Source organism: Bos taurus, chromosome 8, assembly GCF_002263795.3.
Source record: "Bos taurus isolate L1 Dominette 01449 registration number 42190680 breed Hereford chromosome 8, ARS-UCD2.0, whole genome shotgun sequence".
NCBI lineage: Eukaryota > Metazoa > Chordata > Mammalia > Artiodactyla > Bovidae > Bos > Bos taurus.
The window spans coordinates 49,047,070-49,119,158 of NC_037335.1; the positions used below are offsets into that span (position 1 = coordinate 49,047,070).

A 72,089-nucleotide genomic window follows, 5' to 3' on the forward strand; every position below is an offset into this window, starting at 1 on the left:
AACATTATAATTCTCCCCAAATACCATAGCCCCCATTATCTGTTGAATGATTGCTAAATGAGAAAAGTTGAATAATTAGCATAGGTTAATACCACTAGTGAGCAGTGGAACCAGAATTTAGAATTTCATTGACTCCAGTTGAGCTATTCCAAATCCTGAAAGATGATGCTGTGAACATCTTAACTTAACTTAACTTAAATTAAGGTGTTAACTCTCAATATGCCAGCAAATTTGGAAAACTCAGCAGTGGCCACAGGACTGGAAAAGGTCAGTTTTCATTCCAATCCCAAAGAAAGGCAATGCCAAAGAAGGCTCAAACTACCGCACAATTGTACTCATCTCACACGCTAGTAAAGTAATGCTCAAAATTCTCCAAGTCAGGCTTCAGCACTATGTGAACCGTGAACTTCCTGATGTTCAAGCTGGTTTTAGAAAAGGCAGAGGAACTAGAGATCAAATTGCCAACATCTGCTGGATCATGGAAAAAGCAAGAGAGTTCCAGAAAAACATCTATTTCTGTTTTATTGACTATGCCAAAGCCTTTGACTGTGTGGATCACAATAAACTGTGGAAAATTCTGAAAGAGATAGGAATACCAGACCACCTGATCTGCCTCTTGAGAAATTTGTATGCGGATCAGGAAGCAACAGTTAGAACTGGACATGGAACAACAGTCTGGTTCCAAATAGGAAAAGGAGTTCGTCAAGGCTGTATACTGTCACCCTGTTTATTTAACTTCTATGCAGAGTACATCATGAGAAACACTGGACTGGAAGAAACACAAGCTGGAATGAAGATTGCCCGGAGAAATATTAATAACCTCAGATATGCAGATGACACCACCCTTATGGCAGAAAGTGAAGAGGAACTAAAAAGCCTCTTGATGAAAGTGAAAGTGGAGAGTGAAAAAGTTGGCTTAAAGCTCAACATTCAGAAAACTAAGATCATGGCATCTGGTCCCATCACTTCATGGGAAATAGATGGGAAACAGTGGAAACAGTGTCAGACTTTATTTTTCTGGGCTCCAAAATCACTGCAGATGGTGACTGCAGCCATGAAATTAAAAGACGCTTACTCCTTGGAAGGAAAGTTATGACCAACCTAGATAGCATATTCAAAAGCAGAGACATTACTTTGCCAACAAAGGTTCATCTAGTCAAGGCTATGGTTTTTCCTGTGGTCATGTATGGATGTGAGAGTTGGACTGTGAAGAAGGCTGGGCGCTGAAGAATTGATGCTTTTGAATTGTGGTGTTGGAGAAGACTCTTGAGAGTCCCTTGGACTGCGAGGAGATCCAACCAGTCCATTCTGAAGGAGATCAGTCCTGGGATTTCTTTGGAAGAAATGATGCTAAAGCTGAAACTCCAATACTTTGGCTACCTCATGCGAAGTGTTGACTCATTGGAAAAGACTCTGATGCTGGGAGGGATTGGGGGCAAGAGGAGAAGGGGACGACAGAGGATGAGATGGCTGGATGGCATCATTGACTCGATGGACGTGAGTCTGAGTGAACTCCGGGAGTTGGTGATGGACAGGGTGGCCTGGCATGCTGCGATTCATGGGGTCGCAAAGAGTCGGACATGACTGAGCGACTGATCTGATCTGATCTGACTCCAAAGATCAACATCTTTATGTCCTCATTGTGCTTTGATAGGAAAGTCATTTAGCATGTTTCTATGTGGTTAGAGATTTGTAACTAGTTCAAATTAAAGTACCTCCACAGATGTCATCAGAATACAAGCAATCTGTTATTAAGGGAAAATATTCAAGTAAGTAAGCTAGGAAATAGATTGAAAAAGGGCAATATTTCAGTAGTACAAACTAGGGACAGTCACTAATATCCTCAAGAGAGCATAAAACTTTTCTTTAAAATTGCCCAAGAGAGCAGGTATATTTTCCAATTTATAAATATCCTTGTCAGTTTACCATGGAGGATGGTAATTAATAATCAAATCTTAAAATGAAATATTTATACCTTAAAACTATTGAACCTGCTTTTCTCTGACTCTTGTTAACTCAGTAACTATGAGTTTTGTTTGTCCTCTAGGGTTCTCTCCAGGCCAACAACACAACTTGACAGAATATTAGATGTGTGTATGAGGTATAGAGCCATTATCAAGGAATAGTAAGACAAGAGGAAGCTATGGTTAAGTAAATGCAATGCATGGTCCTAAATTAAGTTATGGATCAAGGTGGGGATATCATAAAGGACATTAGTGGGACAATTAGAGAAAATTGTATGTGGATTGTATATTAGATACTAGTACTTTGTCAATGTTAAATTTCCTGAATTAGATAATTACACTGTAGCTAAGATTTCATTATTTCTAGAAAAAGATACTGAAGTATTTTGGGGTAAAGGGACATGATGCTTAAGAGTTATTCTTAAAAGTTTGTCTCAAGACAAAAAAAGAGAAGAATCTATATAGAGAAAGAGAATGAAAAAGTCAATGAGGAAAAATATTAAATGTTAGTGAATAAAAGATATATGAGAGTTCTTTGTGTTGCTATAACAGTTCCTCCAAAAGTTTAAATTATTTTAAAATGACAAAGTTAAAAATTATTTGTCATCCTAATCAGATTTGCATTTTTATATTTGCTGTATTTCTCAAGGTCTGATGCATCTTTAAGTGACTTGACAAAAATAAAAAAATCTAAAATCATGAAACTCTGGTGAAATCACTTCAGAATCATGCCTGGTCAGCCTCCCATAAACATTTCTATAAAACTCAGAGATGTCTATTAAAACACAACTAAACTAAACAAAATGAAAGAAAACTAAGCTAAATATGAAACTAGTTAGCATATTACACTGAAGTAATTGTTCAAAAAACATTGCAATACCCTTGGCATAGATATTATACTAGGCAATAAAGTTGAATTTCTAGGGATTTAAAAATTATCCTAAGTGTTTATATATGTTAATAGATGTAAATGCATAATCCTAAATTAAGTTATAGATCATTAAATTATGGATCCTAAATTAAGTTAATGGATGTGACTATTTTTTCTTGGAATAAAACTACCACCTAGAATCTAAAGAATGATTTAGAGATATAGTCTAGAAAAACCTCAAACTCCCCTGGAAATTTTGTGGCCTTGCCTTCAGAGAGAGATGCATCTCTCTACCCACCCTCTCTCACAGAATGTCAAAGGGATAACTGAGCTATTTCTCCCTCATTTGTGTCTTAATATCTTCCAGACTCCTACAGTCTCATCAGGGTACAAGAGTGAGCTTCCATGCCTTTCTGGTAGTCACTGAATTTTGGTATCCAGGTAATTTAGCTGTCCTCTCCAATTCTCCTTCCTCTATATTTTCTCACTATAAAAAAGGGAAGACTCAAATATACCTCCAGAGAGCACTGAAAAACCCCAAGGTGAATCAACAATGAAGTTGTAATTGGGAACCTAACGCTTCATGTGAAAATATAATCTGGCTGTTTGATATACCCCATAAAAGTCACCAAAAGATAAGTTTACTTGATGACTCATGCACACTTCTAAAATCCGAGTGAAATATTCACTGAGCCCAGGGAAAGGTGTCTTTGGGTCCATTACTCCTCCCTGAATTATGTGAAGAAATAACTAAAATTTCTTACTTTGAGTTAACTCTATTTTTAGTTGGCCACAAGAATTTAAGAAAAATATTTTCTATTTCTCATTGACTATTTAAAAATAAACCCAGAAACATGCATCCTAAAAAATTAAAGAAAAAAAAGGAAAAGACACTAGATATTTGAGAATCCATTGTTGACCCCTGATACTGCCTTTTCCTAAACAGTTACATCTCACTCCTATGAGTTACTTTGGTGTTCCTAGAGGTGAAAATACTTCTGCCATGTGGATATTGAAGACCATGAGGTCACATTTGTGACTGCAGAACTGAATTCTTTATGACAAAATTCCTACTGTACACCCTGTTGCTGCTGCTGCTGCTGCTAAGTCTCTTCAGTCGTGTCCAACTCTGTGCGACCCCATAGACGGCAGCCCACCAGGCTCCCTCGTCCCTGGGATTCTCCAGGCAAGAACACTGGAGTGGGTTGCCATTTCCTTCTCCAATGCATGAAAGTGAAAAGTGAAAGTTAAGTCACTCAGTCATGTCCGACTCCTAGCGACCCCATGGACTGCAGCCCACCAGGCCCCTCCGTCCACGGGATTTTCCAGGCAAGAGTACTGGAGTGGGTTGCCATTGCCTAGTCATGGGTTAATAAGATATCCTTTAACTTTTCAATGTTTTAAGAATTATAAGCTTTAGAAATCAGAGGAGAAGGAACACAAATAATGTCTACAAGGTCAGAATGAGCCAATATTAAACAGATTTTTTTTGTTTAATCCTGTAATGTCTTATTTATACAAGGAAGATTTAATTTTCAAATATTTACACTTGCTTCTGGCTTTTGTCTTGTTCTATGTTCATCCCTCTTTGTTCAATATTTAAAAATGTTCTGGTGGAACACCATTACAATATTAACTTGTCTATCTATTAATTTATTTGTGTATGACATTAAACATCTTTTCATGATGTAGATCCCGTCTGGTTTTTGGAAAACACAACCTTCCTCTGTATTTGGCTTTTTTCCCTTCTCAGTGTCCTCACATCTTTCGATTCTCCATAGACTTTAATTCCTCCTGTTTTCAAAATGGTCATTATGTCCCAAATTATGTAAAACAGTCCAGACTGCAAATCTTACTGGCCCATACAAATTAGAGAAACTCTTGCAATTAGAAATGAAATTATTTCAGATCTAAGAAGCTAGTAAATTTCATTCATTCACACATTGTTGCACTTGACCATGGCAGCTATTACAATGTCCTAGTAACAGTGTTACTGAGGAATCTGTTAATGTAAAATTACAAGCTTAACCATGTATATAAAATTTGAATCTGGAAAAAAAGTGTTATCCTTAAGATTACTAGGCTTAAATTTTAAGCTGCTGAACTAAGAGTTTTATAATATGTATGAAAGGAAAGTGAAAGTCACTCAGACATGTCCAACTCTTTGTGACACTATGGACTATATAGTCCATGGAATTCTCTAGGCCAGAATACTGGAGGGAGTAGCTTTTACCTTCTCTGGGGAATCTTCCCAACCCAGGGATAGCACATCTCCTGTATTGCAGGTGGATTCTTTACCAGCTGAGCCACAAGGGAAGCCCAAGAATACTGGAGTGGGTAGCCTATCCCTGCTCCAGAAGATCTTCCCAACCCAGGAATATACAAAAAACATTATACTTGGGCTTAAGTCACTTCCCATGTGGGAGCATAAAAAGAGGCTCTTTGAAGGCAAAAATACATAAGTATGGTCCAGGTAGTTTTACAGGTGATATTTTCCCTGTTGCTTCCCTTTGACCCCTAGATCTCTGATCAGAACACCTTGTTGCATAGAACAGTACCTTCCAACATGGGGTTCTTAATGTTCATTGGTATTAAATGAGTGAAGGGAAAGCAAAGCCTTTGGTTAAATAAATTTGGGGAAAAAACCTATTAAACAAAACTAAACAAGTTTTATGACTTCTCTCAGAACTTAGACTATGCCAATGTGCAATCAGCAACTCCAAGAGGGGAAAATATTATATAGAATTTTTTGATGGAATATGTCCAGAGGTACTATTTTGTAGGACTTCTTTCCTCTTTGTAGGACTTTCCCTATTTTGTAGGACTTCTTTCCTCATTGCAAATTTGCTCATCATTAAGGTCCATATTCAGTCAAATTTCCTTCATGGTGTTCCCAAGTTCATCGGTATTGGTAACAGCTACCCTTTGGCACCTTCCTATCATCTTATGGTCTTTAATTCTCACTTACATTACATGCCCCATCTTTTTTTTTTTTTTTCAGACAGTATCTTTGTTCTCTACATATTAAAGCATTTTGGATAATGGACCATCCACTATTAACCTATTTTCTACAACACCTAACATAGTGCCCAGAACTCTATAGGAACTCAGTAAATGCTTGCCACCTAACTCAAATGTTTGCTATTAATTTCAAAAATTCTTCCAGAAAATAAAATTTGTTTCTTTACTTATTTGAGAATGAGTAGATTAAACTTAATTTTTAAATACATCTTTATGCTCAATTTAACACTGCTTTTGAGTAACAGGGACAGTAAATCACTATAGCCAAAAACTCTACTTAAAAAATTCACAACGAACAAGAATCATGCAAGGTTGTTTTTATTAAGCTGTATGTTTAGGTTACATCTAAGTATTTCAGGCATTACTTCACTTGACAAGCAGACATGACATTTTAGGAAACATTTCAACAAATTTCAAGGACTGAACCACTATGAAGAACAGAACATACATAGTCTGAAGTTAACAGGTATGGTAAGTACTTCAAGGGGTCATCAAGAGAAAGATCCTAAATGACAACTTGTTCTCTTCTATAAAGTGATTATCCTAGGCAAGTAGCTACAAAGAGAAGCACATAACTATTACAGAGCTAGAGAGATTGCATCCACGTCCATTATTTTTATTTCAGGGAGGGCTTGGGTGTCATAGCAGAAGGCTGATGATTCTTTCAGAATAATATACATGTCAAGTTTTCTATGTGTAGTATTAATGCTAATATGATTAGCTTATGTTTAAAGAATCAAGGAAAGAACAATTTTGCATTTAAAACCACTAAGATATATTAGCCACTGCAGGAGATGCTTAGCTATTGAGGAGTCATCTCTGTACTCTCATAGTTTATGAGTTCTTCTGAGAAATTTTGATTGTGACCGTCTTGACTTCTGTGTATTCATGGAAACCATATTCTCCCCTGGAGAGTAGAGAAAAAATGCACAGAATTTAGCAGAGCTGTACAAATACATCATGGTCAATGATTTTGTATAAGTTTGTTCCTGCTTATCTGGCTAGGGACAATGGAAAATATTTTCTGTGGTCTGTGTACAGAAGCATTTCAAAAGGTAGCTAGCCTACCATAAGATATCTGGTCTTATACAAATCCCTTTTGGGAAAACTTTTTACCTTTTTTTTTTTGCACACTTTAAATGATCATGTACACTCAGCTGACTTTTAAGGAAATTGTTCATTTTTGACAATTTTTTCTACTTGACTATAAAAATGCTCACCACACACAAACACAAGTCCAAGAGGAATTTTATCATTTCTAGTTTAGGTTCTAATATATAAGATGGATATATTACTAGAGGAAATGTAGTTATATTCAAAATGTAATCACTTGGGTAGTAGGGAAAAATTGTAGATTCGAGTTCAGTTTAGTGTATTCACCATTTCCAATTGGTCTAGATATGAGGAAGTGGCTAAAAATGACCAGGCTTCTATCTTCATTCTAACTTAGCCTAGTAGTAGTAGTAGTGTTGCTCAGTCGTGTCTGACTCTTTGTGAACCCATGGACTGTGGCCCTCCAGGCTCCTCTGTCCATGGGATTCTCCAGGCAAGAATACTGGAGTGGATTGCCATTCCTTTCTCCAGAGGATCTTCCCCACCCAGGGATCGAACCTGGGTCTTTGCATTGCAGGCAAGAGACCCTGCTTAGCTTAGCTTATAAAACAGAATAGAATATTTTCTAGTTATAGTAGTATCTTTTGATTCTTGGCAAAGGCAAAAACACCCCAGAATAAAGCAAAACAAAAAGCTTGACCTTATTGTTACAGGTTTGTATTTGAGTGTAGGGTTGATTGTTTTGTTTTGATTTGAGAGGGGGAGAGGGTTCATTGGGCTAAAATGTGGGACTTTTTGTGGATTTTTTGATTCATGAAACCCCTGTCATTTGCTATATAACTCTTAAATCCAACCCAAATGATCAGTAATTAAACTTGAGTCAATCAATCAAAACTCTGATATCTTCCTATCAGTTTTATTGAGACCTCCTACCAGTTTTAGAAACTGTGATTTGCCCTTTCTTAAAGAGATAACTAAAAACAATTAGGTTAACATATTCTCTATATTGTTTTGATAAAAGGATTAAATTACATGAACATAAGAGTACTCTTAAAATCATAACACTCATGCACATGTAGACTTACAGAGGAAAAAGATCTTGATCCTTTTCTACCCCTCCCCTTTGGTGATGTAGACAGGTATGTAGAAGACACCTTTTTCTCCTGGGTAACCTAATCCTCTTACACTGATTATTTTCTTGGACCATTAAGCTTCTGAAAATACCTTCTAAAAGCTTCAGTGAGCATGTTCTTCAAAGTAATTAAAGGGTTTAGCCCCAGTTGTCTGAAACCCATTAAAGGATAATATTTTAGTAAGTATTTTTATCTCACAAAGTTAGATATATTAACCCATGATTTTTGCCAATAGACTTTCCATTGTATTTTGGGTTACATGGACACTCGAAACTCTCAGGAGAGTACAAAGTGTGATAATTGTCTTACTTAAGCTGAAATAAACCTTGCTTCTTAGTATTCTGATGTATAGGCATTCTTGTCTTGGTATAACACAAAATACCTGTTTACATTTCTCTTTATATCACTAGTCTATGAGTTATTGGTTCTGTGCTTCTAAAATTGTCAATGTACCAGTCACCTGGCACTTGATTCAAATGCTGATTTTATTTCAGCAGGTCTGGAGAGAGGCCTGAGACTGCATTTCCAACACACTTTTAGATGATACCTGTGCCTCTATTCCAGGGTGCACTCTGGAGTAATAAGATGCAGTAACATATTATGCCTGTTTTTTACCCTGTGTCCAGAAGTTAGCTTGGCACTAATTAATTAAGTAGGCACAGAGGAAATGTTTGCTGAACTGGTTTGGCAAATATAGTCAAGCAAAATCTATTCATGTTAGCCCACCAGTTTATGATACTTTATTTCTCCCCATTTCTGAAAGGGACAGGAAGAAAGAAACATCTTGTGAGGTGTTGAGGGCCAATTAAGTTTGAAATGGCATGCTAGTAAAATCTCAAGTGACCAATGTTAATCTAAGTAAAAATGAGTCCAATTACACACAGAAAGGGATTTCTGCCATTTAACTCATTCCAGGGCTAACATCATGATGGGAGTGCCAACTCTGCTTTGGACACCCAGCATCAGTACCTCAGTGGGGTCTGTATACTATTATTTTTAGCTCTTTAAGGACTCTGTTGATCAATGATCAACCAGATGATCAATTCTACCTTTCCATCTTTGAGGATAAACTGTACCTGAACTCTTGGGAGTCATTTGAGATTATTGCTTCAGCAATGCTCTTTAAACATCTTGCAGTGGATGACTTGTTTATTAAATTTGCCAACTTTGGTTTCAGATAGACATTAACACTAGAATCCTCAGCTGGGATTTTTGAAATAAAAATTACAGTATAATGTTTTCCTTTATATTTTCAATAAGGAAGTTATCTATACCCATAGTCCACATTTTTGGGGAATAATTTATGGTCGATTCTCCTTTTCATCCTTCTCTTATTTGATTTCCTTATGTCTTGAACATAAAGTTTGACTAAATTGTACCTAAAAATCTAACAAAATTTATATGTCTAGTCTGCTTTAATTATTTCATCCCTTCTGATTATTTTATTTTCAACATTCCTAGGAAATTGTATTGGATATCTGGGCCAGCAATCAACTAATATTCAAAATAATCTAAGTTTCATTATAGTTCTTTGTACAAAGTACTTAGTGCTCCCAAGGGACTCCCCAGTAATGGATATTATACAGAAAAAGAACTTGGGGAGGATGAACTATTTGTTGAGTCCCCACTTTGTGACAGTTACAGTACTAAGGAATGAATAGGAAATATGTTCTCTAACTCTCAAAACCATCTTAAAAGGAATATTAACATTTCCCTTTTAAGTAGAAGGAAACAGAGGCTCAGAAGTTAGATAACTTGAACTGGGTTGCAAGGCTACCAAGTGGTAGAGTCAGGATTCAAATGCAGGCTGGTTTCCAATTATGCTTTCTCAGCTATGTTGTGCACTTTTGAATTGATCTTTTGCTACTCTACATCTCCAACAATATTCTAAAGCTATCCATGGCTTTTTACTGCTCCACTAATAATTGTAAGCTGATTTTCTTGAATTCAGTCCTTCTTAATCTGTATCCTATTTAACTCTGAAATCACACTTTCCCCATAATTCCCTACCAGCCAGGCAAATTCACTAACCCCTCAATATGCCACCTGGAATGTTCCTTCACAAATGTCCTTTTCTCTACTTCCTAACATCTGACACTTGTTTCCTGCCCTAGATCAAGTCCTATCTATCTTTTCTGTCACATCTTCTCTTATTCTATCAACTGTCTTTATCAACTGAATTTCCACAGGAGGGTTAGAACCACAGAATCTTAGGCATGGAAAAGAGTTCATAGACCTTTTACTTTCTTCCCTGACTCCTATCCCCACCACAAATGCTGACTTTAACAGATGGGAATAGTGAGACTTAGAGAGATGCTGAAAATGTTATAGTCTAGAGGTGCACAGATTTTCTATGCTCTAATATTGAACTCTGCATTTTAATTGCTTCTCTACCTCCATGACCTATGTATTCACAGTCTGTTACTATTTATTTCATAGTATGTGTTTTTTTTTTCACTATATATATATATATATACACACACACACACTGTATTTTTCACTGTATATATATATTTTGTTTGTTTGTTTGTTACAGGTTCCTCATGTCACTACAATTATATGGAAGATGGGACATGGTATTGTGTTTGTAGGGCTCCAAGGACCTCATATATAGACTAACTACTTAATAAAAGTATATTGAGAAAGAGGATGGATCATTTTAACATGGCCCCCTTTCACTGGCTCCCCAAAGACAGTTGTTTCATTGTGATATTGTTTTATTTAAATGACAAGTACCTAGCTATTTAATACTCTCAGACAGAGGCTAATTTTTACTTGCCATTTACAAAATGAGCAGTTTCACTGTTTGATTTCATAAGGTTTGAATATGATGTGACTTTTCTTTATGATTTTTTAAATTTATTGATAAATGCAAGAAAATTTTAAGAAATAAAATGATTAAAATTGCTTGAGCAAAATTGATCAAACATAACCACTACTTGCTATGCATAAATATGTATGTGTATATTTTAAAAAGTCAGTATGTCCCAGTTTGAAAAGAAACTGAAGGCTCATGAAATCATTTATATAATATATATATCCTCAATGTAGTCATGATTGTAAAATATGTTTTCCTTGAATAAATCTTCCTTTCAGTTTAAATTTTAGAACCAAAAACAACTCATTCAGGTTATTTAAATTTTTAGTCACATCTCTAAAAATATTAACAATGAGAATCATTCCTCCTACACTGAAAAGTATTTTGAGATAAAGACACCTAATTTGTTCATTTAAGAGATATATTCAAATAGCTAAAGCATTCTTATATTTGCACACTTTTTACAATCACCAGTTGGTAGTTCCCACCTCCTTTCTGGAAATGTTTCCCAAATTACATTCATGTATCCAGCAAACAAAAAGTAGGCGATATTTCAAGAACCAATGTAAAGTGCTTAGTATGATCCCTTACAAAAAGTTTAATAAATAATATTTCCCTCTGCCATCACATTTTTGCACTTTTGAGAGTAAATCCAGCATTTAAAAACTATTTGACAATATAAATCTCCAGGAAAGCACAGAAGCAGGTTTTAATTTGAATAGTAACTTCCCTGGTGGCTCAGATGGTAAAGAATCTGCCCTCAATGTAGGAGACGTGAGGTTCAATCCCTGTTTTGGGAAGAGCCCCTGCAGAAGGAAATAGCAACCCACTCTAGCATTCTTGCCTGAAGAATTCCATGGACAGAGGAACCTGGCAGGCTATAGTCTATGGGGTTACAAAGAATGGGACACAATTGAGTGACTAACTCACTTTCAAGGATTATCATAATTCCTTCAGAGTGATAACCATTTTTATCAAGATAAATATTTATCTTAATGAAAGTTATTCTTACAGTTCTCGACCATTTCCAGACATCTTGAATCCACCAAAGGGGCACTGGGCAGATACCACACTATAGCAGTTCACCCTGAAAAGGAAAGAAGTACATTATAGGTCACACTTAACCTATTTAGAACTCCTAAATTTGGAACTTTTGAAATTCAGAGAGTTGTTTAACAACTCTATTAATTTTAATGTTACATAGTCACTTAAAAAAAATAACACTATAAATTAGAATGCAGGAGTGTAAGTATATGTATATATACTGACTACAAATAAAAGCAATGATCCCATGCTATGTGTGGATAGCCATGTTGGCAGTGCACCACGTCCCTGAGAAGTTATAGCTTGAATTATAAAAGATAGAATACCAACATACCGTAAGTGGATGGATACCATTTGTGAGAGATTTAGAGTTTGTTGGATGAGTGTTCTTTACTGCCTATATTCAATAAGCTTTGTGGTACTCTTGTGGGTTGTCTCCTTAGGCTAGAATCAATTTTCTTTTGTAATTGTAATATATCTCATATTACTTAGTTCACTTTTTTCATTAATTAATTGAAAAAATTGCCTAAACAGAGGCTGTGGCAGGAGTTGAATTTCATTATATAATTTGTTTTATCCTTTGCCATATTTTTAAAAAGTTTCAAAATGTCTATATGAACAAATATAAAAACATGAATAATTAGAATTTTAAAAAAATTAAAAACTACATCCAGATTCAGCCACAATCACTGATATAATTGGTGGATTTGATGCATACCCACCTCCATCGACATCAGTGTAGATATTTTTAAAGCTCCCCAGACAATTCTAATGCACAGCCAGTCTTGAGAATCACTGCTGTAGAGTCTGAAATAGTCTGAACCTCAGTGGTCATTTATTGTGTGATCTTGATCAATTACATAAACCCACTAAACTACTGTTTTTTTGTCAATAAATTTACAATACCAATTAACAGTTGCAGTAAGGTAAAATGAGATAATAAATGTGAGGACTACAGTATGGGGCTTATGCAGAATACACAGTAATGAAATACTGACTGTCTCATTGCTTCAGAAAAAAAGATTCTAGAGCTATTGAAAAGGACAAGGATTTTTGGCTGCCTCCCAAACTTTTCAACATCTCAAGGATAAATACTTTTCATGGATTTGGGTGTGACATTATCAGCAAGAAAAATAATCTTGGGCTGTTACTGGGACTGAGTCGACAAAGTACAATTTGATGGAACAAAAATAACTAACAAAGCAGTCCAGAGACTAGGGACTAGGCAGGGGATTCAGTGTGAGTCAGAGAAAGTTCAAAGTAGCCTGCTAATGTGGTTAACATGGAAAAGGTGACATTACATAGGTATGACTTACCACACGGTTCCAGACTGCAAAGCAGAGGAGACTGTGATGGCTTTATCAATATCATTGGTAAATATTCCTGCAGATAACCCATAGAAAGTATTGTTTGCTCTCTTGATTACATCATCTAAAGACTTAAACTTCATGATTTGCTGCACAGGTCCAAATATCTATACAAAAAGAAATGAATGAAATAAGTCAAAGTAATAGATTACAACTAAGTATTTGTATATAATGCTTATAAATATGTCTAAATAATATGTAAATAAAATATTTATATTCATTATATTCAGTTTAATTCAGTTCAGTCTCTCAGTCATGTCCGACTCTTTGCGACCCCATGATCCGCAGCACACCAGGCCTCCCTGTCCATCACCAACTCCTGGAGTTTACCCAAACTCATGTCCATTGAGTCAGTGATGCCCTCCAACCATCTCATCCTCTGTTGCCCCCTTCTCCTCCTGCCCTCAATCTTTCCCAGCATCAGGGTCGTTTCAAATGAGTCAGCTCTCTGCATCAGATGGCCAAAGTTTTGAAGTTTCAGCTTCAACATCAGTTCTTCCAAAGAACACCCAGGACTAATCTCCTTTAGGATGGACTAGTTGGATCTCCTTGCAGTCTAAGGGACTCTCAAGAGTCTTCTCCAACACCACAGATCAAAAGCATCAATTCTTCAGTGCTCAGCTTTCTTTATAGTCCAACTCTCACATCCATACATGACCACTGGAAAAACCATAGCCTTGATTAGATGGGCCTTTGTTGGCAAAGTAATGTCTCTGCTTTTTAATATGCTGTCTAGGTTGGTCATAACTTTCCTGCCAAGGAGTAAGCGTCTTTTAATTTCATGGCTGCATCACCATCTGCAGTGATTTTGGAGCCCAGAAAAATAAAGTCAGCCACTGTTTCCACTGTTTCTCACCTATTTCCCATGAAGTGATGGGACCAGATGCCATGATCTTAGTTTTCTGAATGTTGAGCTTTAGGCCAACTTTTTCACTCTCCTCTTTCACTTTCATCAAGAGGGTCTTTAGTTCCTCTTCACTTTCTGCCATAAGAGTGGTGTCATCTGCATATCTGAGGTTATTGATATTTTTCCTGGCAATCTTGATTCCAGCTTGTGCTTCTTCCAGCCCAGTGTTTCTCGTGATGTACTCTGCATATAAGTTAAATAAGCAGGTTGACAATATACAGCCTTGACGTACTCCTTTTCCTATTTGGAACCAGACTGTTGTTCCATGTCCAGTTCTAATTGTTGCTTCCTGACCTGTATACAGGTTTCTCAAGAGGCAGGTCAGGTGGTCTGGTATTCCTATCTCTTTCAGAACTTTCCACAGTTTATTGTGATCTGCACAGTCAAAGGCTTTGGCATAGTCAATAAAGCAGAAATAGATGTTTTTCTGGAACTCTCTTGCTTTTTCCATGATCCAGTGGATGTTGGCAATTTGGTCTCTGGTTCTTCTGCCTTTTCTAAAACCAGCTTGAACATCTGGAAGTTCACAGTTCATGTATTGCTGAAGCTTGGCTTGGAGAATTTTGAGCATTACTTTACTAGTGTGTGCTGCTGCTGCTGCTAAGTCACTTCAGTCATGTCCGACTCTGTGCAACCCCAGAGATGGCAGCCCACCAGGCTCCCCTGTCCCTGGGATTCTCCAGGCAAGAACACTGGAGTGGGTTGCCATTTCCTTCTCCAAAGCATGAAAGTGAAAAGTGAAAGCGAAGTCATTCAGTTGTGTCTGACTCTTCACGACCCCATGGACTGCAGCCTACCACTAGCGTGTGAGATGAGTGCAATTGTGCAGTAGTTTGAGCGTTCTTTGGTATTGCCTTTCTTTGGGATTGGAATGAAAACTGACCTTTTCCAGTCCTGTGGCCACTGCTGAGTTTTCCAAATTTGCTGGCATATTGAGTGCAGCACTTTCACAGCATCATCATCTTTCAGGATTTGAAATAGCTCAACTGGAATTCCATCACCTCCACTAGCTTTGTTCGTAGTGATGCTTCCTAAGGCCCACTTGACTTCACATTCCAGGATGTCTGGCTCTAGGTGAGTGTGAGTGATCACACCTCCATGATTATCTGGGTCGTGAAGATCTTTTTTGTACAGTTCTTCTGTGTATTCTTGCCACCTCTTCTTAATATCTTCTGCTTCTGTTAGGTCCATATCATTTCTGTCCTTTATTGAGCCCATCTTTGCATGAAATTGGTATTACTAATTTTCTTGAAGAGAATTTATATTCAATATTTCATGTAAATATACTTATGTTTTATATTGACTATAAGGCACTTAGCACATAGTAAACAATCACTAGATGCTATTTTGTTATCAATAAAAATAATAAAAAGTACAGCCAAAATCCCTCAAACCACAGACCATTATAAGCTACAGCAAATATTCCTAAAAAATGTTAGCAATTTGTGTTCACCAATACCTACAAAGAATTATATACCATCACCAAATGAGGTTCATTCTAGAGATGCAAGGCTGATTCAGCATTCAAAACTCAATCAGTATATATCATATTTATAGATTGAGGGAAAAAATACCACATAATCATCTCAGTCGATGCAGGAAAATCATTTGATAAAATCCAATCTCCTTTCCCCCTCAACAAATTAAAAATAAAAAGGCATTTCTGAACCTTATCAAAGGCATTTATGAAAATCTTACAGGTAATATCATATTCAATGGTAAAGACTGAAGGCTTTCCTCCTAAGATAGAGAGCAAAAAGACACCCATGTTTACTGATTTTATTAACACAGTGCTGGAATTATAGCAAGTGAAAAAGGCAAGAAAAAGAAATAAAAAGGCATACAGATTAGAAATGAATAAAATTGTTCCCATTTGTAGATGACATAATCGTCTACATATAAATTACCAAGGAATCTCCAAAAACCTTCTAAAATATCCAAGTTCAGTGATGTTACAGGATACAATAAAATATACAAAAATCAAGTACACTTGTATTAATACATACTAGCAATGAACATGTGCATATTGAAATCAGAAATAACCATTTACTCAAAAAAACTTAGGTATAAGTTCAATAAAACATTTATGGGACTTGTACACTGAAAAGTACAAAGTGCTAATGAAAGAAATAAAAGAAGATATACATAAATGGAGAGACCTACTATGATCAATAATGGGAAGTTTTAACACAATAAAGATGTTAATTCTCCCCAAACAGACTGATATGTTTAACACAACTCCTCTCAAAATTCCAGCAAGATTTTAAAATACTTATGAACAGGTTATTCTAAAATTTATATGGAAGAGCAAAAGAATTAGCTTAGCTAAAACAATTTTGAAAAAGAAGAAGAAAGAGAATGCAATCTTTCCGATTTCAAGACTAATTATACAGCTACTAAAATCAAGAGAATATATTTAATATTTTGTAATAATCTATAGTGAAAAGGATCTGAAAAAGAATCACTGAACCACTTTTCTGTGTACCTGAAACTAACACAACATTATAAATCAACTATACTTCAGTAAAAATAATTACATTTTAAAAAGGAGTACAGGTAGAGAAATAGACACATAGGTCAATTGAAGGGTAGAGAACACAGAAATTGATACACACAAATACACATAACTGAAATGCTGACAGTTGCAAACATAATGAAGTGAAAGAAAAACTGCCTTTTCAACAAATGATGCTGGAGCGATTGAACATATAGACAAAAACAAACAACCTTTACTTAAATCTCACACCTTGTATAAAAATTTAACCTAAAATGGATCACAGATTTATGTGTAAAACATAAACTATAAAGCTTTTAGAAACAATAAAAAAAAATTACACAGAAAATGTTTTTTTGGATCTAGGAGTAAATAAAGTGTAGCTCATAGGAGTTGACACCAAAAATACTATTCATAAAAAGAAAAATAAATAAATTGGATTTCCTTAAAATTAAAAACTTTGGTCTGAGAAGGACCCTGATAAGAAAATGAAAAGACAAGCTACAGCCTGGGAGAAAATATTTACAAACCACTGAGCTAAAAAACAGTTAAGTGTCTAGACTGTGTAAGGAACTCTCAAAACTCAACAGTAAAAAGCAAACACTCCAATTAGTACATGGGCAAAATAAATCAGACATTTTATCAAGGAAGATATCAGATGGCAAATAATCCCAGGTAAAGATGTTCAATATTACCAGAAACTGCTTCTGCTGCTGCTGCTGCTGCTAAGTCCCTTTAGTCGTGTCCAGCTCTGTGGGACTCCATAGATGGCAGGCAGCCCACCAGGCTCCCCTGGGATTCTCCAGGCAACAATACTGGAGTGGGTTGCCATTTCCTTCTCCAATGCATGCATGCTGCTGAGTTGCTTCAGTTGTGTCTGACTCTGTGCGACCCTATGGACAGCAGCCCTACAGGCTCCTCTGTCCACAGGATTCTCCAGGCAAGAATACTGGAGTGGGTTGCCATTTCCTTCTCCCTACCAGCCACTAAGGAAATGCAAATTTAAACCTCAATGAGCTATCACACCTATCAGAATGATTAAAATAAAAAATAGTCACAGCATCAAAATAGTTAGCAAGGATGCAGAGAAATTGGGATCATTCATATACTGCTAATGGGAATATGAAATTGTTCAGCCATTCTGGAAGATTACCAGTTTCTTAAAAAGTTGTATCTACCATATGACCCAGGAATTATATTTCTGGGCATTTACTCCAGAGAAGTGAAAACTTACGTTTACACAAAAGCCTGTATACTGATATTTATAACAGCATTATTTAAAGTAGTCTCAAACTGGAAACAGCCCAAACTTCTTCAATGAGTGAATGGTTAAACAACTATGGTGCACTCATTATGAAATAGTCACCTATAAATAGGAGCAAATTATTCTTACATTCAACAACCTAGATAAATCTACAGAGAATTATGATGGGTGAAAAAAAAGTCAATCCAAAAAGGTTGCATGACATATGAATTCACTTATGTAACATTCTTGAAATGACAAAATTATAGAAATAAAGACGACATTAGTGGTGAAGAGAAAGCTGAGGATTGAGGATGGGGTGGCCTAGGAGGATGTAGATCTGACTACGAAAGGGAAACATGAGAAATTCATGTGATGATGAAATGTTCTATGTCTTGACTGTATCAATGTTAACATACTTTTTGTTATATTATAGTTTTATAAGATGTTACCTATTGAAGGAAACCGACAGGGGCGGTCCTAAGATGGTGGAGGAATAGGACGGGGAGACCACTTTCTCCCCCACAAATTCATCAAAAGAACATTTAAATGCTGAAGGAAACCAAGTAAAGAGTACACGGGATCTTTCTGTATTAGTATTTCTCACAATGACAACTGGATCTATAATTATCTCAAAATAAGGAGTTTAATTTTTAAAAACCTGCATATCATTTTATTCTTTCCCAATTATTTTCAAATACATTATTTGCAAAGGAGAAAAAAGCTTCAGTGAATGTGGAACTGTATTTTCCATTTAAGTTTGTGAAGGAAGCATTTAGCAATTGTTAAGCATCCTTATCTGTGGTCATCTGGAAATTCTTGGCCTGACCAATGAATTCCTGACTATTTTTAGTCTTAATAAAAAATTATCATTTATCAGTATTAGAAATGAAGAGTAACATTTATGGAGAAAGGTGTTCAAAGAACTGAGTATGTTAAAGGAACACTTCGTATATATCCATGCAGACAAAATATGGCAAAAAAGAGAACAGAACAGAATGAAACCATTTACCTCCTCTTTGGCAATGCGCATATCATCAGTAACATCAGAGAAAACTGTGGGTTGGATAAAGTAGCCTTTATTCCCCCAAGGGCCTCCGCCACATTCCAGCTTGGCCCCCTCCTTCTTCCCACTTTCAATGAGGTCAAGTATTTTTTCATATTGTTCTTTATCAATCTATTGGGAAAATATCACATGAAAAGTTAGAAAAAAGTGGCAACTTGTAAAGATAATACTTTGCCCAGCCTGTAAATAAGGGTTTCAAAATGCTCAGATATTGTTATTAAGTTAAATATTCCAACCAAAACAGCTGACAGAGGCTCAGATTCATTGTTGGGCATGTTTAATTCTCATGACTTTTCTGGAAAGAAACCTTGAAGATAAATGTTTGTATTTAGCGTTGGTTTTACAGTTATACAAGAGAAGTATATTGGCGCTGCAAGCATGTGTATACCTTTTCACGTGTGTGTGTGCCCAGACACTAAGTTGCGTCCTACTCTTTGTGACCCCATGGAACATATCCCAACAGGCTCCTCTGTCCATGGGATTTTCCCAGGCAAGAATACTGGAGTGGGTTGCCATTTCCTCCTCCAGGGGATCTTCCTGACCCAGGGATTGAACATGCATCTCTTGTGTCTCCTGCACTGGCAGGCAGATTCTTTGCCTTGAGCCACCTGGGAAGCCCATAATTTTTCATACAACTGTCATTTACTTACATGGAAAGAAATGCCTGTTAATCATCAACCAGTCTTACCTGGAAACTGTAATCCTAACTGAAATTAAAAGACAGAAGAAAAAAAAAGAAAACTTTGATACTGGGTTTCATTAGACATGGTAGCTATAAAGCAGATGCTTTGTGACTTCAGGAAGACTTTCAGATCTTTAGACCTCAGGATGAGATTCTTCTCCTGACTGCCCTCTGTGGCCAGGTCCATGCTGACCACAGCCTAGTTATCTCACCCACTTCAGGTCCCTCCAAGGCAGTCAATAGGTCTGGTTCTAATTTCTGACCTGTCCTGATTGTTGCCAACCTGCTTTGTTAAACAGACCACATCTAAATATATTTTAAGAACTACAAAACTTAAACACTTTGTTTTACGATATTTTTATAAGGAAAAGAATGACTCCAGAATTCTAACTGGGAACATCAGGAGCACATACCTCTACTCCATGCACTGGGATTGGGCCTACCTATTACCTCAATTCCTACTTGGTGTGGGGGCAAGGAGGGGACTCCAAATCACTGGTGAAGACTGCCTTGTCTCAGATGTGGCTGGAGTTAAGTTTTAAAGGGAAAACACTGGGGATCCAGGAGTTAAGGTGAAAGCCTCTCACCAATTTACCTTGTCTCTACTCATTATTTAAAAAGTTGTTCTTTATCTTTCTCTTTGACCCTACAATCTTCCGTGTCTTCTAAATCCCAGCAAAAGACTTCATGAAGTTCTCAATGCACATAATCCAGCTCCTATATCAATTAGATTAAGCGCTATGTGTGTGTATATATATATAAATATATATAAAACAAATTCTTCCTTGGTAAAGTCCTTTTGCAATTTAATTTCAAAGACCAGAATGTGTATTTCCTTAAGGATTTGGAAATAATCAGTATTTTCACTCGAAAAAGAAGTTATAATATCCATATATATACATAATTTTACAAGTTACAACACATATTAAAGCTTATAAATGAGTGTCCCCACAAGCTCCTTCTTATAACAATAGAGTATTTTAAAAGGTAAAGACGTCTCATGGACTTTTTAGTCTTTTCCTTCTCAAAGTCCCAACATATCTACTTTTTCTGCTTATTCAATGCAACCTGTGACCAAAATCTTTTCACTTATAAAGATTAAATTATTATGTTAAGCAGTTAGATCACTAAGTTAGATCACTCACTTAAGAATCCTATGGATGGAAATTTACCTCAAGTCTATTTTAACTTCCTTCTCTTAGGAATAATGAAGTGTCCTAGCTCAATTTTTGAGCCTCTGGTTGAATCTTGCAGATCCCCCGATGGGGAGAAGTATTGCCCAACAACACTGAATATTAAGTTATCTTCTCTTCCCTCATTCTCTCTTCTTCTTTCCTTTTCTCTTTGCATATATATGTTTCTATCTACCTATTTATCTATCCATCGATATCTATCATCTATCTATCTATTTATCTATGTCTATTTGATATATTTGTCTCAAATGGGAAATGTGCTTTACTTTTCCATAGACATATATTTAGAGAAAGAAATAATCACAGGTAAAACCTTAGAGTCTCATCCTTTCTTAGAATAGGAGACCAAGTCAAAATTGAATTTACTATATGTCTTGGCATCCATATGAAAAGTTACCAAATATGATCAAAATTAGCAACTACTTTTATGTACTCACTAAACACAAAGATAAATATAAAGCATAACAGGCTTAGACTTAACAAAATGTATACATCCTTTTTACCAGTTACTTTAGGGCTTTTAGGTTTCAATATTTGGTATTGCCTAAGTCCTAAAATTTTCCTAGTTGAATATCTTGGCATGAGGAGGAAAATACAAGACAGCCTCTTAGCTTTCTACACTGTAAACTCTATGAGATCATGTAAAAATTCTGCTCTGGATCAAGACCTCAAAGAGCAGGAGTAAATTTAGCACCTAAGGTCCAGGAGCTTGAAAACAGACAAAGAACAAAGAACTGTGTAAGGGAGAGGGAAAGCTGGGCTTAGGACAAGAGAGACACTGACAGTGGTTCTAAGCCGACAGAAGAAAATGGGGACCCTCAGGAATAACTGGGCTTTAACAACTAAAATGGGAAGTTCGGTACAAAGTCAGAACTCAGGACATTTTAGGACACTCATGCTATTTTTAGAAGGTCAGAGTGACTAAAGAATTTGGAAATAATTTAGTCATGCCGGCTGCCTATATCTGTGGGATGGAAGCTGAAAAAAAGGATTGATGCTGAAGACGAAATAAACGATAGGATGGTATAAGAACTTCCAAGTGGATAGGAACTGTATATAGGACATCAGAGATGTACAGACTGAGAAAACGAAATCTTTAGTATTTGTTACTTTTCCTCACGTCTTTAATTTCCAACATCTCTTTAACTGTTTCTGGATGTGAAAACTGGGCAACACAAAATCAAGATACTTTCTTTACCATTGGGAGTTCAATTCATTATTTTTTTAATCACTAAACTGATCAATATCATCACCAAGGAATATATGTGGATGGGAAATAATCATATTCAATTAAAACCAGACCTAAAGAAGATACTTTACTCTTAAGCCCTGTGAACGCTATTCCATCAATTTTACACTCACCTGAGGGCCTTGACTGACTCCTGGGGTCAGAGGATTTCCAAGAACATACTTTTTCGCCCGCTCAACACTCCTTCGAACAAACTCATCGTAAATTGATTCTTCTACAAAGAGACGGGATGCAGCTATACAACACTGGCCCTGGTGATAGAATACTCCTTGGTGTGCAAATTCAACAGCATTGTCCACTGCAGAGAAGACATTCATGTTAAAGAAAAGGCATTTTCTAAAATTAATATATTTTTTATATATCTTTCTTAGAGGCGATATGGTGGTATAAAAAAGTCATGAGTCATGTAGTCAAACGTAGATTCAATATATTCTACCTCTTACCAGTCAGGTGACAATTGAGCCTTTCTGATCCTTTATTTGCTACTCAAATGACAGTAAAATAGTAAATTCTGAAATATAATGGTTATCAATACAATTTTGATATGAATAATTCCAAAATTTGGAAAGTAATCTATGATTAAATCTTACTTCAAGTCACTTTTATAAGTCACATTTATAGTTAAATGACTGAATATTTCTTTCAGGTCTAAGGTTTTAACTAATGACAAAGAAAATATAAAATATCCACTATGTTAAGAATGTAAAAACATTCTTATATACTCTGATCAATAGAAAAAGTGGTATTTCTAAGAAAAATCATAACCCCCTCAAAACCCCAAACAACTAATATTCAGAATTGCTCAACCACCTTACAACCCTATTCTATGAAAATTTTTCCAAATTTATCTAAAGTGTGCCATGTTATTTCACATATGCCTATAAATTCTTATCTGTTTATTTGAAATGGTTACAAGGGTCTTAAAAAGAGGAAATAGTTTGTTTCATTAGTAGATCCTAAACAACCAGAAGAAAGTTTTCTTTGCATTTTAATTTTATGAATGCAGGAGATTTAACATTATAGCAACTGGCTATTGTTATCTTTATTTGGGGCTTCCCTGGTTGTTCAGATGGTAAAGAGTCTGTCTGCAATGCAGGAGACCTGGGTTTGATACCTGAGTTGGGAAGATCCTCTGGAGGAGGGCATGGCAACCCATTCCAGTATTCTTGCCTGGAGAACTCTGATAGAGGAGTCTGGCGGGCTACAGTCCATGAGGTTACAAAGAGTTGGACATGACTGAGCGACTAAGCATAGCATCTTTATTTTGTGAACTAATCACGTATGCTTAAGTTGTAGCAAAAGCATTTTACAGAAAGGTTTGGTAAAATGAGAAATCATGTCATGTCTGTAGAATGTATAATAAGGTAGTGGGCTCTAAATGGTTGACTGCCTCAAACCAATAATGCAGCTCTTAAAGATACAGAGGAATGTTTGTTTTCTGCTAACTCCCCAATTAGGAAATAATTGTGGCATTTTACTTGATAATATAATCAGGATGAACTTAGGATATAATGGAGTCCCATCATAATTAAATATTTAATATATGTAAATTCAATTACACCTGCTAGAAAAAAAAATGAAAGAAATTATTTAAGTAGTTGGTGTCCTTTCCTCTGGCCATTTCATTCAGTGAACGTGTGATCCCGACAGAAGGGAGATGACAAATGCACAACTTGCTGTTTCTCCAGCTGGTCTTAGTGCAACATGTCTGAGGGTATCTTACCACACTTAAGGTGATGCTAATATTTAAGGTATGAAATTAAGAATGTATTTTATGGCTTCTAAATGCATAACAGTTTCTTGAGAGTTCAACTGAGAAAACACCAACTGAGCTATGAGGAAGCCGGAGAAAACAGCAAACTATTCCAAATTAGGAAGAAATTGTGTCTGCGTTGGACTTATCTAGGCTTTGTAACTTTAGGACAGTTTAACAGATTTTTAAGAGTGTATTTGAACTCTGGTTAATGCCTTACACTTTGACATTAGAAGGAAACCCTTTACCATATGGTACTACCCGGCCAAAAAGGAGGAAGTGTGAGAAGTGAGCAGAGTGGCTTTTACTCACAGTCGGCATCAGCAAACACAATGCAAGGACTCTTTCCCCCGAGTTCCAGGGACACCCTTTTCAGATTGCTTTTCCCAGCAGCTTCTTTGATCAGTTTGCCAACCTGAAATGGAGCATTACAAAGGAGGAGGCTTAATCTGCTCCCATCAAGGCAAGATTCTTTAGCAATTTAAATTTATATGACATTTGTGGGAGAAATGGCATTTTTTTTTCAGATTTGACAGCTTCCGCTACCAAAGGCTCTTCCATCCAAGCATAAACATATGATATATCATGAAAACAGATATATTGAATGTAATAACTGATTTGATATACATGATTTTGCTGTACACGGCACAACAGGTTTTTCATTTTAACCAGAGCTTCATCTTTCTTCTGTTCAATCTGATATATCATGATTCAACCATAACTTAATCTATTTTGACTTTTCTTCCCTCTGTAGAAATACAGAAAACTCTATCCATATCCAAACAAAGTGGCATATCTACCACCCCCAAATCTCTGTGTCTCAGTACATGCTCACCCCAACTTGGGCTGCCTCCAATCCTATCATTCCTGGGTCCAGCTTGTGTCTTAGCTCCTCTTTAGCATTCTATGATGACTCAAGATGAACGTGACCCTTTCTTTCTCTGATCCCCAGTAAATTCCCTCAAAGGAACTCTGTCAGAGTTTCCCGTGGATTATATCATTTGTATACATATCAGTTTCCCAAACAGATGTCACCTGCCTGGTAGCAGTAACTGTTTCTCTCTCACTCCCTCTTTCTCCTGCTGTCCTCCATACCTTGAATATTGGAACTTGGAGAAAGAAATTGGATCTGTGCTCTGTGCTCTGTGCTGCTACTTTAGTTAGCTGGAATCTTGTACTTGTTTCTTCTTTAATGCTAGTGGCCTATCTTCAGGGAAAGAGTTTTCTTTTTTTTTCCTCTGCAGATCACTTCCCATCAAGATTATTTTCTGTAGTTGTTTATGTTTTTCTCGTTTCTGAAACCTGGTCTTGTTTTACAACTATTTCCTCTTTATTATTTCTTATTGAAGTCTTAGTACACTAAAATGATCTTTGCTTTTCTTTTTTACAAGATGATTCATTTTATCTTGCTTTTTTTATTCTCTGGATCACTTTTCTTTTTCAATGCATCAATTTTAATAACAAGTTTCTATCCTGACTAAATAAATGATAGGTAGACGTTGCTGAGTGGGTGTTTGAATTTTAAGTGACTACTGAACTGACCCCTACTGTGCATTACAGAGTAAAGCATTAATTAATCTGCTAATATTTTCATCTTATGTAAAATTTACATGCCCCAAATCAAACCTATAAAGGTAAGTTAATTAAAATAATAAAAATAAACTAAAAGTAGACTGGCAATGGGGAAACCCTGTTTGAAATTTCTATGATATCCTATTTTGCTTCCACAACATATTAATATTTCTCATGACCAGTTTCAAACACTGAATTTTCATTTCAGGTGATTAGGAATCTTGTATTTCCTAAAAATGCCTTTTTCCCTTTGAATTCTCCAAATTCTTTCTGCATCTTTTTAATGTTTTTTTTTTTTTTCTTTTATTGGCTTAGAAAGATTTGCTGGAGATACTTTATTAAAGTAGGTCATTTTTGTCTTGGGGAAGGGAGTAAAACGAGAGGTATTTTTCTAAAAGCTACAGGTGTTAAACTAGCATGAAGAATGGTTAGAAGTATGAGTGAGAAAGAAAGGTTATACTTTTGTTTGTGTAATTTGCAGATAAAAGGTTTGCTTGAGTTTTCCCAAGTTCAGTTCAGTTCAGTTCAGTCGCTCAGTCGTGTCCGACTCTTTGCGACCCCATGGACTGCAGCCAAAGGTCTAGGTAAAGTCAAAATAAGGAAGAATCAGTCTTTGCCCCATACTTTTGTTTCCTCATTTGGAAAAAAAGTGAAACTTTATAATTTTTTTCTCAAAGAAAAGGTAAGCACTGCAATGAAGAGAAGGGAAGCACTATTAAGACTGTTGTAAAAGATACATTCCATGATATTGTGGCATTGCCATGTGGGGCAGAAGTAGCGAAAGCTCATAAACATGTTCTAACTTAGCACGTCTCATACAACATGGGTTGATTACTATTTTAAATGAATCTAATGGGACATTAAAATTCTAACCTTGCCAGAAACATTTTTATATGAGCATAGCTGCTATAAAGGACTGCAAAAATATAAAATCCATAGTTTGCCTCTTTCATGGCATTTGGCAAGTTTATTTCTACCTGCTAAGCCACAAACTTGAAGCTAAAAGAGGACAACCCATAAAGACTGATTTTTCTGTGTGATTTCTAAAGTCATCTTAGTCAAACTTAATTCTTTAATACTCAATCAGAAGTAGTTACTATACTGGTTTCTGGAGGTAAGAATGGATAAGATAGTCTTTGAGGAAAGTCAGCAAAGTGGAGAGAGATACATAACAAAGCAAGGAGCATGTGCTGTTACAATTGTATATCAAGATATCAAGGACGATGGGAGCACAGATGGAAAGCTTTAAATTTAGGATGCTCCTGGGACTGCAGAGAAAGTCCAGGTGGCCTGTGGTGGGAGCCCCATTGTGGGAGGTGTGGCCATGCATGAACAAAAACTTATGGGAATGAAAAAATACAGGGAACAATCAGAAAATGATGGGGCAGTGATGAAGAAGTATTATGTGGAGAGGGGACCTCTTCCCTCACACCTGAACTAGTGTGAAAAATTAAAGAGTGAGGGAAGGAACAAGAGAATGGAAATGACTATAGAACACATAGTCATCATGCCATTTAGTGGATACTTCGTAGGATGCTAAATGTTTTACCACTCATTAGCTTATTCAGTTTTGATACAATTCAATAAGGTAGATATTATTATTCCCATTTTACATATAAAGAAACTCAACTTTAGCAAGGATACTTAACTTTTGGAAGACACACTGCTATGAGGCATAGACTTAGCATTTGAACACAGATGTTTCTTGGTCTTCTAATATCAAAGTTTTGAGGGAGAGGGGCAGATAAAGTGCTCCCAAAGTGCTATATCATCTCAGGGATGAGTTAAGACCAACAGGCTGTGGAGATGGCATCTGGGAACAGCAGCCTCTGACTCAGACAAGCTAGAGAAGTGTGTGGGCCAGACTTGGACCATAAGCAGTACATGGGCCCTGATGAGGATGGTCTACAATACTAGGCTGAGGAATTTGAAATTTCACGCTTTACCTCCTCTGCTATGATTTCAACCTGTGACTTCATAATTTTTCAGTTTATTGCTCTATCTCAAACATTCCCAATTGTTTTATCCCCAGACTCCTGAATGAAGAATTGGTTTTCTCCTATCTCAATTAGGAATTTGTAGAATGTCAACTTTTTCTACTCTATGTCTATAAAACAACAAGAAAAAGTATATAGTTATCTAGCTTAAAAAGGATCAAGAAAAATAAAATTTTATTTTCTATTACTTTAGTTCTCTATGTAAACTTAATTTTTATATTGAAGTGGCTAATCAGGAGTATAAAATAATCAAATTAGCTTTCCCTTACTATCTGGAATGTTCTTCCTGTTTCTTTCTCCACAAAGTTTTAAAAAGTAAACATTTTCAACACCCAGAGCATTTAGAGAGCATTTACCAGCTCTCTTCTCCTCTGAAGCGCCTATGGCTGGGATCCTGTTCTTTCACCTTCTGGATAGCCAAGCTGGAGCCAGTGAAACAGAAAAGTTAGGATCCAGGAAGCGAAGCTGCTGGCTTCTTTTCGGAATGTTCACGGGAGAGCGCCAAATAAGGAGCTAAGGGTGAGGCTCTGTTCTTTGATCTTCCTAATCTACAGGTTAAAGCTACAATTCATTCATACACATCACTGTGGCCTAATTTATATCTTCTATCATAAACCTTACAAATCATATGACAAGTTCTGATCAGTCATATTTCTCATCACACAAAGTAATAACATACTAAAAACAGTCTACTCCAATCCTCCCACATTGTTAATAGGTATTCCGTTTCATCTCAATGACATCTGCTTATGTTCTATAAACATGTTTGAAGGCTAGAATAAGGAACAAATCATTAAAAGAACTTTTGTTTTAAGGAAACGTCGGCTTAAAGGCAGTAACATAAAACACGCTTCTGACTGCTTCACTACTGGCCTAAGTAAATGATGTTACCTCTGTCGATCCTGTGAAGGCCACTTTGTCTACATCCATGTGAGAAGAAATGGCTGCCCCTGCAGTAGGCCCATAACCAGGGACAATATTCACTACTCCAGGAGGAAACCCTGCCTAAAAGACAAGTAAAATAGTTAGAACAGAGTTGATCATTTAATTCTACAGAAAAAGAGGAGAGTATGGAGCCAAAGCTCCCTCTTGATGCTAATCTTAGGAGTTACTCTACAAGTTAAGATTTATCTAAGTGGTTTTATCATTTCTTCTTCTTCTTCTTCTTCTTCTTCTTATTCACTGCTTAGCTCACTTAACCTCAAGGGTTGCATTAAAGTCCACATTTGACTTTCATGGTTCTTCACCCCAGTGATGGCTGTCTCAAATTTCATAATACTAACTCAAGATAGTATGTGTAAAAGTGTTTGGTAAATTATTCACATGGAAGGAAAATAATGTCTTTTATTATCCATTCAGCAAAAATAAGAAGCCAAGGGGATGTTAATATTTTTAGCTTTTACCTGTTCATTGTCAGGGCATACTAATTTGTTTGCAAATTCCTATCCACATTATTTAATCAGAAAAAATGTTAGGTTAAAAATGCAATGGTCACTGCATTCATGATCAAGCATCACAGATTGATTCCAATCCAATTATAGAATTATCAAGTATAAAACAGTGTGGCAAATGAAATAGCACATTAAAATTTCATGTTATTTGCATCAAAAAGTCTCATTTTTACATTTCTTTTGCCTACTTTTAATTTGGAGTGCAGAATATTTTTAAGATATGGGTCCAGATTTTCTAAATTTTAAATTTCTCAGAACTAATTCTTATTTTTAAAATATTGGTAAGATGTGAAGGAACAAGGTCAAGAACTTGTTTACAAGAAAAAATAAAACAACCTGGATAGTCAATGAAAATAAATTTTATGTGTTCTTTTGTCAGCTTTTGAGCAAGAAAGTAAATGCAAAAGAAACTGTAATAGAAAAGAGAATACAAACTTATTCCCTCACGGGTGAATTGTTTAGAAATAATATAGCCCAGTACCACAAACAAGCTCAGAGGACTCCAACCTTCAGATAGGCCAGTTTAAATAAATATGCAGAACTTCCAAGTCATTAATAGCAGTTATAAACCAACTTGCATTTCAACATCTGGAAAAAAATCATACCAATTTCAACATGAATCTGCATTTGTGAATGTTGGGCAAAAGAAATAAAAAAGAGCTCATAGGTGACAGTTTGACATGAAGCTTTTGAGTCTGACTTCCTGTCTCCCTTTGGGCAGAGGTTCATTTGGGTTGACTGCCAGAAATCCTTGCCAATAGCCACGTGTAATGTGTCCCCACTGGATAGGCGCCGTTGGCAGATAATGTAGTTTATAGTAGCACCAGATGAGGTCTTCCTACTATCAATTAGGATTCCTGAGATCTTGCACACATTTTGATTTTGCAAACATACCTCTTTTATTAAAGATCCCATGTGAAGAGCAGTCAGAGGGGTTTGCTCTGCTGGTTTGACAACCACTGTGTTTCCGCAGCTAAGGGCAGGCCCTATCTTCCAGAGGAACATGAGCAATGGGAAATTCCACTAGAAAGCAATTTATAACAATAGATTCTTTGTATTACTGAAAGCCACATTTGCTAATCTAACTTCTACATTTTATGCTCCCCGTAGATGTTAAATAAGAATTGTAGTAGTTTTGTTTAACCATCTGTTATATCCTAATTAAGTTCATTGCTCAAAGCAACTCATAAATGCTAAAAACAACAACAACAACAACAAAACAAACTCCAAATAAACTAGATACAGGAAGAGAGTAGGAGAAAGTCATAAAATTTTATCAAGTGCTATTATTTTGAGTTTATTTTCTACCAGGAAAAAAAATCACTGCATGGTTTAGAAAACAAATCTTACTATTAAATATAAGTTATCTGTGTTTAAAAAGTGTAACTATTCCTCACTCCTTAATAGGTCTTTAATTACAACTATTTACCCAATAATAATATTTACTAATATTTACTTCCACTGAAAACAGCTTGCTAAAGGCAGAAGTCTAAAGTCTGGAGACTGACAGGTTGGTTCAAATCTCAGCTCAATCACTGAGCAGCCATGTGAATTCAGACAAGTTATATGCACTCTATATGTGATTTCATCATCTGCACATGCTGACAACAATTCTCTTTACTTCAGAACGCTGTCCTGAGGACTCACATAGAAAGTGGTCCAAATGTTTAACACAATGATTGGTTCACCACAAACAGTAAATATTAGCAATTACTACTATTCAGGATTGTGTAATTTTATGGATATTATTGGGAGTTTTGAACTAACAAGCAATTTCATTCAAAACGTTGGTATGTGTATATTTTAGTCTCATTGGAGCAAAAGATAGTCATTACCACTTCCTCATCTAAGAACATCAGGGCATTTTACCATCTGCTTTTTTTTTTTTTTTTGCCTTTTTGAATATGTCATTTAAAGGAAAATCACTGGTAGTCTCCTATTTGTTGGACTTAGAAGGAAATCTTCATGATTCTGCTTAAATATGGTACTTTCTCAAAGAAGAATATGGAGTATCAAAGCCTTTTATCTAAAGATAAAATATATTCCATACTGTGCTTCAAATGCCTCTGGCATGGTTTCTTTCATTTAGTTAAGAAATTTCATTCAAGAATTTGAACACTCTGGTTGCTACTATTCTCCATGCTGAGAAGTCCCAATGCAGATACATGAAGTGTTGGAGAGCAGTTGGCCATACTATACTTCATTAAAATGGCTGATGTCTTGCACAATGACTGCTTTGCTATGTACATGTTAATCATAAGAGTTTACAACATAGCTTTTTAAAACAAACCTTAGAGTCAAAGGTTAAGATTTGGTGATACTGTACTATGGAAACACACTCAAGAGATGTACCAGAGTATAGATAGGATTTAGATTACCTAGTTCATATTCAAAGGGTATAGTCACAGAGAGACCTAAGTTCAACAATGACTATATTTGCTGCACATTTAGCAAATATCTAAGCATTCATTTGTGCCTGAGAAAGCATCATTACCAAATGAAATAGAATTAGAACTCATTTCTTTTGAGACTGAAAGTTACATAAGGGAACAACTTACAGGAATGATTTGGCCACACACACCAACAGGCTCACTTCTTGTATATGTAAAAAAGTTTCCATCTGGAAAATAAAATGCACAAATATTTATGGACAAATGTGCTTGACAGTCACAGAATGGTGGTTTGGGGCTGATGTGAGAGGAAGATATAGACAATAATTTAAAAAGAGTTTATATTTCTGATTATTTACAAAATGAAAATCCTAAAATAGGGTGAGCCCTCAAATAGTAATTTGAAGTAAGAGGAACCATAAAACTGAGTTAGGTGCACAATTGGAAAAGATCTGAATGATGTTTATTCTATCTCTGATCCTCCCAGAGGACTACTTTCTAATTCATACTTATTCTCAAAATTTCCTTTCTTTCATGATAAAGGAAATAAAAGATATGTAAATAGGAAAGAAACAGAGCTCTGTTTCTGATGACTCTTAAGTTCTACCAGTAATTTTTAAAGTACCTAATATAATTTAAAAAATAGTAAAATTAAAACATGGTAGAATTAAAAAATAGCTCTCTATGACTGGCAAGTTTTTCCCACTGACTTGTTCTAAAAAGTCCTCTTTTTTTTTTTTTTTTGCCTACCAAATGATAAAAGCAAATTCTGTTAATCTAGGAAAAAGATGTCAGAAGTAGAAGACATTTCTTTTCAGTCTGGATCTGATTGATACATATGCCTCAATGAATGATCACATGTGACCTTGATGTGCTCATCCTGAGTTTGCACTATGCTTTGTGATTTGTTCTGTTCTAGTTCCCACAAAAGTTTCCTGGCTGTCATAGCAAGAAGGCCCCTTGTCAAGATGTATTTTTACTCTAAATGGCTTCTCCTGTTTTGTCAAAGGGTAAAATAAAAGTTTCTAAAATATCCACAGTTCTTGGTCCCATCATGGTCTCTCTCTCCCCTTTCCACTTCCTGGTGCTCACTTCTAAGCTGAGGGCTGCTCCAATTAGATGGAAATGCACATCAGGGCCAGTCCTGGAGGATATTTTGTTTTCATAGTCAGTAAGTTTATATGAATTAAATTCAGCTCCTGGTGTTTTCCAAATTGATGTTTTTCATATTCTTATCCCATTATGTGTATACTGTATTAAAATACTAAAAAGCAAACATATTCACTCAGACAAATTCTTAAGCTATAAACACAGGCTCATCTTTCTTTGAAACTATTTGAAACAAATCAATGTGAATTAGTTTGTTTAATTAGCCTGCTCTAACTATACTGAGTTAGACCAGGCACACAGAATGGCCAGAGCTGACTCACACTGGAACATACAAAGAGGCTTAAATAATTACATTATAGGAAGAATGTAAATGTCACTGTTGGAATAAAATCCAAATAAATAATTTCAGCGGCCAGCTTTGAAAAGTTTCCTTAGAGAGACAACTGCTTAAATCAGTAATTGTGGGCATACAGATGTTCTTACTCTAATACTTTCTAAAGTATCTGTAGTGTTATCTTCTGCATGATTATGCTGGAACAATTTTAAAATCCATATGATGAATCTTAGCAGAACTTCCAGGTTCAGACTGCATTGTCTCAAAGTCAAGAAGAAAATAATTTTCCCCTACTTGGTTGACATCTTTAAAAGGGAGAGTTAGGAATTATTCATCTCTACAGTATTCTCCTCATCCCTACCCTCACTCTGGGTGGTTTCCTAAAGTTACTTACCCATGGGTATTGTACGGCCCTGGATCTTGTCAGCCCAGCCTGCACAGTAGCGTAGTGTTTTTATGCAGCCTCCTAAATCCATCAGATAGGCATTGGAAAATAGTTTTCCACCATTCATTGCCTCCATTGTCTGAAAAAGAGATCATCCCAAGTCTGAAGTTCCATAGAAATTTTAGATTAAAAAGATAGTCAATATTTCATCACTTCATGGCAAACAGATGGGGAAACAATGGAAACAGTGACAGACTTTATTTTCTTGGGCTCCAAAATCATTCAGATGGTGACTGCAGCCATGAAATTAAAAGACACTTGCTCCTTGGAAGAAAAGCTATGACAAACCTAGACAGCATTTTAAAAAGCAGAGACATTACTTTGCCAACAAAGGACCATCTAGCTATGGTTTTTCCAGTAGTCATGTATGGATGTGAGAGTTGGACCATAAAGAAGGCTGGGCACCAAAGAATTGATGCTTTTGAACTGTGGTGTTGGAGAAGACTCTTGAGACTCCTTTGAACTGCAAGGAGATCAAACCAGTCAATCTTAAAAGAAATCAGTCCTGGATATTCATTGGAAGGACTGATGCTGAAGCTGAAACTCCAATACTTTGGCCGCCTGATGTGAAGAATTGACTCTTTTGAAAAGACCCTGATGCTGGGAAAGATTGAAGGCAGGAGGAGAAGGGAACGACATAGGATGAGATGGTTGGATGGCATCACTGACTTGATGGACATGAGTTTGAGCAAGCTCTGGGAGATGGTGATGGACAGGGAAGCCTGGCATGCTGCAGTCCATGGGGTTGCAAAGAGTTGGACATGACTGAGTGACTGAAATGAACTGAATATTTTGAATAGTCATGTGCTAGGGAATTTTGAAAACACTGGAAGAAATCCTGTGAGCAATCTTGTATAACTTCCTCTTTGTAAAAAGGAGATTAAAAAAAAGAGTTAAAATGACTTGCTTAAGGACATAAGATCTGAGTAGAAAAGGTATTGAGATTCTGGTTTCTAAACTTTAGTGCCCTTCTGTCTCATTCTGAGCACCCCTAGTGAACCAACTTTCCAGGAATTGGTCACAATTTGATATATGCACAGCTTGTGAGAGTGGTGCTTAGTCTCTTTAGTCAGATCAGGGTTCCAACAAGATTTTACTTGTTGCATGATACAACAGTGGGTGTCTATTTACTGCCAGTGACCATTAATAATGCCTCAATAATCATTTTTAATTTTTACATTCCATGTGGATATTCTCACACAATTCACACAAACTTAAGTAACCTCTAAATTTTTTTTAATCCATGAGTTTTCTGCAACAAAATATTGAATTGTGAAACTCTGAGTTTTGTTACTAATACCATAATTATTTGAATGGTTAGGCTGTAAAGTTCAACATTTTTTAGTCCAGTGCCCTAATGGTTTTAGGATGACTCTTATTTTCCTCCTTTTCTTAAGCAGAACTTCCAAGACTTTGGGGCCTGATGTTCTGCTGAGGCAAGAATGTACAGGTGACAAACACTTAAATCAGTTCCTTGTCTGTTGTACAATATTCTGTCTCTGTAATTCACAGATTAAATGAATTAAGGAAGCCAAGTTTTAACATGTTCTGCTTTCTTCCTGTAGGACATTTTCAGTTAATGTTATATTGTGTATAACTTCTAATTCCATACTTTTGCATATTTTATGCTGAATCTTTGGATAATAAACAACACTTTGATTAACTATAACTAACAATATTCATTTAAAAAAGAAAGCCTTCTTGTTACTGCAAGTTAAGGTTCTAAAACTAATAAAAGCTTACTCTGAAATCTTCTGTTGCTGTTGCTTTGTGTTAAATTGGCTTCTCAAGGAGAAAACAAGGAAACACTCCCTCTACCCATTTTATGTGCTGATCCATATAACTGCTGAAATGTTTTTTTAAAAGGAGTATACATAAAAATAACATTTTTATAAACACATGAATGGATTTTTCTTTATTACTCTCTCAGCTACAAAAAGAATATAATTTAATCAAGACCATTGTGAATGTGTATCAGTTCATTTCAGGAAGGGAAAAAGTGGCCACTTATTAACTGTTTTGGTGGGCTAAGACTGGAGAAATGAGTCATTTTAAAGAAATATTCTGGACACCTTAAAGAAACTCCATGAGATTTTTTTCACTCAGAGTTCAGTAGTCAAGTAAATTCAAGAAAGCTAGTCTATTATTCTAGAATCTTCATGCTGCAGATGACCTTGTTAAAGACTCAGAAATTCTACAGTTAAGGAAAGAAATTTGTTTAATCTGTTTTAACTCAGCATCTGCCAAAGTTTAGATTGCAAAGTCTATTTTGGGAGTAGATATTAACATCATCTAGAACCCGAGTGCAGAGTACTTACTGTCTGAAAATAAGCTCAGTGATATGGTTCATATACAAGAGCTGATAGAAGTTTTTTCTTTTGTTTCTAGAAAGGATATTGTTGTTATTGTTGTTTAGAGAGTATGTAGTGACCACTAACCACAAAACAACTTACCAATCTGAACTATGAATGCTTTCTAGAGATTTTGAGTTCTGCCCAGTTCAGTTAATACTCACCGCCAGGAGCAGATGATCTCTTTCAATTAAGTCAGCCAACTTGTTTAACAGCCGTCCTCTCTCTGAAGCATCCATAGTACGCCATGGAGAGCCAATCTGAAAAGCTTGTCTTGCAGCCTTCACTGCTTTGTCAACATCCTCCTGCAAGTCAAAGTGAATTCAATTAGTGGGCTGCTGCTGCTGCTGCTGCTAAGTCGCGTCAGTCGTGTCCGACTCTGTGCGACCCCATAGACGGCAGCCTACGAGGCTCCCCCATCCCTGGGATTCTCCAGGCAAGAACACTGGAATGGGTTGCCACTGCCTTCTCCAATGCATGAAACAGAAAAGTGAAAGTGAAATTGCTGAGTCTTGTCCGACTCTTAGCGACCCCATGGACTGCGGCCCACCAGGCTCCTCCATCCATGGGATTTTCCAGGCAAGAGTACTGGAGTGGGGTGCCATTGCCTTCTCCGAATTAGTGGGCTAAATATATTCATAAATTCAATGGTAATAACCATATAAAATAGACTAGAGTTCCTCATAAGCTGTGTCTTCATCAGCTCAAACTCCAGCACATTGGACTCAACTACTGTATATTAGAATTATATCTGCTGCCTACTTTTTGGAATGATGAGAGCCATATACAAAGCACATGCATGATCTCCTAGAATAGAAATATTATATTTTAATAGTTGCTATCATTGGAGTGTTTACCTTATATCAGGTAATGTTCTAATTGCTTTACACATATTAACTCATTTAATTTTCAATAGCTTTATGAGACAGATACATTTTCTATTTTACAGATGAGGAAACTAAAGCAAAAAAGAAGGTTGAGATTTGCTCAAGCTCAGTAGCTGAAAGTGGCTGAACTATGTTTTTAAACAGAGCCTAGCTGGTGGTAGAATCTTCGCTCTTCACCACTACATTTCACTGTTTTGGTGACTGGGTTGCCAAAAGTTCCAGGGAAACTCAAGATCTAAAACAGTGAGTATCTTCTTGGATCTCTGTTGATTTTATGGGCTGTGCAGTCTCATGAAGAACCTACTGAAGGGTGAATAAGCACTGTGTTTTGCTGTTGAAGAGCAAACATTATAAACATATCCTCAGTCCTCTTGCGCAGAGGGAAAAATGTATAGAGGCAGCAGGGTCTGATATAAAGAAGGGCAGTATATTACAACCTCTCATTTCCCAACTGGGTGCAGAGATTCTTTCAATCCCTAAATAGGTAAAAAAGTCAGTTTCTTACTATTCAGGTACTGCTTTAATTATATTAATTCAAACAAAAGTAATCAAGAAATTTCACACTCAATCTAGGTTTTTTGCCTTCATTAGTGTGTCTTTACTCACACCTTTTCCTAAACTGATTTATTCCTCCTGTTCTTTCCTACTCTGCCTCAGTTAAATCCTCTCCCTGACGACTCACTCCCATAGATCTTTGTTCAGATCCCATATGAGCTCCTTTAGAATCCATCTACTACAAAAATCGCTGCCTCTTCCCTTACTACTTCATGTGTCCTTTTTCCTTTCCCCATCAAATCAGTTGCAAATACTTTAAACACATACATCATCCCAGTGTTCTTTTGTACATCAGTCTGGTCGCTATGTGAAGCTATATAAGCTCCACAAATCATGGTACCTCTTAGGCCAGTGTGTTTTCTTTTGGGTAGGAGTGATAGTTTCCTGAAAGAAACTGCAAGATAAAATTGTTCTATTTTTTTAAGTTGCCCAAATTAAACTGAACCCATTCAACAATGGTATCTTCCCTTGAGGAGGCATGGATCTCAGATTAATATTCCCTGTCTTTGATTATATTTAGTTAAGAAGTCCCAAACTGGAAGTTCCCTGGTAGTCCAGTGACCAAGATTTACTCTTCCACTTTAAGGGGCACAGATTTGATCTCTGTTTGAAGAACTAAGATCTAGTGTAGTGTGGCCAAAAAGTAAAAAAAAAAGAAATCGTCCCAAACTTACAAGTCTGCAAATTAAAATACAAGCAAAGTAAATTATTTTTACAACATTTATTGCCACGCTAAGATGATCTTGGGCCAGAGAAATATTTTAGAAGCATAATCTGGTCTAAGTGATATATTATCACAATACAGATTACAAGCAAATATTCTTTCACTGTAAGCATCATACACTTGTATATATTACTGTTTAACTTTTGAGGGAATGACGATTATATACAATAAAATACATGTATTATTACTCTCCATTCCTAAGAAACGCATATATATATATATATATATATATATATATACACACACACATACATAGTTCCTATTTTGAGCATTCAGTTAACCACATTGATTGCTTATATTTAGACATTGTTTTAGGCCATAGGTTCTCACCTTCTCCAAATCATTTTGGAAGAGTGCTGTTGAAAAACATTAAAGGCAAACTGCAAGAATCTGAAATTGCCAGCATGATCTGTAGATACCACAGCTTATAAAATACATGCTCTGTGTTTAAAAAGGTCTGTATGACACAGCTTTCACTGGGATCCTTCTGCTCAGTGTTCTATCATCAGCCTTAGCCAAATACAGCTTATCATAGGCATCCTGGCCTCTCAGAGGGATATGGAATAATTGGCTTCAAGACAAGTAACTCTGCCATATGGAAAATATGTTCGTGGAGAATGCTGCTATAAATAAGGACAGTTTTGTGGTTATGTTCCTTGGATCATGCTTCTCCTTTTCTCATATATTTTATCTTTTAGGCACAGAAATAGAGTAATGGTAGTTAATATATAGCTCTGGAACAAAACAACCCAGATCTGAATTCTGGTTCCTCACCTATTAACTATGTAAGTTTTGAAGTATCCATCTATTCATCCATTTATGATTTGCTAAACACTAAAGATTTGCTAAACAACACTAAAGATTTGCTAAACATTCTATTCTGTAGCATTCTTATCAGGTTGCTAATGATAAAATAGTGAAGTAAAGAGACCAACCTTTTGAAAATCCTAATTGTATGGGGGAAACATACAACCACATAATCACATCTCTATTACAAACCATGAGAAATTTGTTCAGTTCATCCTGAAGTGAACTATATTGTTACATGACTTCTCTAGCCTTCCATTTTTGGATTATTTAAGCTGTGTCGGGTCTTAGCTGTGGCATGTGGGATCTTTTGTTGTGGCACACAGATACCCTAGTGGTGGCACACAAGCTTAGTGGTTGTGGCGTGTGGGCTTAGTTGCTCTGCTGCTTGTGGGATCTTAGTTTCCCAACCAGGCATTGAACCTGTGTTGCATTGCAAGGAGGATTCGTAACCATTGGACCACCAGAGAAGTATCTTCTTATCTTTAAAATAGGGATAATTTATCTCACGTGCTTCCCAGGTGGCTCAGTGGTAAAGAATCTGCCTGCCAAAACAGGACACGGGCTCATTCCCTTAGTCGAGAAGATCTCCTGGAGAAAGAAATGGCAACCCACACCAGTATTCTTGCCTGGAAAATTCCATGGATGGAGGAGCTTAGCAGGCTACTGTCCAGGGGCTTGCAAGGAGATGGACACCACTTAGCAACTAAATCACCACCATAATTTACCTCATGGAGTTGTGTTGAAGACTAAATAAAGTGATATTTGAAACATTTTCTGTGTGACAGACATTATGTTAAATGTTCATTAAGTGGTAGTACGTTCTATTGAAGTTGGAATGAGTCAAAACAAACTTAACTCTCAGCAGTTCTAGTGTATTTTAATCCTTCCTTTCAGTTTTCACTGCCCTGTATTATTTTAGGCTATCATCTTGCATTGTTGCTAACTTTCCTAGGTCCATTCTCTTGCCTCCTCAGATTGTTTGCCTACTGCATTGCTTAGTCAGTCAGTTGTGTTCAACTCTTTGCAACTCCATGAACTGTAGCCTGCCAGGCTCCTCTGTCCATCGGATTTCCCAGGCAAGTATACTAGAGTGGGTAGACATTTCCTCTTCCAGGGGATCTTCCCAACCCAGGGATCAAACCTGCATCTCCTGCATCTCTTGTATTGGCAGGTAGATTCTTCACCACTGTGCCACCACTTTGTGGTCTTGCCTATTCCTACCAGGCTCATCTTCCTCAAATAATTTGACCATATCACTTTCCCTTCCCTGTATTTGCAAATGCTCCCTTTTGCCCACAGTCCTGAAGCCAGTCTCCTCTTTCTGATTTTCAAGGCCTAGCATTTCCGGCTCTAAGTCACCTACTCAAACTTGTGTTTATACGTTTTCTACTCTAGGTAGCCTTCTATTTCTCACATTTGCTTTTGTAATTTTCCTTCCTAGAATGTTCTCCCAGCTCATCCCTTCCTTTCAAAATCCTTGATATTCTTTAAGACCCAGCTCAAATATCACAACCTACCTAAACCGTTGCCAAACTAAACCAGCTTGATAATAGCTACTAGTTAAAAGCTTACTAAGTTCCTGGCACTATGCTACTGCTGTAGTTAAGCATCACAGACTTGGTTTTATAGGACATGAGACGTAGCAATAGTAGAACCAAAATTTGATTCCAAATCTGACTCTAAAATCCAGTTTTAGGATAGCTTTAAAGCTATCCTGATAATGATCTCCTTTGCAATGAATATTTACTGCTACCTCTAGTATAAGCTATAATATTTCTTACTCTTTGGGTCTATGATAGGCAGTTAATAAATATTTAAACATTTTATTATGTATCTTATAATGAGTTTTCATTATGTTACATTGATTTCATATAAGGGGTGCTCCTTATATAAATAATCTTATATTGATATTTATAAAATAATTCATATCTTAATTGATTCCATTATATAGCACAGCTTTTACATTAATCAAACTATTAGGTATAGAGGTTTTTAAAAAATTATTATTATTATCCCAAGACTATTATTGCTTGGATTTTTAATCCAGGACTAGCATATCCAAGACATAATTTTAAATAATTAGAAAACAATTTGATACATTAACTCAAATTTTCTGCCATCAATAGCGCTTTTACCTGATAGTGTTTAAAGTGTTCCTTTTTTAAAGTAAGGGACCACAAGTTGAACAGAAGAAGTTAAGGAAGGACTGAACTCATCCATTCCTGCCAGACCATGTATTTCCATATTACATGCATCCATATTTGGAGAAAATAGTTATCAGACCAGTTTTACACCTGTCACAGACACTTACTGTAATGGACATTTACTTTTATCCCCACCAATTATTTGCTAGGTCATGCTGTAGTATTAAAAGCAGCTTGTGGGATTAGGCGATATAGCCTAAAAGAGCCACTGAAGTGAAAAGAAAACAGTTCCCACCCACATCTGTGCTTTGCTTTGTAACCTCCATTTGTTCTTGCCCCTCCTCCTCTCTTTATAATACCATTGAAAGGCTGTATGTAGCCCATTGTTAGCTCCATTCTACTCATAAATTAAATCCTTAAAACCTCTTGGCTCATTATCTAAAGAGTCAGTTCCAGAATATTAGGTTTACTGTGACCCTGTAATTTACTAGATTTGTACCTTCACTAAGCAACGTTAGAAGTTACCATACATTTGTCGGCAAACTTGTGAGAACAGCAATAATTATTTAAAAACAAAAGCTGGTAGATTATTTCAGAAAAGAATATGATGACAAGAGCACTGGATCTTAAGCAAACAGTTGCTTGCTATGGACAGTTTATACCGTAAACAATCTAACTTGAGAGATAAGTATTCAGCCAACTCCATTAGCACAGTGACCTGATTTGAAGCTTTGTTGGACGTTAATGAATGTTTTTAATCTACATTTGCACAGACAGTTCTTCTCTTGGACAAGCAGCAGTAACCGTCAATAAGCAGAGAGCAAATGGATAATAGGTATTTCTAAAGCTTCAGGTGTGATCATCAGCTTTCCCTCACTCCACTTTAGAAGAGGGTAAATCTCACCAACGATGCCAAGTCCTCAGATGACCTGACAAGATTTCACCTGGAATTCCAGGCACAGATTTGTTTTACTGAGGAAGCTCATTCCAGAAGCTAGGGGCAAAGTGAGAGGTCCAAGGCCCCAGAGCTAAAGAATTAAGAAATGTTTTTTCTTTCGCTAACGCAAACTGCAAACGGTTCTGCAGTATCCCTCCTGAGAGGCCGGGACACCTCTGGAGAGAAAGAGTATGCAACCATCAGGGGCTCAACTCTGCCCTCAGCTTGCCTGTTATTGCTTTTCCCATCTCTTCAGGGTTGTCAGAGCCACTCAAGTAACTAGGATATTTGAGGTCATGTAATGCCTGGAGAATCCCAGGGACGGGGGAGCCTGGTAGGCTGCCGTCTCTGGGGTCGCACAGAGTTGGACACGACTTAAGCGACTTAGCAGCAGCAGCAGCAATGCTGGGTTGGGAGCTTCCCTGGTGGCTCAGTGGTCAAGAATCCACCTGCAATACAGGAGCTGTGGGAGATACAGTTTGGATCCCTGGATCAGGAAGATCCCTTGAAGGAGGGAATGGCAACCCATTCCGGTATTCCTGCCAGGAAAATCCCACTGAGCCTGGTGGGCTACAGTCCACAGGGTTGCAAAGAGTCCGACATGACTGAAGTGATTTAGCACGCACAGAATGCTGGGTAGATCTCTAGGAGTCTCTGATTAAAAGCTATTTTTCCTTATTGAATGTGAAGAACCAATTTTTCTCTTATTTCTGGGAATGGCTCATGGGACCCAGGGTTCTGAGTTTCCTGAATACTTCATCAGTATTTCTTGCCCTAGTTCAGTCTTATGCCATTTCAGAGAGATGCAGATTGATTGTCTTAGCACAGTTCCCAATCATTAACTTCCGTACTTGTCAGAATCCCTGCCTCCTGTTAAATGTTAATAACACCCGAGGGGAGATCCAACTTATGATTTAATATATTTGTTCAGTGGTTCTCAAAGTAGATTCCCTTATCCTGATCCAAACAACATCAGCTTCAGCTAAGAATTTGTCAGAAATGCAGGTCCTCAGGTCTCACTCTAGAATTATTGAAACAAACTTTGGGATAGGTGGGGCTCAGGGATCAGTGTTTTAATAAGCCCCCCACCCCCCAGGAAATTCTAAAGCATCCAAAATTTCTAGAATTACTACTTTAGTCAATAGTCAATTTAGTACTAGATTTCTGAGATGTATGAAATATACAGAAACAAAACTTGATAAAGGAGTAAATTATTTCATTTATTCATTACTTATAGTGTGTTAGATACCATGAGCATAAAGGTGAGATGTAGTTCATCTCTACAAGTTCATCTCTAAACCAAGTTCATCTCATGTCTTCTATCTCTACCAGAAGCATATTGTCTCAGACAAATTAACCAATAAGCAATAAAAGACAAGGCTTAGAATATACATAAATGTGGTGTTCTATAATGACATAGAAGAGAGCAATTCTACCTGGAAATGTTAGAGAAAGCTTAAAGAAGTGTGAAACCTATAACAATGGAAGCTTCATTGTATGCCTGGTGCTATTAAAACACTTCACTTATTTGTTTTATTTATTTATTTTTTTTCCCAGTTCTTTTGCAGGGAGGGCAGTCAACCGCAAGGTATGTGAGAGCTTAGTTTCCTGACCAGGAATTGAACCTGCACCCCATGCATTGAAAGCATGGAGTCTTAACCACTGGACCACCGGGAAAGTCCCCCATGTTTTCTTAAACTCTCCCAAGTTTTTCCTATCTCCTTCTTTTATACAAAAAGTAATAGAAGCTCCAAAAGGTTAAATGATAAATGCAGCTGTGGATCTGTTGTGCTCTTATCACAGATGATGACTTGAACTTGGTCCCAAGGACAGTACCATGGCCATCGTCTAGAGGCAGTGACCAACATGCAATGTTCGGGACATGGTAAAGGTTGAAACTCTTACACTGATAGGGAAAAATAGAAGCCAGAAGCAAAGATTTTTTTCCCCAGAGTCAATGAGAAACCCTTGAGGAATTTATGCATGGATGAACTCTGGTATATAGAAAGTGAAATCTGAAAGCAGATGACATGTGTCTCCATTCTATTTTGCTTCTACTTCTCAAGCTGTTGACTCCTCTGTCTAAACTCTGCATTCTTGCCCCTCAAGGCATGGGTCTTATTTCTTCTGATAATACTGCAACCTGAATCCAGGGCCTTTCCTAAATCCTAAAGAGCCCTTCAGGTATATCACTGTTTTCAAATAGGTTTGCTAGGTGTAATATCTTGAGATTAGTTGATTGGGAAGAAGATAAGGAAAGAATGGTGACAGGACAAGAAGACATGACTGCTGCCATGAACTGACAGTGTCGAGAGTAGTATTATCCTTGAGTTTTGCTGAGTTTTCATCCTCCAATAAGTAGTCTTTTCATGTAGCAAAATAATTAACCTCTTTATATCTTACATGACAGAAATTAAAATCTTGATAAGAGCTAGACAACTAAAGACCAGAAAAATCTTTTCCAGTTAGACCATATTCTTTTTAAGATATGTGTTCAGATAAAAATTCTGAAGGCTTTTAATCTCTTCACTCCCTGACCTATTTAATATCACCCTCTCTTACTTTAATAATATTAACAAAGAGAGTAGCCCTGCCAGTCACAGGTTCTGGAGTCAGAACTCATTATATATTAGCAATATCATCTTGAGTAAATTACCCTTTTATTTCTGCTATTCTATCATCAACTGTAAAAGTGGCTAGCAGTAATATAGGGTTGCATTGTGCACTAAATTTTTTTTAATTAGTATTAAAAATTATCACCACAAAAGTTAGCTTTTTTTGTTATATTAGCTAAAAAGAAACAACACAATTTGTGATTCAACTTTAATCCTTTAAAATTCAGTTTTTTAGGTACTGATTAATGCTAATTCAATGATTGTTAATGCAATGACTTGGCAATGTATTGTTACTAAAGTCCTGTATTAAAATTTTTTTTTAGTTTCCTTTTGTCACTTAAGAAAAATGTTTTATATAAATGAAGGATTTCTCCACTTTTTAAACCTATGACCACTCACTTCATACGCAGTCTGTTCATACAGTAAATATAGATACTATTTAAATTGAAAAACAAGCAAGGAAAATAATATGAAAAGAAACTCCACACCCAGAAGAACAGGCTCATCATTATTAGGTGACTATTGAGTACCCTTTATGTACCAATATTTCCCCAGATGCCCTGGAAACCATATTTTCATGACATGACTATTTGAAGGTGGAATAGGGGTTAGGCACTCAGAATGGTGAGAAACAAAGAAACCTGGCATAAAATGCAAATAGTGTTACAAAACTCACCTTATCTCCTTCTTCCACCTCACAGAGTTTCTCCTCAGTTGCAGGATTAAAGACTGGAAATTTCTTACCACTCACTGAACTATGCCATTCATTGTTTATGAAGATCTGTAGACAGAGAGAAGGTAAGTAAAAAGGCATTTAAATATCCAGCCAATTTCAGAAACTTTTTATAAACTTAAACTAAAGCACTAAATGAAGCCAATGTTACAACCTCACCTCCCTCAGCTACTTGCCTTCTCCAGGAATTTTTAGACTGTTTAAAACATTTTACACACAAACACACACATGCATGCATATATAACACACTAAAATAAAGTCATACTTTACAATTTCACTAAGATATGAGGTCATTTAAAGAACAGAAAATACAGACTGGAGAAAACAATTTAGAAAAAAATGCTGTTATCTGAAATAACCATGAATTTGAGGCAAGAGTGGAGGCTTAATTGGGCTTGATCTTTATGAATCATTGTCTATTTTCCACTTCAGATTCTGAACATGCTCATCTTGGGCTACTGGTGATTTGGTATGGTAAGTGACTATTTTCTGATTCTTTTGTTTACTGTCTTAGAAGTAGCCTGAGGGAGGATTTTAAAAGAGGATTGCTTAGGGAAAAAATCAGTGACATTTTTTCATCGACTTTTTAAAGAAATGAGGGTTTCATTCTTCTTTTTAAAAGGTTGTCTAGTAAATTATTTGTCCTCAGATGAAATCAGGTACAATGCTTCTTAGTTCTATCTATGAGAAAGAGACCTGCGTTAAAAGAAACAGGGGGTCCAGAAAATAACTGCATTTTGTTCTGTGTACACAAAGAGTAAGAATATTAAGAAGTGTTAGTACGTCATTTAAAAAGTCTGAGTTTCAATTTTTGCAATGCTGAATTTGCATTTCTTTGTGGAAACTATAATACCTTTGATATCTCATTCATCTTTTCACAGAATAAAAATATCTTACGTAGCCAAATTAAGAAGTACTATTTTTGTGATGAATAAAGTTTATATTTTGTTTCTGACAAAAGCTAGAATTTCTTCTTTCTCCTCTCATCCCATTATTTCTTGTTTATTCTCTTTCTTATTCATTATTGAAATACAAAAAAATCATAAGTACAGTGTTGAATATTATGTATTGTGACTTCCTGTTAGATTATTTTTACAACATGAACTAGTTTATTTAATTTTAAACCACAGGTAATTGACCCATGAAATTTTAAATGAAAGGTGACATACACCGTGGATCTGTAATATATATCTTAACTCAGACACCTCCTCTTAACTTGATATTTAAAGATAAGTTATTAATTGTGCAACTCTGAGGGAGAATGTATTGAAACACTGCCCCTCAAGGTTTAAATTGGTTGTTATGCTAAATACAAATTACTGAACTATTAAAGATTCCCCAGTGACAACTCTCAAGATTATACATTGTTGATTTAATTATTTATATTGTGTATATTTGAAATAAAAGTAGTCTTTTAAATTAACCTGTGAGTTTGCACTGACTTAGCTATTCTGTGCAGTGTCCAAATTTAGCTTAACATTCTGTCAAATTAATGATATATATTACTATATATCACAAAATGCTTACACATGATTAATTCTATAGTCTGTGATTTACAAGATTGTTACCCCCCAAAATTAAAAAATTATTACAAAAGCATTCCCTGTTCTCCTACATGTCTACTATAAAGCTTGTCACTTTTTTAAAAACTCATTTTTATTTATTTATTTATTTATTTTTTAATTTTTATTTTTAAACTTTACAATATTGTATTAGTTTTGCCAAATATCGAAATGAATCTGCCACAGGTATACCTGTTTTCCCCATCCTGAACCCTCCTCCCTCCTCCCTCCCCATACCCTCCCTCTGGGTCGTCCCAATGCACCAGCTCCAAGCATCCAGTATCATGCATCGAACCTGGACTGGCGACTCGTTTCATACATGATATTATACATATTTCAATGCCATTCTCCCAAATCTCCCCACCCTCTCCCTCTCCCACAGAGTCCTAAAGACTGTAAAATGTCTGCCTTCCCTCTTAAGCTGTAAGTTAAGATAAGGTCAAGGACAGTGTGTGTCCGTTTCTCTGATTTATCCTCAGAACAAAAAAATCCCAAAGTGTTCAGCACAATCCCAGCCCTCAAGTGATCTTAACCTCAGTGAAGAACTCTTTACTAAATAACTTAAAACTGAATCAAAGAACCTAGAATCCAGTAGTTAATATGGGTAGGATCTATAATATTCTGCACATGTGTCCACATTGATATTTTGACTTGGTAAAAAAACAAGAGGAAGGATATGTCTCCTTAGTTGCCTATTCATGCCAATGTAACCTATGTATTTGGAGGAGTTCCAAAGAATTGTAGTGCTAGCCTGGAACTGACAGGAAAAAGATGTGGACATGAGTAAATTAAAGGGGAAGTGGTACAGAGCAGTTCAGATAAAGAGACTAGATGTCCAAAGACACAAATATGGAAGTTTGAGAAAGATAGAAGTATCGAGAAAATCCTTGTTTCTCTGATAGGGTAATATAATACAGACAAAGACCATAAAATTCCTATTAGCCTCTAGGAAAAAAATATAAACTTCTTAGTTGAACTTAAAGAAAAATAAATTTAGATTACAACTACTGACTTGCTCAACATCTTTTGGAGTGAATCAGCATTGTAGCTTTTATTATTTTTTTTTATTTACAATATTTTATTTAATGATAAAATTCATTTTTAAAAGATGGCTGAGGGAGAAATAAAAAACTGTTATACCATTATTGTAAAGATAAGATTTAAATATTCAATGAAATTTATCTTTAGATACTGAAAGGTTAGAGGAAATTTATGATGAACAAGAAAATACCATCAACTTACAGTCACAGCTTAATTGTGCATAGAAGCCTTGCTCTGATTGCTTACCCACTTTATACCCTAGATGAAGTTTAAACGATTTTAGCCTACTTGTGAAAACCAAATCTACTTTCAAAGGATAAACATTTATTACCTTTTGATAACAAAGATATTAAAAATAATTTGTTCTAAGTTCTAAAGGCAAATTTGAAGGAAAATTCTTCCTTTTTGGGCCTAACAACAAATCTTAATCTCGTACAAATAGTTGAAACAAGTGTAGATACCTAAAATTGACTGCTTTGAAAGAAATGACTACTAGGCTGAATGTGTAAATTTTGATATGTTTGCCAAAGAGTCCTTCACTATATGTTATCTTTTTTTCCCTGAAGGTATTGCAGGCTTTACAGTTCATATTCTTCAAGTTTACAGTGTTTTCTTTCCTATGTCTTTAGTCCTATTTTTCCCCCAAGAGATCACTGGGAAGCACCTTAATCAAACTGTCCCAAGTTCAGCTCGTTGTCATTTCTAGCTTTACACTGCTCTCACTTCAAACTAAGGTTCTAAAACTTGTTCTTGCATTCTCTCTCTCTCACACACACACACCCCTTCCCTCTTCTGTTAAAGACACACAGAACCCCTACTCATCCTTTTTTATCACTGTGTTCTATGCTATCCGGAGAAGGGAAAGTCTACCCACTCCAGTATTCTGGCCTGGAGAATTCCGTGGACTGTATAGTCCGTGGGCTCGCAAACAGTTGGACACGACTGAGTGACTTTCGCTCACTTACTCACTCTATACTATCTTGCAAAAAAAAAACAAAAAACTTTCCCTATTCTCCCTGCCCCCTGTCTCTGCCTAATTGATTTTTCATCTTGTTATAATCTTCCCAAGAAAAACCAGTTCAAATTGTGTCACCTTCTCAGAACATGTGGGTTGTTCTCCCTTCTCAAACTCCTCAGCATGGTGTTCGAGGTGTCTCACCACTTGGCCCCAAAATCATTTTCCAACCTTTTCCCCACTCTTTCCCCTTTGTTTCAGCCTCATTCTACACTGTTTATCAGACTGGAGTTTCATTATTTTCTTCTCCTCATACTTCAAGCTCTTCTAAAATGTCATTTCCTCCTGAGGATTTCACTAGTTGGTCCAGTTGGATTTAACCTCTTTTTTTCCTGTTTCCTAACATAGCATTTTAATATCCTACTAATAAATTACTTATTATGTTTTGTTTTGAATTAAAGCTAGCTATCTACACATCAGCTCATCAGCTAACAAACAGAAACTAAAGACATCATGTTATTTGTCCTATATTCTTTAGCCAGCCTTGCAAATTTCTAATTCTGCATTTTCTCTGCTCTAAAGATAGTATGACCTCCTCCAATTTTGTATCTCTAAACTAAGAGAGCACAAAGTCTCCCCCTGTCAGAAATATGCCCAGAGTTCCACCCTTCCACAGTGCAATTTCACCAAAACTCTAATAAAAAGAAGGTACAGAATGTATTATATTTTGTTAGGCCCGTGGTGAAGCTTATCATCTCTTACCTAAGTCCTCTTACACTGAAAATTTGTGGTTTCAACTCTTCAATAATATGCTCTCAATATATTACAACTTAATTTTTTTAATTTATTTTAATTGGAGGCTAATTACTTTACAGTATTGTAGTGGTTTTTGCCATACATTGACATGAATCAGCCATGGGTGTACATGTGTTCCCCATCCTGAACCCTCCTCTCATCTCCCTCCCTGTCCCATCCCTCAGGGTCATCCCAGTGTATTACAAATTATTTTAATCCCTTCATACATTCTCTTTGGTGAAAGAACCATTATAATATGTATGTACTATCTATTTTCATTATCAGACTCTTGTATTTAAACTGTACATAAAACTCCCTTTTCAGACTAAAGTCAGTGAATATTTTGTAAGTGAACATTAAAGTAAGAACAGAAGTTTATCTATCCTCCTCCAGGCTACTAAAGAGATCAGTGGCAGATGATCTCAAATTACCAGCAATTACTCTGCATTATTCAGTTTCCATCTTTAATATAGGGGAATACAGTGAACTTAATTTTTGTTCGAATTTGTGCTTATACTCATATGACACAAAATCATTATTTTTGTTTTATCAGAAAAGTGTTAGTCAAATAATGAGTAGACGCCTGAGAAATACTCTGTTGGTAATAGGGAAACATGGGAGATTAGTGAGCTATGGCCCTGCTTCCAAGTGGCTATGATCTAAAAGGAGAGTATATTTATATCATGATCAGTCAGTAAAGAATTGAAGATTGTAGAGTACAATGACCAAAGCAGTGCTTTAATTAGTAAGTTGCACAGAGAAACTCATAGAAGAAAGGAGCATGGCCTGGAAGAATCCAACCTTGAAAATTTGGACTGAATTGGTAGAAAGAAGGAAAACAAGGAGCAGAGAGAGGGAACCCTCTTGGGATATTTGGACAGTCAAGAAATCAGCCCCAAGCAGAGAATTCCAATGGAAACAAGTCTTAGATAAATTCCAACAGTGAAAATGAAACCAGTTAGTGATGGATTTTGACACCCAAGTTACTTTATCCTGGATATTATAAGACAGTGACAGGATCATATGGATGTTTTAGAAATACTGATTTTAACGTACCAAAAATGGATTTGAGATAGAGCAAACAGAGTCAGGCTTCTCTGGTGGCTCAACAGTAAAGAATCTGCCTGCCAGTGCAGGAGACATAGGTTCAATCCCTGGTCTGGGAAGATCCCTTGGAGAAGGAAATAAGAACCCACTCTAGTATTCTTATCTAGGAAATCACATGGACAGAGAGGCCTCACGGACTATGGTCCACAGGGTCACAGAAGTTTCCGACGAGATAGACTTAGTGACTAAACAACAACAACAACAAACAGAGTCCAAGGGATTAGCCTAGACACCATTTAAACATTCCAGGCATGAGGTCTTAGGGCTTTAGAGAAGAGTGATGTATCAACATAGTCTGTAAATTATCAGTGATATACATTCTCCCCCAAACAGCAAGCCTTTGAGTATGAAAACAAAATTCGGCACAGATAATGAGATGAAAGAATCTGGCATTGTACTATCCTTTTCTTCCCCTTAGCTGTGGAGAATTTATTGGTAGGCACTATCTTGATCATCTTGTTCTCTGTTTTAATTTTATTCAGTTTATATATGCCTTACAGCCAACTGTGTAGCTGAATGTTTTTGAATAATCATCCTTCCTATAGTTATATAAAATGGTTATATGGAGATGTATAGGTTAATAGATGTTTACTAAAATGATTATAAAACCATTTTAGGTCTGTTGAAATGATCTATCCTGATTACAACTTCATTTTCCATTTGCTATTTGCCTTTAGCAAGTTTGGAGGGAAAGGGATCATGCTATAAAAGTAAAAAACAATTACTGGATCCTATTTAACCACTATATTAACTATATTCTAATTATGAAGTTTGGACTCAGGATACTTTTGAATAATATATATGTGCAGTAGACTCCAAGTTCACAATACTGATGGGAAATTATAGATGCCTAGGCATACTCTTAAACTTCAAGTGCTTCTTACTTGGGGAAACAATCAATGGAAATGTTGAGGCAACTTAATAATTGATTTTTACTCTTTAAATTTTAGATATGTCAGATTGTAAGAGATACATTATATAAAGTTTGATTTAAAAAAAGAAAATGGCTGTTTCCTGAATGTAGTTTAGTGTCCAAGAATAAGTCATAATTTTGAATGAAAGAAAGCCTTTCCTGAGGAAAAGTTCGTATATCTTAGTGTGTTTGGTATAAAGCTACAATTCTAAATAAATAGGCACTTTCCTCAAAATATGACTGGTTTAGATGAAGTTAGATTTGTCTAATAGGCAAATAAAACCTATTAGCCTTATCTGCTGAGATTTTGAAATCCATTGGCTTAAAAGAGAAGCCCTGATTCCCTCCAGAAGTCTCTTGGGGTGCCCCAAATTCATCTGATCTATGCAGGACTGCAACTGGGCCAGCAGCTCTGGATGCAGTAAGAGAAGCCAGCGCTGTCTTGGTGGCAGAGAGATTTTAACAGATCACATTTTCAACGCACAAAGAATCTCTTTTAAGTCATGCCAAGAGTGAGGAAGGGTGAAGGGATTCTCCATTTTATGTCACCTGTGTGAAATTCCAAACCGGACACCCTGAGTCTCGGCCACGTGGAATAATGGGTACAGTTGAAAATGTATAGGAAGTGCTGCATGTTGTAAATGTGTTAACTTTTCCCCCGCATTAGGAAACAAAAATGTACCAAAGACCCGGAGGGTGGGGAGTGGGGCAGGGAGAAAGAACCAAGATGGGAGCTAATGAGAGAGAGAGACTAAGCAAAAGTCAGGTGGGGGTGTTAAACATTTTAAAGTAACAAAGCTAGATCTTCTGGCAATTATTTTTAACCCAAACCCTGAGGCAGCAAAGCAAAATGTTGAGACTCAAAGTTAAAAAAAAAAAAAAAAAAAAAATCCAAAAGGAAATTAAGAAGGAAATAACAGATGGGAGGAAAATGCTTAACTGCAGTCAAAAGAATGAAAATAAAATGAGAGGGTGGCCAAAACAAAAGTAGGAGAAATAAAGTTTTTCCTTTTCATTTCTGTTTTATATTATACTCTGAGTTCAGTAACATAAGTGTATACTCTTTTCTTACTTGTCTTTGGAAGAGCCTTTTCATCCTTTTCAACTCAATCAGGGAAAAAGAAAAGATGCTGAAGCTTTTCTGATTTGAGCCACATCATCATTTTGTCCCACAGCTGACAAAAATACTCATCAATAATTTCCATACATTATGTATACCCTATATCAGAAGTAAGCTGCAGAAGCACTAGAAAGTTCTGTAAATATTTAATACTTAACAATACTAAGACCCAAAATATAATTGCTTGCATATATACCTTCCTTCTAAAGAAAGTGCCAAATGTAGAGCATAATTCAGCCGTTTGATATTTACATTTCTTTGACTTCTGAAAAAGTATTCGGAGAGCAGTGGAAGTGGTCAGTTAATGGACTCAAGGTGAGGGAGAGAGTTGTTCAGATAAAATTTTAAGAAGTGTGATGTTTATGCAAACGCCCAGTCAAGAAATTCACATTAATAATTCCAACATTACAATAAAGGCATCAGGTATAGATATTATAATATCAGAAAGTCAAATATTAGCAACATTTTACACACCTTGCAAGCAATGCTGGTATTTGTGGGAACTTTTGACAGACAGACTCACACACACTTACATACTCGCGCACATATATACTCAAAATGTATCACTATGATGAAATACAGTTTACACAAAAATTTACTTTTCTGATTTGCTTATTAGCAGTGGCTCTTAATTAAATGTTTAATAATGAAGTAATTATTGCTCATATTTTTTGGAACAGGGCTCAATATGGCCACTTCAATCTAATAAACGTATAACGCATTTGGCCACAATTATAATAGCATCATGAATACCCAAACCACCACCACTCTATGCTAGATAATTGCCACTTTAAGAGAAGTGCATGGCCATTTTATCAATGCTAGTATTCCCAGGAGGGTTCTTTTATGCTGCTCTGTGTTATATCATCCCATAGATTACCCAGGCCATTTTAGAGATACTAATCTAACTTTGGGTTGCTCTTCAAATGAGTTGTTTCTCATACTCTTCAAGAGTTTTTCTCACCCCACCCCCTTATTCTGGCAAGTAGTTAATGACAAATATGTGAAGTCCAGTTTAAGGAAACCCTGTGAACACTGGTTCTGAGAGCTCTTACGAAATGGGAATAACATCCTCTTTTAGGCAATGTGCTATTTACTTTAGGATTTTGTTGATAAGATTTTCTTAAAGCTAATCAGGTGTCTGAGAACAAAACAGTTTGCCAAGACACAGTCTTCAGAGATGAGTTAAATATTACATTCTTAAAGAAGGTTTATATCCCAGGAAAAAAATCAAAGTTGGTTCCATCACTGGCTCGTGGCCATGATCTAGTTCTTGCAGGACTTGGCACTTTCTGAAGGAGAAAATAAATACTTCTGACCTGGCTGGGTGTGAGTGGACTTTCCTATTTCTCCCAGAAAGTGTGACAGCCACTTTCTGGGAGAAACAGCACGTCAGGTCCCTAATTCAATGGTGACCACCGTGTAGGCAAAGTTATAACGCTGACTCAATGCTTTTCGACAATTGCTGCTGGTCAATAAACCATGCTTTAAGTAGCATCAACAAATCCTAGAAGTCTATTAGAAATCCAGAATACCAGATCTCACCTCAGACCTACAGCATTGGAATTTGCATTTCAATATGGTCTGTAAGTGTCACTTACATAATTAAATTTGAGACTATACTGCTCTGGAGTATCTTCTTTCTACCAGTCCACCTGTTTAGGGATCTGATGTCCAAATCATCTCTCTTCTCTTATCATCCAAATTGCCATTCTCTCAGTCAGAGTAAGGAATGAATGATACAAATTAAGTAACAGGTGCAAAAGCACTTGTTAGAGACAATCTAATGAGATTCAAATATTAAATACTGCTATTTTCAGTGTTGAGGGGAAAAAATGAACTCTCGTGGAAAAGAATCAGATCTGAAATGAGAAGATTCAGCTCATTCTGTCTTTGCCTCTTAAAAGCTGTGTGACCTTGAACAAGTCACTTAAGCTATCTAAGCTCAGGTTCCTCAGCCTTAAAATGAGACATCTTCCCTATCTCCTTCCTGACAGTTAATTATGAACTTCAAATGAGACCAACAGATGAATGTAGTTTTGAACTGTGACAAGCAGTGCGAGCATTTGATTTGCTTACATTGGCAACTGAAAGTTTTTAGAATTCTAGGAATCATCTTGGGAAGGAGAGGGTTAAAAAGAGCCTGGACCAAGGAACTAATAAGTAAGTGCCAGGCACTTTCCACAAATTACCCTAATTCTCACAGCCACTTTCCAAGGTAGTCATTATTATTCCTAATTTACAGACAAAGGAACTGAAAGTCAAGGAGCTTAGAAGCTTGGCCAAGGTCATATCATTAAATAAGTAGAAGAGCTGGAAATCGAAGCCGGACTTATCTTGTTAAGCTACCTCACCTTGCAGCCATCCCGCTGTGTATTCAACTGCTTCCCAGCCAAGAGCAAACAAAATATTCCGTCAGTCAGAGGGGAGCTAAACGATCTCCCAAATGAAAGCAGTGGCACAGCACAGTCGTCTTTGTCTTGAACCTAGGTCCTGTCCTGTTCTAAGCACCCCTCAGTGGTTTGCTCCAATGAAACCCATCAGGCAGTCTGGCAGCAGCCTCATCTCCAGCCTTATCCATGCTCTCTCTTCCTCACTTCATTCCAACCATGGTCGCCTTTGGATAGTTCCTTGAATATACGATGCCCTTGTCCACAGATGTCCCTGCTGCTGTTCTTACCCTGGGTCTTTGTTTCCTCAATTCCATGGCCACCTTATGTCTGCCTCCCTCAGACTTCCCTTAACTGTCCCCTTCCTAAAGAGCCTTTCCCTGACACCTCATCCAAAGAAAGCTCTTCTCCTCATATTGTCTCAGCTTTCAGTTTTCTTCTTTTTAGTTTTCTTCCTACCCCCTCCAGGAATACAAGCTCCACGAGGCAAGAATCATTCTTGCTTTCTGATATCATAAGAACTATCATAAGAACAATTCGATGATTTGGTAAATAAAGGGATATAAAATGAGAGAGAGAGGAAGGGAAAAAAGGAGAAACGAGTGAAAAGAATGGGATATTTGGAAATGCATGTGGCCTGAATTTGTTTGTTTTAAGAATTTAAAGGGAGATGATGATGAAACACACACACACACAGACACACACAGACACACACACACACACTTTAAATTGTGCCTAGCACATAGTATTCAATGATTCATAAACCTTCTTTATCAAAAACATATATTTAACCTACATGGGTTAAGTGATAATACCAGAAAGCTGGGGAAATATAGCCTCCTCCAAAATTGATTATTTTATTATAAAAACAAATTTATAATTTTATTATTCCCTAGGAGTTGAAGAAATACAGTTCTCACAGGAATTGCACACCTGTGTCATAGTCTTCTACATCACAGCCTCTCCCAGCTCAAACCCCACCTTTTCAATCAAATTGGAAAGTCTGTTTGTTTCCAACCTTTCTTATTGTTCTCCACTTTTTCTAAATTGGTGGCAAACTTCCTCCTGTTGGCCTGGAAACAGCTGAGCAACAGCTGGAAAGGCTCATAGGCATGTCCCCTCCAGTAATCAGGACTGGACAAATGAAAGTCAGAATAAAGATAGACTAGGATGCCAGCAACTCCATGTCCCAAAGTAGTGATACTGGTCTTAGACGAGTCACTTGGGGTGAGGGCTGAAGCTGCCAGCATTCCAAGTCTAGCTTTGTCATTTACTGGCTGTGTAACTTAAGGAAAGTTACTTTGCCACTCTATTCTTCAGTCTCCTCAAATACAAAGCAGGAATAGTAACATCCTCATAGGGTTATTATAAAGAGAAAATAAAACCATCATAAATAACTAAAACAGTCATTGGCACAGAGTAAACACAATGAAACTTAACTATATTTCCTGTCTGTGTGAGTGTCTGTGTGGGTATGTGAAATGTCATTAGCCAATGAAGATCTTTTCTAGCATGAATAAGTCATTCATTATTGAATGAGTTACATTTAAGAGTCAAACTAAATATTTGGGGGTTTGATTCCTGTCTGAGAAAGCTTTCTTCTTGAATTTTCTATTTGTCTTTAAGGTAGAAAATAGTGTTGTAAAGGGAGAATGGAAAACAAAGATACCAAATCCTGTAAGAGAAAGTTCTTGATCCCTGAAATCCAGGATAAACCCTTGGAACTTAGTTCCAATGAAATCCTTGTCAGGTGGGGCATGACTGTGCAAGAAAGAGTGACAGAAAAGCTAGGGGATGACAATGAAGTGAGAAGAACCCTTGTGGGAAACAGATCTAGGAAAGGCTGAGTAAAAGAAGGTCCTGGAAAATTGGATAGAATTCAGAAAAATAAATCGGACTAAGATGGCTAATGTTAATCAATCACTTCCCATGTGTCAGGTACTATTTAAAGGACTTCATATACATTAAATGCATGTAATGCTTACTTCAACCTTAAGAATTCCCATTTCACATGTAAGGAAACCAAGGCAGAGAGAGGTAATGTAGTTTTCCCAAAGATCACACAATTTCCGAAGAACCTCATCCTTTAAAAGGATGAGCAGAGAGCTGGCAGAGAGAGAGTTTGTTTAGAACTGGAAATGGGGTGGGGGGCAGGGCACGGATATGAGGATAGGGACAGACTCTGAGTTTGAGTGCACTTATACTGATGTTACTGAGATTTTAAATTCCAAAAACTTTGGTATCATTTTATAAAGTATTTCTTAAACTGGGATCTCTGTTTTATGCACCTTAAAAAACAAAGTAGACTGTAAAGTCATGAAAGTTAGGCATCAATGAGATCTTTTGTTTGGACTAGAAGCAGTCTCAAGCTTGAGAGCATGTATAGATCTTCTACTGTAGTTGCAATAGTTTTTTGTTACTCAGTCTTGCTTGTCTCTTTCCTCCACCTTGCTCCAACAACCAACATATTCTAATGATAATAAACATGAACACTAAAATAGTGCAAGAAAAATAACGTAGTTTAGGGGCTTGCTATAGAAGGTAATTTCTCAGACACTATAAAATCCCTTATTTTGTTTGCAAGCAGGAAAGTTAGCTAATAACCATCTTTTTCCAACTCCTCTTGCAAGTGCAAATCCAATACAGTTCTTCAGTTAGGCACAGTAAAAAGAAAATGCAAAGGCATTTGAAAAAGCTCACCCATTTAGATTTAATTACATACATAACTGGTGTCCTCCCAAGTGTGAAAATGCTGTAACCAATAAATCAGACAATAAAATGCTATCTGAGTAGAACAGATTTATAGAGAAGATGTGTGAGCAATCGAAATTCACTGACTTGCTTGCATTGGGTATTTTTACCCAGAAAAGTTCTTATATGCAAGAGCAAATTCCTGCTCTTGGAATCTTGCCTCCTTTTGAGCACTTAGGTCAGTTAGTTTCCCTAGAGGGTGTTCTTGTGTAATGACTTTTAAATGAACAGGCTATATTAATCTTAAAATCATCTCTATATGTTAAAGAATCACTAGATCTGTGTTTGTATCTATATTTTGAGGACTATCTCATTTGTCCACTACTGTTTCTCACATGTTTAATTAATAACTACTTAATGAAGCTTAGTTCAGTAGAAAGAATATTTCATGTTAGAGTTTGCTGGAAATTCACAGACAAGGAAGACTTCAAACTTTTGCAAACCAAATTTTTAAAAGATGTGACATTCAGACTACCAGAAAATGTGACATTCAGACTATCAAAATATCTTCCCAGTATCATGGGGAAAAACAAAACAAAACTATGTTATAATAGTAAGGGGATAGATAACTCAATCATTGCCAGTGGTTTTGATCTTTATAAAACGAATGCATTTTTAAATGTATTTACTTTGGACTGAAATATCTTGCAAGTGACAAACAGAAAGTTGGGAAAACTGGAGTCTTGTTATCTGTTAGGCGTGCTTTTGCCAAGTGCAAAATCTTTGGAGGGTATAGTCTCATCACATTTTTCATGTTCCCATTTGGAATAAAATCAAACGGACAAAAAAATATTTTCCCTTTTAATAAAACCTTGTAAAACTAATACTTTAATACACTTTATAACTGTTGGTCAACCATGTTAAAGGCACAATCTGATCTCTGCAGACACTTTTCTATGGAAAAGAGCCAGTCAGCTGAACAACTTCCTCATTTGTTGTGCTTATGAAAATGAAAATTTAACAGACGAGAATTTCAAAACCATCCATGGTTACAAGTAAGGAAACAATAATAGCAGGACTTTATCATTAACTTACATACAGTGCTCTTGGAATTTCCTTGGTTAAGTCAGACAGCAAAGTGGCTCTCCCTGAGTGGGAATAGTTCCTTTCTTACTTTCCTTTCTGCACCACACCATAAAGCTCACTTCTTAAATGATCTTGGTTAGATTGGTTTTGTTATTTGTTTCTCTGAAAGTTCTAGGCTCTGACTAGAAAGCAGGAATGTAATAGTGTGAAACTGGCGAAGTTCAGAGATACTCTTGATTGACTTAAATAGGATCCATTTCCTCCTTCTCCCTAACTGTGGATTTTTAAGTCTGGGTCTGGCTCCTGCTCTTTTTTCTCTAAATATTTATTAGCTAACAATTACATGCCGGCTCCAATGGCAACAAATTTGGCTGAGAAATAAATAAGAAGGCTTTCTTTTCCCAAATATGCTAAATAATGCAAGGACCATGTAGTTTTTTGTAACTGGAGTTTTCCTTCATCCAATTATCAGATTCAGGTCTTTCAATTTCAACACTCATTTGACATATATAAAAATCATGTTACTTCAGTATGCTCTGTTTTACTTCACTATACTCTGTTTCTCTCTCTCTTTTTTATTTTCCTTTAAAAAAAAAAATGATTTCCCATTTGTTTGCCTGTTTCCAGTAAGTTTCTCTAGTAAGTATTTGCCTCTCTTGTATATGCTGGGTACTCTGCCTAAAGTTAATAGAACTGCTTAGTAAAGTCCACTGAATCCTGGCACAAGAACCTATTACAGTGAAGAGCATTCCTTTTACTTAGAAATATTTTAAGAAATAAATTTCTGAAAAGTTGCCTGATACAATTTAGAATTCATTATGTGATCAAGACACTAAACCCAGACCTGCATTTTGCAAGCCTTTTATTTTTATATTTGCAAAGGGCTCTCTACACCAGTTTACTTAAATTGACCTTTTGTGCTTTAAATAAATGTAGTTTTTATAAAGCTGAGGCAAAGCAGCAAGCAGAAGTTGTACTAACCTTAGTATATTTAAACTGCAAATTGGTGAGTGGGGCAGGTACGTCTGGCATGGCTGAGGACGACATTGCTGGTTCCGCTCCTGGAACACAGGTGACAGGCTCAGCGATTTGGTTCTGATAGAGCACTTGGCTTTATTTGTTCCTTTTTATCTGCTTGGGCTAAGGTTTATTTGCATACTGGGATATGATTGGATGAACAAACTCTGAGCAAAAAGAAAACGACACTACTTATTTGTAACACCTAGAGCAGGAAGCCCTTGACTTTAAACTTAAATCCTTAAGAAACCAGTGCTCCAGTATTGAAGCTGCGTCCGGAGTCAGGGCACTATTTGCAGACGAATTAATTTACAAAGCCGAAACCTGTGATAAGTGTAGGAAGCACAGCTGCTCTGGCCACTAAGGCCAGTTATTATTTTTTTGGCTTTTCGTGCTTTTTATGTTACTGTGAAACTTTCTGTGTTCTGACAGACTTGGAATCAGAGAATTCGAGGATTGAAAAGGAATCTCAAAGGGCACTTGTTCTTTGCAGAGGCGAGTGAGGGAAGGATCCTGGCCAGGTGTCTTTAGGACAGTGCTATCGGCTAATCTGTCCATGTCCCAGAAAAGCAGGGTGCTTTTCGTTAGGTCCCCTCTAGAGACCCTACCCCAAGGCCACTATAAAAGAATCATACCCATCAAATGTAGTTCAGTGCTTGGTAAGCAGACCTACTAGGATTTCAGGAACTCTAAATTATCTTTATTTAAATTATCTTTATCTTTATTTAAATGGTCTTTATCTAAATTATCTTTTATATGTGGGAACAGAAATGTCAGCAGGATTTTTAGGGAACTCAGACTGTGCTGTCACACACTCACCACAATAGCAAATGGCAATATCGTCTGCTAAAACTTGCTTAAAATGAAAGTAACCTCTGGTTTTGGAAGTTGGCTGGTATTTATCAATCACTGACGCAGGCAATTGTACCAAGAGTGAATTTAAACAGGACTCTTGAGTAATATAGGTTCTTAAAATGAGATTAATGTTTCAAGTTGGGAACATTCAAAAAGGACAAATTTTAACTGTACTACTCCCATTTTTAAGTATAAAAGTTTATTTTATCAAAAGTCTAGCAAAAGTTACAGTCAGAACAAGATGGAAAACGTTGGGTGCTTTTAATCAATTACCAAGAATTAAGAGTAATAATTATTTCTTCCAGTGAAAAGCGCCAGCTTTTCCAAATATGGGATTTAAGTAGGGAAGCTAAGGTTTGTTGAATAGTTACTCCTAATCAGGGGCAGGAACCGTACTTTCTCTTTCCGCCCTCACTGGGTTCCCCACTTTACAGACATAAAATAGCTTGTTTACGAACACCAATCTTATAAGTACAAAAGCAAAATTTCATTTCAGGCCAGTGTGACACCAAAACCTTGGTTCTTATTCTAATTTATTCTCCTTGTCCTCCTCTCCATAAGAGCGTTCCCAGATGGGCTCGAGAGTCGGCTGTTTTGTTCTCTGAGTCGTCACCCTCACAGGCCCTCAAGCGTAGCCTTTTATTTGTCTAAGATGGGGGTCAGCAAACTTTTTTTCTGTAAAGAGAGAAAGATTGTTTTCTAGGCCACATAGTTTCTGTTTTGATTTACTCAACTCTACAGTCAACCAATACCATAATACACTTTGCAATACAATTTTATTTACAAAAACAGATTCAGTTCATAGGTCAGGCCCCTAGATGCTAAGACAACCATCCCTGAGGTCCTTGCCTCCACTGTGCCTCTGCTTGAAGACTAGACAGAAACTTCTGTGCTGTTTCATTGTTTTTTTCTCTCTCTCCCTATCCCCCTCACTCACAATTTCATTCTTTTTGAAAAATCTAATTGTTTTCTCTCTTAAAAATGTGTTTTGAATTAAATGCACAATTACACAACAGCTGTTACATAACTCACAGAGTGGTGCTCTGGCCAGGCCCAGACAGCTGTGTTTTGCTACTTTCTTCTGCTCTCAGCTTTGCAGTTGTTTGTGGAGTCAAACACTTGTCCAGGCAGTCAAAGCTCAGTGCTTCACAGCACACTTGCTGTGTCATCTCACTATTTATATGCTCATTCTTAATCATATTTTATTGAATAATTGCATAAGAATAGGTCCCTTTATGCCAGATATTACAGAATGTAGGTAAAAGGAACAGCTATGAAACAGGTTACCACACCTGCCCATTAAATTTTTACAAATATTTACCGAGTATCTTCTATGAGAAAAGAATTGTGATTAGAGGATCAGGAACTCTCCCACCTTAATCTTTCTTGAAGGGCAGATCTTTCTTATCCAGAAACCACAGAGCCTGAGATCTCTGCTTCTGAAATAAGTATTTATATCACCCATCTCCTAGAATTTGTCTTGTAGAATAGTATGTTCTTAGGAGTGTTTGCATGGGTGAAAGGCTGAGGAGATCATTTCCCTCCTTTACAAAGGGAAAATGGCTTTGGTGAAAACTCAGGGACAAGGAAGCCCCACTTCAAGACTGGGTCAAAGCTTGTATATTTTTATGTACAATATATATTGTATATTTTAGCAGGCTTATGCAGCAGAGGATGGGCTGGAAATTAAACTTGGGAGTCATAGATGAAGTATGTTTAATCATCCTTTCCTTCTTAGGGGCAAGTTAAATTACACACACACACCTGTGAAGGGGTGGGAAGAGGAGCATAATTTAATTTTCTTTTAAATCTGACTTCTTTTAGTCCTTGGTGAAAACTGTCATTATCCCAAGAACCATACAGACTAGGTCTCCAACCATGGCTGAAACTGCTATCTCATAGTATAAGGAATCTCTCTAAAACTCCTCTAAAACTCAAGCCTTAGTCGCTGAAAAGCTATTGGGGCCTAAGCTTCTCGCAGTCACATGAGTAACTGAAATAAAAAACATGCACATTTAACACACATAATGGTTATATGTGGTGAAATAACCACACATTGGTTATAAATGGTGAAATAAAAAATTGCTGATCTTCACATTTTCTGATTTCAAAATCCAGAATCGATCTGTTGGAGCTGAACTTGCTTTGCTTAGTGACATCTGCTGTCCCTGACTCTTCAGTGTCGCCTTCAGCATCACAGGGTGAGTCCGCTGGGTGGTTAACCCAGCGATGGATATGTCCCTTTGCTTTTGATCACTGCAGTTTCAACAGACACCACATGGGTTCACATGCCTGTTTGGCTTTTAATAATTTGGAAAAAAAGTGGCTCTTGTTATGTGATGAGAGAATCTGTGCTTGACTGGCAAGTTGGTATTATAAAGGGAGGTGGAAGAAGCATTAGAGTGTGTGAACATATCTTTTTGTGGGCTAATTTCTGTTCATCTGACATCCTTTGCCCATTAGCAAGGTTTTATTTTTTAACCTTTGATTTCTCCTGCTCCTCATATATCCTATCAACTGTTTTCTCTTTGTCTTGTGTTACTAAAATGGCAGATGCCCCTCTTACCTGATACAACCAGGACACTAACTAATTAGAAGGGTAACTAAAAGAAACATTAGATTAAAGCCTTTATAAGACTGTTTTAGTTTAAGTAGATTTTTGCTGAACTTCACAGGCCAAATCCATTTCTTAGAGCTGGGTCTGCTGCTCGAGCTTGAAATAACCTTGCACGAATAGTGTTCACATTGTTTTTGTTTCCTCAAAATGCAGAAAGAAGTTTAAAGCCATTAAAGACATCTTTGAGGCAATCTGCATGCAGACTACTTTGAGAGTTTTATACATTTTCTCGTTTTTTTTACAATTTTCTTATGTATAGATTGTTAGTATGCCAGCATGTTTCATAATTTGACAAGATTGAGTGTTTACATAACACTCAGTTTTGTTTTCATAGAAATCAATTGCCCTTTCCTCCTAATAAATCAGCAACTTAAATAACATTTAATTCAACCATGCTGTTGAAATACTAGGTTCACATGAATGATAAGAATTTGGAGCAAAGAGATTTGACTACTGGTAAGCAGAGAAGATTGTTTCCAAAACTGAGTGTATGTAGACATGAGTCTACATATTTTTTTCTCTTTTAATTTATTTTTATTAAAAATTTTTTAGAGTCAAATATGCCATATATGTGTACATGCATGCTAAGTCACTTCTGTCGTGTCTGACTCTTTGAGACCCTATGGACCATAGCCCGCCAGGCTCCTCTGTCCAGGAGATTCTCCAGGCAAGAATACTGGAGTGGGTTGCCATGCCCTCCTCCAAGGGATCTTCCTGATCCAGAGATCAAACTCATGTCGTTTATATCTCCAGCACTGGCAGGTCGGTTCTTTACCACTAGTGCCACCTGGGAAGCCCATAACATGTATAGAAAGCTGCAAAAATCATAACATTTTCGTAGTAACATCTCAACAAAAATCATGAAAGAAACAAAACAAAATAATCACCACTGGGGTCAAATAAAGAATATTAGAACCTCAGAGTCTACTTTGTACATCCTTTCTGTCACTATGTCCTTCTTCCTCACCCCAGATGACCAGTAACTTAACTTCTAATGCCACACGTTCTTTTCTCCCTGGTTTTGAATTTGTAAACAAATTATACAGTCAAAATATTCTTACAAAGGAAATTCAGAGGTGCAAGTTAATCTGGGAAGTGAGTTAAATCATGGTTGTAGGTAAAGAAAGTTTCTCAGGGAGTACTCTCCACTCAAATGTCGTCCAATAAATATAAATTATAAGTGCAAAATGCACAGCAACAAGTTAGCGTTTTTAAGTCAAGGGTATTTTTTTTTTTACTCCCAATCCTGGCACATGGAAGGGTGCAGAGAAATGACCCTTTTCCTATAGAGTTTCTCAGAGCTTAATAATGCTTGGCAAACTGCACTAAATTATAAAAATACTCAACCCTTATTCTATGTCTAGAAATTTATTTTAAGGAAACAATCAAATATGTCTAAATTATCAATCAGTATCTTTAGAATAATATAAAATTTAAAATACTAAATGGTTTAGATAAATCCTGGGTTAGTGAAAAAAGTAAACAAATACTTGGGGAATTTTTGTGTTATGCTATAAATTATTTTTTTAAAAAACAGGTTAACAGGTTATAATCCTGTGTACTATCTGTAGGTATGCTGAGAAATTGTGCTTTACTTTTAGTATTTGGCTGAAATCTGCAATTTGCCTTTGACTTTTGCCTCAGTGTTTGGAAAGCTAAATAGCTGAATTTTGACTTTACTGTCATTTCTGCCATTCTCAATTTATGCATGATAAAAAGAAACATGTGATTTCTTTTTGTTATATTTTATATAATTTCCCAGACAGAATAATGACTTCTAAAGATATCTCTGGAAGCTGTGAAAGTCACTTTATACGGTAAGAGAAATGTAACAACTGTAATTTAATTAAGGATCTTGAGCAATTATTTATTTTGGATTGTCAGGGTGAGTCTTAGATGCAATCCCAAGTATCCTTAGAAGGAAGAGGCAACGGCAATTTGACCACAGAAACAGGAGGTGGTTTGGTCACTGAAGCTGCTAGCTTTGACAAGTAAGGGGCCAGGAGCCAGGGAATGCAAGGAATGCAGTTCTAGAAACTGGAAAATACAGGGAAGTGGATTTTTCTCCAGAATCTCTGGAGGGTGCTGGCTCAACCCATCCCTCTGACCTTGACCAGTGAAACTGATTTCAGTACTCTGACCTCTAGAGTTTTAAGAGAATAAAGTGTGCTGTGTTAAACCACAAAGTTTATGGTAATTTGTTACATCAGTCATGGGAACCCAATATATAATCAATGTAAGCACGAGTTCAGGGTTGCTAAATAGTGCAAGCTGTTACTGATCACGTGTTCTGCATGTTGTTCTGGTTTATTGTTAAAATCTAAATATTCCTATTCAAATAAAGGAAAGCCTCCCTCCCATCTGACCTTGGCGTAGAAACTTCTCAGGTGCTTGACATCTTGAAAACTTTTCAGTTTCAGTTTCAGTATAAATGTATATTCATTCAATTGCAAAAGTAAAATGCAATAGATAATGCTGTTTATGAAAGCCATTAATTTTTTAAATGATTATTTTAGCTGGACAACATCAAACCTGGTTTGAATTTGCTTCCTTTAATTCGTTCCCACATTTTAAAGTTATATGTACCCAGATCTATAACCAAAATCCCAACTTAACTTTCAGGCTATACATTCCAGCTGCTTGTTGGTTACCTGAGCTACATGTCACATCTAGTCAAATAGCTGGGTTTGAAAATGGAGAGCCTGCATATTTGTTTTATGTGGACCATGCAGTATGATTGAAAAAAAAAGAAAAGAAACATTTACGTAAAAAAACAAATTTTAACTTGAACATCGGAAGACTCAAAGAGTATTTTAGCCTGCCTACCCATTGGAATCAACTAGGGAGTTCAAAACAAAACAAAAGAGATTCTGATTCAATAACAGGGGTTTGAGCCCAGCTGTTAAGTCGCTTCAGTCATGCAACCCCATAGATGGCAGCCCACCAGGCTCCCCCATCCCTGGGATTCTCCAGGCAAGAACACTGGAGTGGGTTGCCATTTCCTTCTCCAGTGCATGAAAGTGAACAGTGAAAGTGAAGTCGCCCAGTCATGTCCGACTCTTAGCGACCCCATGGACTGCAGCCAACCAGGCTCCTCTGCCCATGGGATTTTCCAGGCAAGAGTACTGGAGTGGGGTGCCGTGGCCTTCTCCGTGAGCCCAGCTATTGGTATGCATTTAAAGTTTCTCAGGTAATTGTAATGTGTGGTCAGCTGTCAGAACCACTGAAGCATCTCTAACTCTATTTCCTCATGTTGTGCAGAGTTGGAGAGACATGCACATCACCTGGAAAACTTTTAGAAATGCAAATTCTCAGGTTCCATCTCAGACCAACTGAATCAGAATCTTTGGAGATAGGGCCCAATAATCTGTGCTTTAAGGAACCCATCAGGTGATTCAGAGTTAAAGTCAAGTTTGAGCACCACAGCACTAAACATAGACCCAACCTATCTCTAATATTTAGTTCAGCCTATTTTCACTCAATTAAGTTAACTACCTAGTCTCTTAGTTCATATTTTAAGACCCCCTGATTGAACTCACTGGCTCAGTGGATAAAGAATCTGCTTACCAGTGCAGGAGATACAGGACACTCAGTTCAATCCCTGGGTCAGGCAGAGGAGGAGATGACAACCCACTCCAGTATTCTTGCCTGGATCTGGATAATCCCATGGGCAGAGGAACTGGCAGAATACAGTCCAGAGGGTCAGAAAGAGGTGGACCCGACTAAGTGACAGAGCATGCACACACACACAATTGAACTCACTATCCTTTCTCAAAATCAAACTTTTTTCTTGAATTTCCCCCTTCTGATTATGACAAAACAACACTGGCCAAATTTCAGGCATCTGTGACTCCTTGCCTTTTCCCTGTAAAACTATTAATTTTATTTATTGAAGTAATTATTACCTTCAACTGTCTAGTGTCCTGACATTGTAGGTCTGGATTTTAAAGAGCAAATCACTCTCATATTTTTAATCCAATCTAAGAGTTTCTGATTACAAGAGTCTTTGTTAAACACATATATTTAGTACATTTCTACTTCTATTGCGATGACTCATGTACTTTATGCTCTGTTTGTCCTTATATCAGTTAGGATTAGGTTTGGTGCCCATCATGAAAAATCCAGAATAAATACTCAAAATGGAAATGGATTTCTCTTTCACATAAACAGATATTATAAACTGCTCATCCAGGGTAGGCGTGGTAGCAGAGTTGAGAGATACAGAGGCTCCTTTCAGCTCACTGCCCCAGCATCCCTGAACTATGACTCTTGGCCTCCTGATAAGAGAAGGCTGCCAGAATTCCAACCATTACATTCATATTCCAGGATTCAAATGGAGAAAGGGGAGGAAAAATGACAAAAGACTAGAGGACCCTCAGTGATCAGAGTTTAGTCACATAAACACACTTAACTATAAGGAAAAATAAAGACTGTACACTTTTTTCTGGGCAGCCAGGCTCATGGGTCAAAATCAGTAATTGTAATATTAAGAAGGGAGGACTATTGCAGAGGTAACTGCATACTCTTTTTCTTCTTATCTCTCTTCTCTGGTGTGGAGTACAATTTCTTTATTCCTCCATTTTCACTTCTTTTCTTGTTTAGAAGAAATATATATTTTTATTTGTCAAACTATAAATTTTAATGCACTTCATTTAAGGATATAAATTTCCTTCTAAGCATGTCTTTAGCAACATCTACAAGTTTGGATAGGGCTTCCCTGGGTGCTCAGCAATAAAGAATCCACCTGCCAATGCAGGAGATGCAAGAGATGCCATTTCAATCTCTGGGTCAGCAAGATCCCCTAGAGAAGGAAATGGTAACTCCATTTTTGCCTGGGAAATCCCATGGATAGAGAAGCCTGACAGGCTTCTGTCCATTGGGTTGCAAAGAGTTGGACATGAATTTAGCAACTAAACAACAAGTTTGAATACAGTAGTTTTATTTTTTCAGTCAATTAAAAAGAGTTTCTAATTTTCATTGTGATACCTTCTTTGACTTATAGTTTATTTTGGTGTGCATTTCTTAATTTTTCTATTGGTTGGTTATCTTACATTACTAAGGCTATTATGTACTTGCCAATTTAACATTGCTTTATCTTACTTGTGAATTGAACTTGTTATCACTATTCAGTTCAGTTCAGTCGCTCAGTTGTGTCCAACTTTTTGCGACCCCATGAATCACAGCATGCCAGGCCTCCCTGTCTATCACCAACTCCCAGAGTTCACTCAGACTCACGTCCATTGAGTCAGCAATGCCATCCAGCCATCTCATCCTCTGTCGTCCCCTTCTCCTCCTGCCCCCAATCCCTCCCAGCATCAGAGTCTTTTCCAATGAGTCAACTCTTGGCATGAGGTGGCCAAAGTACTGGAGTTTCAGCTTTAGCATCAGTCCTTCCAAAGAAATCCCAGGGCTGATCTCCTTCAGAATGGACTGGTTGGATCTCCTTGCAGTCCAAGGGACTCTCAAGAGCCTTCTCCAACACCACAGTTCAAAAGCATCAATTCTTCAGCGCTTAGCTTTGTTCACAGTCCAACTCTCACATCCATACAGGACCACTGGAAAAACCATAGCCTTGACTAGATGAACCTTTGTTGGCAAAGTAATGTCTCTGCTTTTGAATATGCTATCTAGGTTGGTCATAACTTTCCTTCCAAGGAATAAGCGTCTTTTAATTTCATGGCTGCAGTCACCATCTGCAGTGATTTTGGAGCTTAAAAAAATAAAGTCTGATACTGTTTCCACTGTTTCCCCATCTATTTCCCATGAAGTGATGGGACCAGAAGCCATGATCTTCATTTTCTGAATGTTGAGTTTTAAGCCAACTTTTTCATTCTTCTCTTTCACCTTCATCAAGAGGATTTTTAGTTCCTCTTCACTTCTGCCACAAGAGTGGTGTCTTCTGCATGTCTGAGGTTATTGATATTTCTCCCGGCAATCTTGATTCCAGCTTGTGCTTCTTCCAGCCCAGCATTTCTCATGATGTACTCTGCATATAAGTTAAATAAGCAGGGTGACAATATACAGCCTTGATGTACTCCTTTTCCTATTTGGAACCAGTCTACTGCTCCATGTCCAGTTCTAACTGTTGCTTCCTGACCTGCATACAAATTTCTCAAGAGGCAGGTCAGGTGGTCTGGTATTCCCATCTCTTTCAGAATTGTCCACAGTTTATTGTGATCCACAGTTAAAGGCTTTGGCATAGTCAATAAAGCAGAAATAGATGTTTTTCTGGAACTCGCTTGCTTTTTCCATGATCCAGCGGATGTTGGCAATTTGGTCTCTGGTTCCTCTGCCTTTCCTAAAACCAGCTTGAACATCTGGAAGTTCACGGTTCATGTATTGCTGAAGCCTGGCTTGGAGAATTTTGAGCATTACTTTACTAGCATGTGAGATGAGTGCAATTGTGCGGTAGTTTGAGCCTTCTTTGGCATTGCCTTTCTTTGGGATTGGAATGAAAACTGACCTTTTCCAGTCCTGTGGCCACTGCTGAGTTTTCCAAATGTGCTGGCATATTGAGTGCAGCACTTTCTCAGCATCATCTTTCAGGATTTGAAAGAGCTCCACTGGAATTCCATCACCTCCACTAGCTTTGTTCGTAGTGATACTTTCTAAGGCCCACTTGACTTCACATATAAGACGTCCCTATTCATGTCTATGCTTTTTGCCTTCATCTGATAAATTATAGCCACAGTAGCTTTTCTTTGGGTTGGAATTTTTATAATATATATTCTTCCATCTTCTTACTTAGAATCTCTGTGTCTGTATGTATTACATGTCTGTTTGGGCTTCCCTGGTGGCTCAGATGGTAAAGAATCCACCTACAATGCAGGAGACCTGAGTTTGATCCCTGGGTTGGGAAGATCCCTTGGGTTTGGCAACCCACTCCAGTATTCTTGCTTGGAGAATCCTCGTGGACAGAGGAGCCTGGAAGACCACAGTCCATGGGGTTGCAAAGAGTTGGACATGACTGAGCAACTAAACACATTAAATGGTCCACTATTGGGTTTTATTTACTTATACAGCTTAACAGATTTTCTCTAATTAGATCACTTATTTTATTGACATATAATATAATGTATTTATAAATTTATGTTTAAAATCTATTGTCTTACTAAATACTTTTATGTTACTTGCTTTATTTTTCTTTTCTTTTTTAAAAATTGATTTAAAATTTTTAGTTTTAAAATTAAACTAAATGTTAATTTTACATTTAATGTACATTCATGTAAATTAATTTAAAAATTAATTATTTATTCTCTATGTAATTTGGGGAATTTTATACTATTTTTATTATTTTAATAGTTTTTCAAATATTATGTATATTTTTTCACTTATTAAAGTCTAAAATTAATTTGTACCTTTACTCTTTTCCTTGGCTAATCTTACTTAGAACATTTTAAACTCCTTTACATCTCTTCCCATGACATGTTATTGTTGGTGGATGTTTCTTTGAATATTTGTGTGGGAACTTCCTGGTGGTCCAATGGTTAACAATCTGCCTTGTAATGCAGGGGACGTGGGTTCGATCCCTGGTCAAAAAACTAAGATTCCCACATGTTGCAGAACAGCCAAGCCCTCTCACGGCGGCATAGGAACCACTGAGCCCACATGCTCCAGAGCCTGTGTGCCACAACTAGAGAGCCTGAGTGTCACGTGTAAGATCCAATACAGCCAAATAAATTAAAAATATATGTATATTTGTATGCATGTTAATGTTATTAGATAATCTATTTTCCACTCCAGGTTCATTTAATCTCTTTCTCATGGCACAGCTCTTTTTGCCCTCTGGCTTCTGGTTTGGCACAACCAGCAAGAAAGGGAGGGAGATGCTGACAGGAAAATTGAGTGCAGCAAGAGGGAAAGGCCAGGCCACTTACTCCCTTGCTTCTCTCCTGACTGAGTGGCATTCTGGCAGGGTTCTCAGAGGGCTGAGTCCTTCTGTATAACTGCCGGCCTTATTGAGTGTTACTCACTGTAAAGTACTGGCTTTATTCACTGGGCTCTGAAAACACCATTTACTTTTCCCGTCTCCTCAATCTTTCAGCAGTGGTCACTGCTTTTCACCTGGGTAAGCTCTGGGTTATCCAGTACCTTTGTGGGTTGTCCACCTTTCTGTAAGGAATTCCTTCGTTACATCATTTTCAAAACTCCAGCCAGGTGTACCTTCTGTTTTTCCTGTGACCCTGGTATTATCCCTTTAGAATTTTAGATACATCTTTTTGTTTTGTTTAATTGTATAATTTGTTTGTATAATTGGTTATGTATAATAACACAATAAGCACTACCAAACCTCTACACAAAACAAAGTACTTTGAAGATAACCTACATGTACACTTGTAGGTCCTACAGTCCATTGCTCTGTCCCTTCTCTCCTTCTTGGACAAGAAAATTAGGAAACCTGTGTTCATTATTCTCTTGATTGACTTCCATTGTATCTCTATATATTCCAGAAAATGGTATGTATATGCTTGTGTGTATGTGTAAGTGTATACATGTTAATTATTTCTAACTTTATAAAAATGGACTCTTTTTTTCTTTTTCTTACTTGGATGTTATAGTGATATGATTCATCCATAGTAATGTACATGACTATAGTTTTTTATTTTGACTGCTGGGTAATAAACTTTTCTGATAATAGAATTGATCATGGGTTTTGGGGGACTTGTATGAACATATTCACGTATATTTCTACTGGCTATATATCTAGAATCAAATCTGATATTTCTTAAGGAAAAGGAATGTTAAGCTTTGGTAAACAATGCCACAGTGATTATATCAATTTGTACTTCTGTCTTCAATGGAAAAATGACCCTATGGATCCATATTCTTTAGCATTTGAGTCTCAGGCTTTTTAATTTTTAATAAAGTGATACAAGATGGTATCACATTGGGATCTTTATTTGTTCTTCCTTGGTTACTAAATATCTTGAGTACTTCATCATATGTTATTGGTCAGTTTTGTTTTTGTAAAAGTGTGTTTACATGATTTGCGCTGTTTTATTAGAATGCATATTTTAAGTACTTTTG

General features: G+C 36.7%; 1 protein-coding gene across 1 annotated transcript; it reads right to left on the reverse strand.

Moving 5' to 3' along the window:
* Window positions 1-6,158: 6,158 nt before the first annotated feature.
* Window positions 6,159-59,637, reverse strand: ALDH1A1 (aldehyde dehydrogenase 1 family member A1; the record flags this gene model as incomplete). Its single annotated transcript, NM_174239.2, is given in 13 exon segments — window positions 6,159-6,763; window positions 11,873-11,947; window positions 13,221-13,378; window positions 18,928-19,092; window positions 22,219-22,403; window positions 24,171-24,273; window positions 28,319-28,432; window positions 29,773-29,901; window positions 31,437-31,498; window positions 33,107-33,236; window positions 35,673-35,813; window positions 44,857-44,961; window positions 59,555-59,637. Coding segments are annotated over 13 exon segments (1,506 nt in total). The 3' UTR covers window positions 6,159-6,690.
* Between the last annotated feature and the right edge of the window lie 12,452 nt (window positions 59,638-72,089).